Below are 72,089 nucleotides of genomic sequence, written 5' to 3'. Positions count from 1 at the left end.
TAAGTACACTTTTAAGATGAAAGTTTTCTTGAGCAATTTCCTCTATTTCATCTTGCATGAGATCTAACTTTTCAGTTTGTGAACGACACTTATCAAAGAGTTTGTCAAGAAGCTTACATACTTTTTCTTTGGAGTAAGTCCTCGCTTTGGCCTTTAGAAGTTTTACCTCATTGTCGGAATCGGAGTCGGAATCGTCGGGGTGAGCCATGAGATATCTAAGATGCTCGGTTTTGGAAGGTTTTGAGACTTTTTCTTTGAGACGACTTGTAAGACACATTTTGGCCTCTAATTCCTCCTCGATGATCTCATCGTCCTCGGAGTCGGACATTCCCAATATGGCGGACATGACTCGGTTTTTGTAGTCCTTTTTAGCGTTATCTCGCTTATCTTTGGACTTAATCTCATCCCACTAAGGACATTCTTTAATTTGATGTGATTTGTCACCACATTTAAAGCATCCAATGGTGGTGGAGGGTCTTTTCTTTGGAAAGCGTTTTTTCGTGTAGTTATTGTTGAACTTTTTATGTCCATGGCCATTCACCATTCCAACTAAGTTCCTAGAGAACAAAGCAAACTCATCTTCTTCTTCATCCTCATCATCAATTGAAGAGGATGCTAAAGCAAGACTCTTTCCCCTTGAGGATTCACTAGAGTGCTTATCGAGATTGAACTCGTGAGCCATTAGTGATCCCATTAGTTCATGAAGAGATAGAGTGGATAGATCTTTGGCTTCGTCTATGGCGGTAACCTTAGGTTGCCATTTAGTGGTAAGACTACGAAATTTTTTTCGAATGGTGTCCTCGGACTCGAAATTTCTTCCTAGGCTTTTTAGTTCATTTATAATACACGAAACGCGAGATGAAAAACTATTTATGGACTCGTCCTTTGACATGTGAAACATCTTATATTGTTGCATGAGAAGATCAATACGGTGTTTTCTAACTTGAGACGTCCCTTCATAGGCAAGAACAAGGGAATTCTAAATTAATTTAGCCGTAGGACATCCGGAAATCCGACTCACTTCGGCGTCTCCTACACATCGTTGAAGAATCGACATTGCTTTCGAGTTCTTTTCGGCCAATTTAAAATCATTTTCATTGTAATCTTTTTCGGCCTTGATTTTAGTAGAACTCGAAATAATGTCGGTTTCCTCAATAACAAGAGGTCCGTCCTCAATGATTTTCCAACATTGATAATTTATACTTTTGATATAGTGCTCCATTTTGAGCTTCCACCACCAAAATTCTCACCGGTAAAGACCGGGATCTTGGAGTGTTTTGTAGAATCCATATCCCAAAAATTAAACTCTAAGGCGGTTAGCCTCGATCAAGAGCACGAGGCTCTGATACCAATTGAAGAGTTTAAGATTCTAAGTACCTAAGAGGGGGAGGGGGTGAATTAGGTACCTTTTAAAAATTTTAACTTAACTTAATTGATTTAAGTTAGTTAAATGAAATGATATCTCAAATACCTAACACAGTCTCTTTTAAATGGAGATTAAAAGAAGTATCGTTGGTTATGATGAAGGCAACAGTGTAACGGACTGTAACTTGTTGTCTTTGTATAAGCTGTAAACAACAGACCAACGTGACACTATAGTAGACTGTTGCTGAAGATAAAAAACGACAAACTAAGAATTGCAGCGGAAATGAATAAACAAAATAAGTTCAACACAATCGATTTTGAATTGGTTCGGCCTACACTCTATAGGCCTACGTCCAATCTACTTCTCATTAGTAATTTGATAACGTAATTAACTCTAATTACAATTATTCTATTACAACGAGATTTCCCCACAATCTACTCCGATCGTGCTACTCAAGAAACTACTCCGTTTCTTTAAGCTCTATCTAGTTCTCAAATAGTTATAGGATCAAATATCTCTAAGTTGTTCACTTAAGAACGGGAGAGATCAATTTTCGATCAACTAAGAGACGAAAGACATTAAGCTAAGCCATACTTAAATAAATGAACCATTTTTGAGACTTGTAAGAAATATGAAAAACTTGTAATTTAAAAAGATTTTAAATACTTGAAAATATTAAGGGTTTTGCAGAGATTTTCAATTTCTTTCTCAGATTTTATAAGCTATGAAAAAGTGTGTGATGCAAAGAAGGAGCATCTCTTTATATAGAGGAAGAAGGGTGGAGTTTACTTTATATTAAATTAATATAAAGTAAATCAAGTTTAGTAAGCCAAAAGTTTTCAGTCAAAAGCATCTTCCTTGCACCAAAATGGGTAGTCGAAAAATCAAGCAAGAAAGGTTTTCTTTCCTTCTTTGCCAAGAGTCACACATGTGACTTGGGCAAATAGGGGAAGTCTTTAAAAAGCTTTCAAAAACACAAACTCGGAATCTTAACTTGTTTAGGCAAAACTTACATCTTACTAACTAAGCTAATTACTTAAATTAGTTAGATGAGATGCCACAATTAAATAAAAGAGAAATATATTCCTTTTGAAAATAATGGTTCATCCGTCCGGAAGGTAACAGGCTGGGCGACATCATTACCTCGATATAGCAAAGTTAATATTTTTCTAACTCGAACCTATGGACCCTTAAACAATACAAGACGATCTTCATCCTTGGCTTCATTCTATTTTGATCATCATCAATCTTTGTAAATCCTATTAAGAAAACTTAAGAGAAACATTAGTAACATTTGGTTTGTCATCATCAACACAATAAGCTCAACACGTTTCATTGCTACCATACTTGAAGCAAAACACTTCTCCGCACCTGCAATATGTTAATGCATTAACATATGAGGGGAAGTATTGTACAATAGGTTTTTTCAAGAATTAATGTGAATCTTTATAAAATTATAAAGTGTGAAAGTAGAAATAATAATAATAGATATTGATACAATGATATTTAGGTGACAATTTGAGGCATAATTTTAAACACCTTTCACCTTTTATTTCAATTGACTAAATGATATTTCAACTTTTGTTCTCAATTACGTATGTCATAATTAAAATGTTCTAACATTACTTCGGGGTCTATGTTTTTTTCTTTGACACCTCGCCAGATCGCTCTATGGCAGTCTCAGCAGGGTTCTCACTCCTCTGATTGGTTGCGTGCGGTTCCTATCTCAGGGTTGGGGCAGACTATGAACGGGAGGACTTACCGTAGTGTGCTGGGGTATCGCCTGGGTGTTCCGTTATTCTCGGTATCTAGGCCCTGTCCTGCTTGCTCTCGGGTTTTTGCTGGGGATGTTTTTGGGGACCACGCTGTTTCTTGTCTTTGCATCGTGGGGCGTTAAACATCGGCATAACCTTGTCCGGGACACTCTCTTCGACATCTGCTATAGATCTGGTATTTCTGCGGGGAAGGAGGTTGATATCGGTTTGGTTGATGGGCATGGTGGCTCTCTTCGTCCTGCGGATTTATTGCTTTATTCTTGGGACAGGGGGCGTGATGTGTGCGTCGACCTGACAGGTTCTTCACCTTTGACTCAGACTGGGTTAGCGGATTTTGTGCCGGGCCGGGTTGTCGCTGATGCTGCTCAGCGAAAGTGTGCTAAGTATGGGGATTTGTGCGCGGTAGCGGGTTATGGTTTCCTACCTTTCTCTTTCTCTTCACTTGGGGAGTTGAGTTCGGATGCTGTTGCCTTGCTCAAGCGGATCCAGAAATTCTCGGTATCTCAGGATGCTGGGGCTCGGGTAGCCGCTTACATTTTTACTCGTATTAGCTTTACTATTGCTAAGGGTGTGGGAGCCCAGCTTGTTTCTCGGCTCCCCACCAATTTCATGTAAACCTTTTATTTTTATTATAATGAAAGCTGCGCGCATTTTATAATAATAATAATAATACAATGCGATTATGCGATTTAGAAGCGTTATTTAAGTGGAATTAACTCAAACCTGCAAGTAATTGTGTCGCAACCAAACGTACGTTCCATGAAAAATCGACAAGAACGAGCAACATTTAAAAACAACGTATCGTCATTAACGCAATTTCGTTGGTAATGATAAGCAGAGGCGTAGCTACTTAGTAGCATGGGGTAGCAGCAGCTACCCCAAATCCCGAAAATTTGACTAAGAAGACGAAATTTTGCTACTCCATATATCGCTGATATGTGTCAAAGGATAAATAAATAATACGTTTCTAAGGTAGCATCAGAATGTACATGGTCTAGTAGTAAGGTATAAGTACATCTCTCAGGAGAGTCGGGTCCGACTCCTACAATAAGCAATTTTTTACACTAATATCTCTCCTAATATCCCATTCTCTAATTCCAAACTCCATTTCCCTCGAAGGCTCGTTTATAAATTTTTTGTATAATCTTTATATTGTAATACTCCGTATTATTATTATTTTAAATTATATTTTATTTAGATATTTGTATAAGTATGTTATAATATAATAATTTTTAATATTTTATAATTTTATTTGTTTTTAAAAAATATTTATATTTAGTTAGATTTAAAAGGTGAGAAAGTGAAAATATATAATGACAAAACGAGCTTTCGAGATTAAACAATTTTTTTTTTATATTTAGTTATATTTTAATACTCCGTATTATTATTGTTGTTGTTGTTGTTGTTGTTGTTGTTGTTGTTGTTGTTGTTGTTGTTGTTGTTGTTGTTGTTGTTGTTGTTGTTGTTGTTGTTGTTGTTGTTGTTGTTGTTGTTGTTGTTGTTGTTGTTGTTGTTGTTGTTGTTGTTGTTGTTGTTGTTGTTGTTGTTGTTGTTGTTGTTGTTGTTGTTGTTGTTGTTGTTGTTGTTGTTGTTGTTGTTGTTGTTGTTGTTGTTGTTGTTGTTGTTGTTGTTGTTGTTGTTGTTGTTGTTGTTGTTGTTGTTGTTGTTGTTGTTGTTGTTGTTGTTGTTGTTGTTGTTGTTGTTGTTGTTGTTGTTGTTGTTGTTGTTGTTGTTGTTGTTGTTGTTGTTGTTGTTGTTGTTGTTGTTGTTGTTGTTGTTGTTGTTGTTGTTGTTGTTGTTGTTGTTGTTGTTGTTGTTGTTGTTGTTGTTGTTGTTGTTGTTGTTGTTGTTGTTGTTATTGTTCTTGTTCTTGTTCTTGTTGTTATTTTTTTTATTATTATTAATTATTATTATTATTATAAAAACGCAAATTTTTATTGAGATAGCCATCGACTTCCAAGTCAAAAAAAAAAAAAAGATTCGAGACCCTGCCACACTGAAACATTTCAATTGTGTACGTGACAAAGTCTCGAGGGGGCAATTTGTAGGCATTAAAATTTTATTTAAATGTCAAAAAATAAAGAAATTAATTAATTTGAGTTAATAATAAATAAATTACTCAATTTAATTATTTCTGTCCCTTTTAAATCAAATTTGAGTCATTCTGAGTTATTCGGGTCCAAACAAAAGTCAATTTGGGCCAACTTTGCAAAAAAGCCGAAAATGGGCCTAATGGCCCAAAGCCCGCAACCCTAAGCCCAAGAAAGCCCGAACTTTTTCTATAAATAGAGTGAAGTTCATTCATTTCAAAGATAGAAAAACTCGAAGATAGAGAAAACTCGAATATAGAAAAAAAGCTCGAAGAAAAGAAAAGCTCTGGAATTCTCTCTAAAAATCTCGTGAAATTCAACGTAAGCAGTCAACAAGCACAACAAATTTGTGGCGCATGCGCAAGAAAACTCAAACATTCAAACTCGAATATTCAAACATTCAAACTCGAATATTCAAACATTCAAACATTCAAGAGAGACTCAAGTCGTTCGACCCTCTCAAGAATACAAGTCAACTTCGCGCGTAGAGTGCATACACCCTCTACACGCGCACCCCCTGCAAAACGCACGCGCACCCCCTACGTGGATCGTGCACGCGTACCCTGTTTGTTTAGTTAGAATCAGAGGATTATTAGAGATTGTACACGAACTTTTCTGATATTAATAAAAACTCATTTTGTTTCCTTGTTTTGTATTTCAGATATCGCAATACAAAATTTGTCGTTACAAATTTGGTGAACCCGACGTGAAAATCTCTACCTCTCATCTCTACTACTTTACAAATTAAGTCTACCGCTACAAGAAGATGTCTACCAAGCAGGACACGTCACCTGACGCTTCCAAGAAGACCTACGCAGCTATCCTGCAAGGCACTCCCACGGGCGCTACTCCTCCCCAGCTGTGCAATCAGTTGGCATCTGCACTAGAGGAATGGCAAAGAAAGCTGCTATCAACGCTGCTGCTACTAGCCTACGCTCTGCACATGTCCCTACCAGGCCACGCAAGATCTCTGTTGCCTCCATAGCTGCTGCTGCTACAACTATCCTTGCTGCCTCTACTTCTTCGCGTGAAGAGACTCGAACTTCTAAGGTCGACAAAAATGCTTCCCCTTGCAAACCTAGGGCGTCACCAAAAAAGAAGGATGCCTCCACTCCTATCAGCGCTTCAGTCATGGTGATTGCTGGTTCTACACTTGAGGAGCAAGTCCAAAGCATGAATAAGCTCCTTGAAAAGATGATGAAGGAAAATGAAGAAAAGAACAAGAAGATTGATGACCTTCAAAAGGAGGTGGTGGAGCTTTTATCGAGAAAAAGATCTCAAGTGAGCACACTGACTCTGATAAGGATGATGATACTGATAAGGAAGATGACAAAGATGATACTGGAAAGACTTCTGGCAATGAAATTGGCGCTTTCACTGAAGAGAAGCTCCAGGAGTTGATAGCTAAGACAATTAAAATTCAGCTAGGTGAAAGTTCGACAAGCAGTGGACGCTACATCAAGCCTTATACTACGAGGATTGACAGTCTGCGCATACCATACACGTGGTCTCAAAAGCTGATCCAATCAAGTACATTCTCTCAAGACCAGTTTTATCTGGAAGACTTGCGAAATGGGCAGTGTTACTTAAACAATACGACTTAGTGTTTGTGTCTCAAAAAGCAGTAAAAGGTCAGGTTATTGCAGATTTCTTCGCTGATCATCCAGTCCCAACAAAGTGGGAACTTTCAGACGAACTACCAGGAGAAGAAATATTTTACGTGGACATTTTACCTCCATGGCAAATGTACTTCGACGGTGCTGCAAGGCGAGACGGAGCTGGAGCAGGAGTTGTGTTCATATCTCCGCAAAACCATGTAATGCCATATCATTTACACTCACACAGTTTTGCTCAAATAACGTGGCAGAATACCAAGCTTTGATATTAGGTCTTCAAATGGCAATTGAAATAGGCGTAAGGGACATGGATATTTACGGAGACTCACAATTGGTGATCAACCAAGTCCTTGATGAGTATGAGGTAAGAAAGGAAGACTTGATTCCCTACCATCAACAGGCGCTGCAACTGCTTAATCAACTTGACTCCATCAATATTGGTCATGTACCGAGGAGTGCCAATAAGTTGGCTGACGCGCTTGCTAACCTTGCAGCCACTTTGGCACTAGGGGCAGAAGAATCCATGCAAGTGCCAGTCTGCAATCGCTGGGCAATACCTTTGCTTGAAACAGTAGAAGATATAGATACAACATATATGATTTGCGTCTACACGGCTGATGAGGATGACTGGCGCCAGCCTATCATCGATTTTTTGGACCACCAAAAATTACCTCATGATCCCAGGCACAAGGTAGAGGTACGCCGACGTGCTCTAAAATTTCTTCATTACAAAGGGACACTCTACAGACGCTCTTTCTTAGGGCACTGGTTGAGGTGTCTAAATAATGATGAAGCTACTGAAGCAATGCACGAAGCTCACTTTGGTATTTGTGGCGCTCACCAATCTGGACCTAAACTTTATGATCGTGTAAAGAGAATGGGATATTACTGGCCAACCATGGTTCAAGACTTCATGGACTTCGCAAAAAAGTGTCAACCCTGTCAGTTCTATGCAAACTTCATACATCAGCCACCGGAGCCATTACACCCGACTGTATCTTCATGGTCCTTCGAAGCTTGGGGACTTGACATTGTGGGACCTCTCACTCCGAAAGCCTCTAATGGACACGAGTATATTCTCGCTGGTACTGACTATTTCTCAAAATGGGCAGAAGCCATCACATTACGGGAAGTCAAGAAGGAAAATGTTGTGAATTTCATCCGAACTCAAATAATATATAGATATGGTGTACCACAACGTATCATAACTGATAATGGGAAACAGTTCGATAACCATTTGATGACAAGTTTAGGAGAGAAGTTCAAATTCGAAAGATAAGTCATCGATGTACAACGCTCCCGCAAATGGCTTGGTCAAGGCTTTAACAAGACACTTTGCAACTTGTTGAGGAAAGTAGTAGCAAAATCAAAGCGAGATTGGCATGAAAGAATTGGCGAGGCATTGTGGGCCTATCGCACCACATACAAAACTCCTACTCAAGCAACCCCTTATGCGTTAGTGTATGGAGTAGAAGCTGTGTTGTCGTTAGAAATGCAGATCCCATCCTTACGCATTGCTATTCAAGAGGAACTTACAGAAGATGAAAATGACAAGTTACGTTTAGCAGAGTTGGAGGCACTCGATGAAAAAAGACTAGATGCCCAACAGAAGCTCCAATGTTATCAAGCAAGGTTGTCGCGAGCATTCAACAAAAAAATACGTCCTCGTTCTTTTCAAGTAGGAGACCTAGTCCTTGCAATACGAAGACCAATTATCACCTCTCACAAGCCACTTGGTAAATTCACTTTTAAGTGGGATGGCCCGTATGTGGTACAAGAAGTCTACACAAATGGAGCATACAATATTGCGGATGAAGACGGAGTGCTCATCGGCCCAATAAACGGGAAATTTCTCAAACGTTATTACTCTTGAAACAACACCATGCTCCTAAGCAAGAGCGTAAACTGCAAGCCATGCTCCTAAGCAAGAGCGTAAACTGCAAGCCATGCTCCTAAGCAAGAGTCAAAACTGCAAGCCTCTATGAACTACGTCGGCTTGATCTTGTGAAGTACTGTTTCTACTTTGCAAGTACGTAGGCAACTTGGGTGAATATGTCGCATGAGTGCAGCCACAAAAAATGTGTATCATACCTTAAGGAAAAAAAAAAAAAATATGAACTACGTCGGCTTGATCTTGCAGGTTGTCATACTTGTCACCTTGCAAGTACGTAGGCAGCTTGAGTGAACATGTAGCTCAAGTGCAGCCACCCCTCCAAACAAACACCATTTCCCTTTACACTACTATGCAGGCCTTCGTGAATCATCTTTGAAAGACTCCAATACACTTCGTGAAGCATTTCTCTTTGAGAGGCTTGAATCAATGCTTGAATCTTCTTCAAATCTTCAGTCTTCAAGTATTTATACACACTTTAAGATGCATCCTCTTCAAGAATCTTCCATCCTTTTCAAGAATCTTCAATTAATATAATACTTCTTCAAGTAATCTCCAAAGCTTCGCAGCCATAGTAACTCATATAATAACCAAAATGACCCAACGGGTTAATTGCGTGGTAGTTCATATGAGATATGAAATAACATGCTTGTAGTCATCTCCAACAGTTGATGGGCTCACATGTTAACCGAAATGACCCAGCGGGTTCATTGCATGGTAGCTCATGTGAGAATCGAAATCGGCTCTCCTTAGAAATCTTCAATGCTTCAATGCTTTGACAGCTCAGCATCATGGGCTCACATGTTAACCGAAATGACCCAGCGGGTTCATTGCATGGTAGCTCATGTGAGAATCGAAATCGGCTCTCCTTAGAAATCTTCAATGCTTCAATGCTTTGACAGCTCAGCATCATGGGCTCACATGTTAACCGAAATGACCCAGCGGGTTCATTGCATGGTAGCTCATGTGAGAATCGAAATCGGCTCTCCTTAGAAATCTTCAATGCTTTGACAGCTCAGCATCATGGGCTCACATGTTAACCGAAATGACCCTAACGGATTCATTGCATGGTAGCTCATGTGAGAATCGAAATCATGTCTCCACAGAAATCTTCAATGCTTGACAGCTCGGTGCTCAGTATCATGGGCTCATATGTTAACCGAAATGACCCAGTGGGTTCATTGCATAGTAGCTCATATGAGAATTTGAATGACCTCCCAGAAAAAATCAAGAATTAATCTCAAGGCAATGGAGAACTCTGTGTGTTTTTGTTGCGAAGGCTAGATAACTCGATATATCAATACCGGCGTCAATTACACACCTGAACATTTTTAACAAAAAAAAAAATCAAAGTTTGCTATGCACGTAGGGTAGGAGTACCAATGCTGAAGCAATGAGTAAATTTAAGGAGTGGCCATAATGCACCTGATGACCTGAACTAGACAAAGAAAAAGGTCAAAATTTGCTATGCATACAAGAGCATCTAAGCATGTATTAGTAAAGTAACTAATGAAATCAAAGGCTAGGCCAAGGAAGTAGCACATCCAAATTTTATGACATTACAGTCAAAATTTTCCAAAATATGATCAAATTTGGCAACATCGTCACATTGATCAACCACCGCCGCGAACAATGCCGTGATGTCAAGCATGATGATAGACCAAGTACTGGGTAGGGCTACGACGACCGTCATGATCAAGCTAGTCACCGCGAACAAGGTTGTGGCCAAGGGGATGAAAAAATAGTGGCAAATAATCCTCAGCTTCGAAGCAGTACAAGCGGTACATAAATGGTCCTGCAAAGCATTCTTGACGTCGGTTTGGACGCACTCCATATATCTTGTCTCGAAAAATTTGATTATTGAAGATCTTGAACGGGAAATTGCGTCGCCATTTTGCCCATGCCTCTCTTTCAAATTTGCACCCATCAGACACTGTTAACCTCACACCCAGTGGAGAAGGCTATAGCGACCACATTGATAAACCAGTCGCCGCAAACAAAACTCTGGCCAAGAATATGATAACAGTAGAAAATAATCCTGAACTTTGAACCACTGCATAAACGGTCCTGTGAGGCGCTCTTAACTTCGATTTGAACGCACTCCATTCTTTTAGTTTCGGGAAATTTATTTGTTGAATATCTTGAAGTAGAAATATGTGTCCCATTTGGCCATGCCTCTCTTGTTTCAAATGAACAACCTGCTGGTCATCATAAATTTTAAGCCAACAAAGGCCAGCACATGTCTACAATATTCATTCTGATCAATAGGCCACCTCAACATAAATACGAGTATATTAGAAAGATGCTGTTAGTGATAAGAAATTATATATTCAAATTCATTATAAGTGATTTAAGCTAAAGAAACAGCAACAAAGGAAGAAAAAAAATAGAGGGAGGCGCATAACAGCTACCTGCCAGCGTCGGGATAGAGGAACCGAGAACGCGATAAATAACTTGTCCATATCGAGCTCTGTTAGATACTTGAGTATGCACGAATAAGGATTGACAATAATAACACCGCACCGAATCGACTCCTGCTTTCCTAATAGAATAATTCGACCCTTAACAGTGCCTGGGTATAATCGAACTTTCTACTGAGATAAGACGGTGCCCCTCTGATTTTTGGCACAAAAATCAGAGACGTAATATAGAAATATTTTGCGTTGAATGTCATACGTTCTTTGATGCAAGTAGAAGATCATGTTTTTACAGTGACTTTTTCTTCTCATCCCTTTGTCTATTTATAATGACAAAATAAGGTATAGGGAGATGTATTTCTGAAGAGTTACAACTCTTTAGAAATTCCGGTTACAATTAATTATAAATCCGAGTAGTGAGACCCCCTTCATAGTTATTCGAACCGAAAACTATACCGTAATCCCGTAGATAATTAAGCGAGTGTACACTCCGTACTTCCCGAACTCGCATTACATTATTTAGAAATTACCCATCTATGAACCAATCTTAATTACGCCAAATGAACCGGTAATTACTCTTAAATCACCAACATTCCTCCCCCATTTAAGCGTAATACAAGATTAAACAGCTAACAAACATACCAATTTATGCATAAATGGAAATGTCACGAAGATTGAATTTCCACTTAGTGAAATTACACATTCCAAATATTCGAGTATCGGGGTGTGACTAAGCATTGAACCCTTTCTACCCATTTTGAATACATGAAGATAACTCACACATAAACTAATTTACTTCTAAAAATTACATAAACCGACACTTATTTACAAGCCCAGTGTCCCATATCTATTCATGAACATATCAGGAGTCAAACCCATACTCCCTTGAAAGGGCTGTACTTCATGTTCATATAGGTTGATTCTTTTCATCGTGTCCTTGCAAACACACTTTTTCAAAAGATCAACCTTACAACATGCAAGTCTAAGCACACACCTCGGGATATTAATTATCGTGTGCTTCAATCTCTTAACAATAGGCCTTCCACATTGAATTCAGCCTCTAACGTTGTATTAGAGGGGAATTGGGTATCCTATCGCGAAGGATCTTATACGAGTTTTAGTCTCATCCCGCCAACCGACTTTATAACCAAGTCCCTAATTGACCCTTTATGCAAAGTGATCAACTAAAATCGAGATCTCACAAAACAACCAATATCAATTCCCATTTATGATAGTCCATAAACCGTATTATAACAAACACTCCGGTGCGCACCGTTATTCACTATCAAAAATTATTTGAATGAAATTGGTCAAATACTTTAAGGAACATCGTAGATTATTTTCTTCAGCTACTTAGCCTTTTAACCGGCTATATTCTAACACTACGCATACCAACTCCAATGTCAAACTCATAATGTAAATTCGATCTTGGAAATCCATATACTCTTGGTACTTTCCTAAGTAAAATACACTACCACTAGTAGAAAATCGCCTTCTACATTTAGTACTTCAATTTGCAAAATATTATTCCTCTAAAATCGAAGGAAAAATGACATAGGACAAACCATAATTCATGGTTTACTTTATACATTGTCACACTTGCTTAATCCCTTGCCAAAAATGAGTACTGGCTATACTAGTATACTTACTCAACTTGTCAAACCACAATAATTAAGCCATTGTGAAAACCCGAGTCATGACTCCACTTTCATTATTGGATAAAAGCGTCATACTCGACCCTTAGGAGTATTAACTGGAGAATAATAATGATACTCTCACCCTTGATCCTAATACCAAAGATCATATTAACTCCCACATGTCCTTCATAAAAGAAGGGGATGACAAACAACCTTTTACAAGGTAAATCATCTTTGGTCTATGTCAAAGATCAACTTGTCAATAATCCTACAACAAATGACCACTCCATTACCGGACTCGTCAAATAATTGTACATTCAATATTATTGATGTACCTCTTACATGGTTAAACCACCATAACTACATAATCTCACCATGGTTATAGCAAACCATCATTCACGAGATTATATGATAAAATCAATTAGAAACTTTATATTAGACATAAACTTGTCAATTAATCATTATATAACAATTATCACAAGAATCATACTATAAAATTATCCATCCAATAAACATATATCCATTGATCAAAACCCTATAAATCATGGTCAATGTTATATCAAAAACTAACAATTATCCTGACCAACATCATGTAGAACCTTCAACAAAAGGAAAAGGAAGGATACTGTGACTTTTTACTTTGCAAATGTATAATGGGCAAAATTGGATAACTTTCGCACATATAACACCAATGTGACCATCATTATAATAATTGGTCATGAAACTAAAAGTCAACACATTTTGACAGCTCATAAACAATTTTAAGATGATCATTAAAGCATTTGATGATAAAAACATCATAAATAAAACATTATTCACTCAAACATCCATGTGAGCATAAAATTATTGAATATTAACCACAACAATAACCATGATCATTTTTAAAACAATTGATCAAAGAAACATACTCAATATGATATATTACATATATGATCAATTAACAACTCTTGATCAAAAATTGATATTAATACCCATCTCATTAAACTTGTCCTAAATAACTTACAAGGACTAACAATTAGACGAAAATTGACATAAAATATGTCGCTTTTCTCGGGTAACTCTCCAACTTCTCCTTTGACCAACACATGGTGTCTCAAGTCACTATTAATCGGAACTTGACACCTTGCAAAACCAATACACTATTCGTATGAGCCATACAAGAACCCGTATGATACCACTCAATCACGCATTACCGTGTATCATATCAAGGAAGATTCATTAGAGACATTCACACCCATCTTGTACATTCAATAATACACCGCTATTGTTATAGTACACACGCAATTCATATAATCAATAGAACTCAACTATTGTAACATTATATGAATCGTAAATATAAACAAAAAGATTACCTCTTAATCATGTCATGTAGTTAATAGACACAAAAAGACAACCACTTAATTTAGCTTCATACTAAGATTTAAACCACTCATTAATTAAACATGCTCAAATTAAATATATACTTGCATGTTTAAAGTGAGTACATAGTCATGTTATAAATTAACAATAACGATTATTATGATTCATACCATAACCAGTATCATTATCATCCATTTATCAACAATGAGCAATTAACAAGACAAGAAACATGGACATTAAAACCAAATATCCACAAACCAAATAATATAACCATTATTTTAACAATGTCATCGAAAACACATCTTTTAAAAATCATATAAACACTCCAATTTAAACTATGATCAGAGCGGAGGCATGAGAATACCACCGTCACTACCATCATAGATAATTCCATCAAAATTAATTAACAAGTAGTAACGTAATATAAAATTCAAGAATGATCAAACACTACTGATCACGTTACAACTGTACTCAATAGGATGATAATCATAAACTACTTCAAAATCAATAAACCAAACCCTTCTCTATAGGAACACCACATAATTGTTGTATAAAATGATCACCATACAAGAAAATTAAGGACATTAAAGACAATTTGAACATAGTGCATGTAATTCAGTGGTACGTACTCAAATCATACGTAATTCCATTATTTATGGCCTCAACAGTACCACTTTGTTAATAAACACATTGCTCCCAAGATTAAATGAACTCTTATCACAGCATAAACAACATCATGAAAATAATCATCATGTCACTATATAAATGACAAACACATGATTTTGAAAATAACATTTGCAACGAACTCAAAGCATATGAAATCCATATAAAACACATGTGCACTGGATTAGTTACCAACATAAAGCCATTGCTTTTCAATGGAGCATGCGCAAATTAAGAAACAGACCAAAGGTCATGCAATATGGCATATATGAGTATTCATGACAAGAATTTAGCATTTGGCATTTGATTATGGTAGTCCAAAAGATGCAGTGTATATCATTCAAACACATACATAACTTCCTTTCATAACCAAATGACAAATCCTTATCTTTTATATCCTTTAAATGAATAAATGCAACAAACACCATTAATTATTCCATATAAACCATATTATAACATGTCAATCCTTATCACAAAATCAAACAATAAATATAACTTATCTGTTATTATGTCAACGGTTTGTTCTTGCAAAGCCATGTCACTCGCCGAACTTTAGCAGTGCAAACATGTCCACTTCAACAAAATAGATGATCCTTTAGTCCAATATTGAAGCGTAATAATTTCATAACCATTGTATTTCTGTTGCAACTTAGGGAACCATGGCACCGAGAGATTCAACATAACATATTCACTCAGATTATCTTCATCATAGTTAAGCCAAAACCAACTGCTTACCGCAAGATCTTTACACTTTTACAAACTCGTAACATCTGCATCGCACCAAATTGCAAATCTTGACACCGTCACATGTACCACTACAATCATTATCATGGAACGCAAAAACTCTTAAGAATCCTTCATTATCATTCCTTAACATTCGTCATCTTGAAAGATTTCGGAATTATTCTATTAGATTGTTAGATACTTGAGTATGCACGAATAAGGATTGACAATAATAACACCGCACCGAATCGACTCCTGCTTTCCTAATAGAATAATTCGACCCTTAACAGTGCCTGGGTATAATCGAACTTTCTACTGAGATAAGACGGTGCCCCTCTGATTTTTGGCACAAAAATCAGAGACGTAATATAGAAATATTTTGCGTTGAATGTCATACGTTCTTTGATGCAAGTAGAAGATCATGTTTTTACAGTGACTTTTTCTTCTCATCCCTTTGTCTATTTATAATGACAAAATAGGGTATAGGGAGATGTATTTCTGAAGAGTTACAACTCTTCAGAAATTCCGGTTACAATTAATTATAAATCCGAGTAGTGAGACCCCCTTCATAGTTATTCGAACCGAAAACTATACCGTAATCCCGTAGATAATTAAGCGAGTGTACACTCCGTACTTCCCGAACTCGCATTACATTATTTAGAAATTACCCATCTATGAACCAATCTTAATTACGCCAAATGAACCGGTAATTACTCTTAAATCACCAACAAGCTCTTCATCTCATGCTTTCATGGAATCCGATCAGCTACCACTCCTAATGTTGTTCCAATTGAAAATTTAGATACTCATGCTGATGACATTGACCTTATAGTAGATAGCACACTCATCATGGACGATGTTGGGCCCGAATGTAATGGAAATGATGAGGTTTCACCCGAGCCTTTGGAAACCTTTGAGAATCCTTTCGCAGAGTTTGTAGTTGACCTAATTGTGGTTGATGCGAGACTTCATGATGAGCCCATCAAGGAAAGTGGGAAGAACCAGCCATTTCCAATGAGACCCACCTTCTTGATTCTTCATTCCACCAATTTGAGACCATATATGATGATAATGTGTGCACTAACGATTTATTTCATTGTCTTAAGCATGACGCTCCATCTCTTGTTAACGAGTGGAGTAATACGGTGGTTGTTTTTGAAGCCTCTCTTACGCATTTTGATAAGATTTTTCATCCTTATCCTTTGATCTTTTATGCGTTAATCTTATCAATTGTGTATATAATGCGGCTAAGAACGTCCTGTCTGAGTTCGTGGTCATTGACGGCTCGTCCGCCTACAACGTTCTCATAGGCCGAGTCACTCTGAGCGAGGCCGATGCAGTAATGTCCATCCGGGCCCTGACACTGATGTATGTCTCGGACCGGGGGGAAGTGCATAAACTCGTCTCAAAGGACGAAAAAGACGAAGTAGTCAACGTCCAGATATCTGCCAGAGGGTGCAACATGCAATCCCTCAAAGTGGCGAAGAAGTCAGAGAAGGGGAAAAGCCCATCCTTACAACAGGAGGGCGACCTCATGGATGCCACTGTCGGCATGGTCGAAGGAGCGGAGACCGAAGAAGTGGAAATTGACCCAGGGCGCACCGTAACTGTCGGTGTCAACCTGGAGCCAAAATTCAGGGCCGCTCTCCTAGACCTGCTGAGGAAGAACAAAGACGTCTTCGCTTACTCAGCAGCCGAGATGCCAGGGGTGAGCCGGGAGGTAATTGTTCACAAGCTGAACGTGCTCTCCACCGCTCGGACTTTTAAAAGAAAAAATCGGACTATCATCATTGTTATCCAATAATTCAAAATCATTAGATTGAAAAGACTCACATTGGGAGGGTGGAAGAGCATAGGTATTGGCTAATTGCTCACTTGCTTCATGCATTTCTTTGAGTATTTGTTGGCTATTAGCCGACATAAACTTCCTCTTCAAAACCCGGCGACAAAGTTTGTTGGTGAGCTATTTTCCGACATTGGTCGGCCATGAACCTTAGGAAAACCAAAAGCTCCTCCGCACTCTTGTAGTAAAGACTCTCACAACTCATGTAAAGAGCCAAATCATGGGACTCAAAATCCACTCTGTCAAGCACAACCTGACCCAATTCATACTCATTGTAAAAAAACTCCAAGAGAAGCAATATGATTAACTTATTCGTCAAATTGGGACAAATAGTTATGAAAGAGTTGGTTTTGTTGTTGTAGGAAACGAAATACGACCATTTGACGGATATGAGGATCCCCTTGAGACAGTTTTACCACCTGAAAAAGGCACTAAAACTACAAAAAAAAACCGTGAGAAAGATCCCAAGTAACAAGTGTTCCTCGGGACAAAATAAAACAAGATAAAATTCAACAACTAATAACAAACAAAACCGTATCCCCAGCAACGACGCCAAAATTTGATAGGCTTTGTCGCACACCTAATCAAAGATAAATTCCCTAGAGACAAATTAATGTAGTAATAAGGGTCGAACACAAGGAGACTGTGGACAGCGGGCCGCCACGGGGGCGCTTGGTGAGAACGAAACAAGCGTTTGCATTTTGTATGGAGTCGCCACCAATTTTTATGGGAAATTGGAACCGTTCGAATACCTCGTGTCATGTCAAGACACAAAGTAGAGACATGAATACTAAGCAATCGTTACCCTTAGCATTCTATGTCTAGAATGACTCTCGTGGATGCCAATGAACACGGGTGCTCACGGAGATCTGGAGTAAGGGGTGAGGGTACGTATTAGGAAGCTCTTTTGATCGAACACCTAATCCCGCCCGACTCGATAGCGGCCTCTACTAATAATTAGGGAAGTTATTCGTACTTGATATATCGTCGGCTATATGCATGCAATGCAACATCCAAGTTTTAATCCTAGCATGTGAGAATAGACTAAGTCGGTTGGCACATAATTAGCATACAATTAGGTCGAAGTAGGATTTAATGCTCAATTTCATATGAAAACATACAAATGATAAAAGAAATACAATAATTATAAATTACAATAATGAAAATTACAATAATTACATTGGATTAGGTGATTTATGTCGAAAATACCTTTAAAACGGATGAATTGAGAAAAAGAATAAAAGAAAGAAATACGAACAGGAATTAGCGTGATATTACGGGTAATAGTTAATGATACGTAAACTAAATAACTAAGTCAAGGCAAAAACGGAGTTCAGGGACAGAATTCAACCCGGAACAGGCGCAGCAGAGCTGCGTCCTTTGGAATAGGCGCAGCAGACGCTGCGTCTGTTCCTGACCTGAATTCTGGCTGTGAAGCTTGAATTGCGTGTTGTTAACATCGTTGGTGAATTTAATGATTTATTAAATTATTTACTCGGATGAAAGTGATTAATGGGTTATTTACATGTGATTAGTGGTCATAAAAGCAATAAACATGGATGAGACGGAATATTACTAATTAATTACACGAACGAATGATTAATTAATGAATTAAACTAACTAAACAAATTAATTAGACTAAACATGATGAGTTAATGACGAACATACGACGAATATGACGATAAACAGATGAAAATATATGTCAATGATGAATTCCAGAAACTCAATATGAACAAATCGAATTTCTACAACCCGGATTGAATTTAATGACGAAAACCCGCAAATATTGGTTATAAGGGATTTAAGTCGAATTTAATGACGAATTAAACATGTTAATGATGAAAGAATAATATACATGTGAATTAATATGATATTATGACGAAGGATTAACAAACAAACGAAACAAATAAGAATTTGACGAATTACAGAGGACGAAGGAAGAAGAAAGGAAGCAGGAACTGCGGCAGCCTCACGAAGAGGCGCAGCAGGAACTGCGCTCCTTCGAAAAGGCGCAGTAGTTGCTGCGTCCTTTCTCGACGGTTATCTACTGGAAATCCGTAAAAACAGGTTTTAAGCATGGGTTTTAGAAATCGGTTTTAAATGGTACTTTCGACGTAACCTTACAATAATGATTATACAATAATTAAAATACAATAAATAAATAAGGATTATACACCCTTAGACTTACATGTTGACGAAACGAGAAGAACTAAGATATCGATTAGTGATGCTCGACGCGAATGCAAAGAGAGTGCCCTCGTAAGAGGAAAACGATTGATTAAATTAAGTTGATTATGTGTAGTTGGTCAAATGGGTTGGTCATGCAACGGAGAGGCTGGTACCCGGAAAGATCCGAGCTTACGTGGTCGAAAGTTCAAGCACGTAGGCGCCAATAAGTAAGAACAAAGTCTAGAATGCAAAGGGAGAAGAGAAGGGCGGACACTCGCGTGAGAAATATGAGGAGCGAAGACTCCTATTTATACTAATCACGTGAAGGAATTAGGGTTTCAGAGACTCTTTGGAAGTGAATCTCGGAAAGATATGAAAAATATACGAGGAACACGCAGAAAAGGGCCTGGGAAGAGGCGCAGCAGCCCATCGCGTCTCTTGGAAGAGGCGCAGACTGCGCGTCTATTCCCAGGAGGTTTCCTCCCGCCAAGAAAGATTTCTGCGTTTGAGTTATGGTAGGACGGAAATAATTCGATTTCCTTAATATCTTATATGAATATTACGGGATATTATTTGCCAAAAGATAAGATTTGTGAAATATGGAATAGAAATACCCTAACATTCCGAACATTCGACTCGGATTTAACGGTTATCGAAAAATAGAGACGGTTTTTGACCCGGACTCCGAATGTACTCTAATTATCACAAAACGACCGTATCGGGACGTAGATGACAACTAAGAGGTCGACATTAATATTTGAGCAATCACTTGACGATAATCTTACGAACTGTCACTAATCGTTCCGCGTATCAAACATGCGGCCCAATCATCACCGGGTGGTTTGCGGGAGGTGCAGAAATGAGGTATCTACAGAGCCCCCACTTTGACTGAGGCTTGGACAAGGCGAAAGTCAAAGTATAGCCATCAGGTCAATCGAAGATTACAACCTGACGACTATGGCGACGCAAGGCGGCTCAAGGGGTCTGAGCCAAGGACCTGTCGTCGGGAACATTTTAGAGTCTGTCGACTTCCGGGGAGGGTCGTTTAAAGTCCATTAGACTACGTAAGGAGGCTCGCCAGCCATAAGAAGAGACCATACCTGAGACTTCTTCCTCGAGATGCTTTCGGAGTTGCGTAGGAGCTAAGGTTGAGCATGGGAGCTAAGGGTAAGACCTAAAGGATATATAAGGATTGTGCTAGGGTATGGGGCCCTAAAGGAAAGCATTGACGGGAAGGAGGCCTAACAGTAAGGTCAACTTAAGGATAGCTAAGGTTTGGGTATAGGAACTCTATTGGTTTGGGGAACTTGAAGGCTTATGAACCTAAAGGATTGGGATCCTATAGTTAAAAAGTCCTAATTTCGGGTTTACGAACCTAAGAAAGAAGGCTTTGGGTTTGGGAACTTCTGGAGAACGACACCCTGTCGAACTCCGCGGGGAAACACGAAATATTGAGAGTAGCAGGACACGGCTGGGAACTGCTGAGAGGAAATTGTTTGGATAATCTTTGGGAAAATATTGAATAGCAGGACACGGCTGGGAACTGCTGGAGGGAAAGATCTGCTTGGGTAGATGTTAATCCTCACGTCTTGAGAGAGACAGTACGTCCACTTACTCTTGCTGGCGACATAATGGGGAATTATTCTTCTTATCATGAGAGGGAAAGTATATCCGCTTACTCTCGCTTGAGACATAATGAAGGTGCGTCGAATTTTTATAAGTAAGTAAATGCTCGTTGCGACAAGCAAAAAAAAAACGGGTCTTGGGAGGAGTGAACAGTCTGCTGCTGGCTTGGAAATGCGAGCCGGAACGAAAGAAAATCGTCGAACGGACCAAGAGAGTAAAATAGCATCGGGGAAGAGGCGCACCAAAGATGGGCCCACGAATAACGAACTTATAACGAATTTTTGAAAATCCGTATGGAGGGAACAAAAGGAAGAGGCGCAAAGAAGAGCTGCGTCTCTTGGAAGAGGCGCAGCGCCTGCTGCGTCTTTTCCCCAATTTGGCTTTCCTGCGTAAAAACGCGAAAATCAGAGGGATTGTGTTCATTTCCATTCGAAACAGAAATCACTCATTTCTCTCTCAAATCTTCACCATTTCCGCCAAGGTTTGATTCAAAAGCTTGCTTTAAACATGACTAATCGAGGTATGTGTCTTAATCTTGCATTAATCGTCTACATTTGTTGAATTTTGAGCCGCGAAATTTAGGGTTTTCGAGCCTTTTGATCGAAAATTTGGGGCTTTTCCCCCAAATGGATTTGCCTTGTCAAATTGATGTTAGAAATGGATAGTAGGTGATGTTAGGAACATAACCACGTGTTTGTTTCGAATTTTCATCAAGTTTTGAGCCTTTGAGTGGAATTTTGAGACGGTTTTACAGCTAAGCCCTAAATTGCTTCGAAAATAGCCTTAGGATTGCCCATTTGCGATGAAATTTGATATTTGGGATCCTTGAATGATGGGTAAACTTTCTACCATCTCGGAATTTTGCTTTGTGACGACTTTTTCAGGACACTTTTTGGGGCATAATCGCCGTTATAGCGAAATGCTGCCGAATTTCTGACTTGAACCCGGAACTAGGCTTTGAATTAGACTTGACTTGACCCGATTTATCACATGAGTGATTGGGTTGATGGGAATATGGCCAAGGATGGCAAGGAAAGGGAAATTTCAGGGCTTTGAAGGCTCGAAAACTCCTTTAATCAAGGCTTGTCGTCATGTGACGCGGCCTGAATTCACTTTAACGTTGCAGGTGATGAGGCTTCTACTTCGGGGAGAGCTCCCATGGAGATAGACGTCGCTACTGTTGAGGAGGCTTTAGAGCGTGCCTTCACACCGCGGTGATGGTCACCGAGTTTCACGAGGAGGAGGCCGTCGAGGAGGAGGAGATCCCGAGACGGGCCAACGTCGGCGAGGAGGTCGTCACCGAGGGGAGCTCTGCGTGGCCGAGACTGGGAGAGTAGGCACCTCGTGTGGGCTGCAGAGGGTCACCTGTCCTACAGGACGGTGAAGAGTTTGGTAAATAGGAATTCACTACTCATACTCATCTCTTATTCATCCTTTTTGTCCAAATTTCTTTCCAATTTCATTCAAAACTAAAGATAGCTTTGTTTCCAATCATAACAGGAGGCCGGGAACATTAGGTCGTTCTCGGGGTACACGACGGCGATGGAGCACTACGAGCGGCTGTCGGCGGAGGAGAGGGCCATGATCGAGCGTGGAGCGTTCGGTCCCTTGGTACAGGTCTGGAGGGATATCGTGAAGAGGAAGTTGCGGGCTAACCTTAGCCTGGTCCGCGCTTTCTTGGACCGATTCTGGGATACGACTTCCACATTTCACATGCCTTTTGGTGAGGTGGGAGTCACTTTGGAGGATTACGGCATGATTTCTCGTCCGCCGTGGGACCGAGGAGATGGTGTGGCCGGAGATCGCCATGAGGGCGGACACGGCCGAGGCGAGGAGGTTGATCGGTGGAACTTGTCGCCGAAGGTCACATTCTGATCTTGCGGGTTTGGTACCCGCCTTACGTTCGAGACTACTTTGCGGGAAGACCCGCGCCGGTGACGATCGATGGGAGGGAGGGAGACGGCTCCTCCTCCCCGTACAGGTGAGCGCAGGGCCTCGTCTCGTGGCTTTGGTGGTTCTCGTCTTCGATTTACCTCGGAGACAAGGGCGAGAGGTCCGTCGACGAAGCTTCTTCCCTTCCTTTCGACCCGAGCTCCCTAGGACGTTGGGACTTGGTCATCGCTGGTTTTGCGGTCCTCATCCGCTTCATGAGGGCCATGGTTCGTCCGAGTTGATGGAGAAGGGGACTTCTCCGGTGCCGTGTCGGACTGACTACATGTTGGAGGTATGAACCTTCCTTTAGGCCAAAGTAAATTCCTTTCTTTATCAAATCGCGAAGGATCGTCATTGATTATTCTGTTTTACAGGCGTGGGTGTACTCCTACTTCCCGAGTCTCGCGCCCAAGAGGACGGAGCCGCTGGAGAGGGCCTATCCTGTGGTGAGGGATTGGGTGATGTGCCGGACGAAGAGCAAGCGTTCTTCTCACAACGTCTACCGGCGGGACGTGAACGCTCTTCAGCTGAGCAGCGTGAGTATCCCATTTGTATTCATTTATACTTCTTATACTTTGCCTTTACTTGATCATAGGAATGATCTTTGTCTTATCTTGTCATAGTGGGTGCCCAGACCTTGGGCGGAGTACGCTGGAGCGCCTCCTTTCGTCGCTAAGGTCCTTCGACCTTGGAGCCCGAGCCGACTGCTGTTGTGGACATCGATGGGTCCTGTGTGGTACTTGGGCGAGCGTTTGGCTCGTCAGTGCTTTCGGGATGCGTTGACGGTTCCCGTCGATCCTCCCAGGACGATGTTTAGGGAGCCTTCTGAGGCTGAGAGGGAGGCGGACTTGGCTGGTGCCAGTGGCGACGACCTTCTTCTGCTTGGCGAGGACTACTCGACGTTCCTCTACGGGAGGTTGGCGTACTGGCCGGTAGTGGTGAGTATCTTTTACTTTTTCTTGATTTGATTTTAAGAATTACGACGAAAGATCATCGATTAATGAGAGCTATTTGTCTTTGCAGGAGGTCGAGGCAGCGGGCATCGAGCCCCCAGTGTACTCTGAGACCCTTGAGTACACTGACGCGACTGGGAGGACGACGATCTCCGAGCTGCGTGACTTTGACGTAGCTGTGACGGATGCTGGCCTAGACGATTGGCAGCATCTGATTCGGAGGGTGAGCCTCTAGCTTGTATAACTTTCGTGTAGGAACACATTTGATTGAGTTCGTTTAATTTGCTGAGAATTTCTTTTTGAAAATGCAGGTCGCGCCTTCCCGGTTCGTGGCATTATGGAGGGTGGCCAACCGGCTGCGAGCTACTGCTATCGAGGCACTCGTCGGTGGTCGAGGTCGTCAGGTATGAACCTTACACCTATTTCCATTTTGATTTTTTGATTTTTCTATTTTCAGTTTTGCTTGCATCGATTGACATTAGCCAATTTATTGCTGTTTACAGGGTGACCGCGAGCTGGAGCGAGAGTTGACCCAGTCTCGGGAGGAGACAGCTCGCGTGTTGAGGGAGCTCGAGGTTCGGGATGCCGAGATCGCTGCTCTTGTGGCGAGAGTTGCCAATTTGGAGGGTGCCCAGCGTAGTTTTGTGTAGTTCTACGGACTTGTACATCCGGACATCTGATTTTGAACATTTTTGGACTTTGTTTGGGGCGCAAGCCCCCAGTTTGCTTGGACTTTTGAACTTTGTTCGGGGTGCAAGCCCCCAGTTTGCTTGTACATTTGCTTTGTTTGGCGTATATACGACGGCCTGAGTGCCTTTCTTTCTGGGTTGTGTTGCTTGTATCTGCAGGTTAGTTCTTGAACAGGTTTGGTAGACAACGGTTTATGCCGTCATGCTGCCGAAATTTACATAGAAATCACGCAAAACATACATTTATATATACATATGGCCTTAACTAGCGCAAAATGAGACTCAAAAGAACACACAAAAAATGCAAAAATTTTGCCGGAAATGACCGGACGGTAGGGAGGGTTACCCCCTGAAAAAAGAAAAAAGAGAAATCTATAAGTTTAGAAATGAAATTAAATAATAGAAATCAATATATACAAGCTAAAATTAAGATGAAAATTATTTCTTTAAAATGAAAATATGCAAGTGTGATATAATGGCAGAAATGTCGATGTCGCCTCGAAATGCGTGCCCGCGAATTTAGGAAACTTGAAACATGGTAATCTTCTCGTATTTACCAAAATAAAACCCCGCAGGAATAGGAAATCATGCGTTATAGAATTAGGAAAGATCCAACGCGAAATCACGAAGTGAGATCGGGAAGAGGCGCAGCAAGAGTCTGCGTCCCTTTGAAGAGGCGCAGCAGTGCCGCGCCTTGTTCCTGCCGGTCCGTTCTGGCGGATTTTTGGAAACAGCAATTAGTATAAATAGAAGCGTCGGCGGAGCTTTAATTCACATAAATCTTTCGTCTCTTCTTCGTCTATTCACATAAAACTCCCAAAATAAATCTTCAAAAGAAAATTTTTCATTATGAATACTTTGGAGATCCGCTTGAAGGAATGGACCAATGAATTTTCAAATATGGAGAACCATGACATGGGTGCTTATAACCTTGGGTCTTTGTTGAGTTTGAAACTCATTTAAGGTTGTAAAACCGTTCTTGGATGCTTGCCTTGACTATTGGGACCCGAATTACCATGTTTTCGCGTTCCCTGGAGGTGACATTCGCCCATTTCCTGAAGAAATTGCTGCTATTGGTGGGTGGGATCCTGAACATTTACCTGCCATTCCTTCCACTTCGCAAGGGTATAAGAGCAAATTCAGAGACTTGCTTGGACTGACCAGACTTGAGGTGGATCGTCTAGTTACCCCGAAAGGCGTGAGAATGTTGGATTTTGTGGACCGATTTATCAACAGGGCCGACCCCACTGTTTCTCATGTTGCTAGGAGGAGGGCATTTGGCTTTTGTTTGTTGCATGTGTATGTCTTCCAAGGGTATGTTGATGAAGACTTGAGAGGTGATCCCCGTCTTTTGGGCCTTATTGAGCAAATGGAGCTGCGCAGGAGCCCAGCTTGCTTATGCTTAGGAGAGATTATTTTGGGCTTGGATAATAGGAAATCCAACCGCGATCTGCCGTTCTTGGGGAGTCCCGTCATTTTGCAGGTAAAAGACATCTTTTTTTTTTTCGTTTTTTTTTTTTCGTTTTTTTTTTTTTTTTTGTTTTTTTTTTTTTTTTTGATGTCTAATACCTGCTTTTGGTAGGTTTGGCTTATGGAACGGCTCCGATTGATCGAGCCCCCAGTTCATGCACTTTCCTATCATTCCCGTTCGATTGCGATGAGGACGCGGTTGTACATGGCGGACTTCACTCGGGTCTGTGATTATTGGAAGAACAAGCTGAAGAGTGATGATGGCCCGTTGATTAGGTGGGTTGTACCGTGGTGGCACCTCAAGTCTGTCACTGGTGTAACACCCCCATACTCCAAGTGCCTTACCAGGACTACTCAGGTATGAAGACATTACCATCTCGGTTACCCGAGGCAATGATAATCAAACAACAATAAAGAAACAACGTTTATTATAAATAGTTTAACGAATAGTTACAATCCATGAAACCAACTAAAAGTACGATACATTATTTCAAACTGACTGTCTAACTGAAAAGTAAATAAACTAAAGGCTACGCAAATGGAAGACTCCTATCATCATGTCGTGGCATCCCGGCTATCCCGATACTCGTCTCAATACCGCTCAATATCTGCTCACCATCCCCGAATGGATCACCGCAGTTTACAAAACAACACCGGGTCGATTAATCACACAATCAATATAGATAACAATAACAAGATAAACAGATGACCTGAATCACACACACACACACCACCAACCAACTCCCATCATCTCAATACCGACGTCCACTGGACCAGCCACGCCAGATGGGGACCGCAGCACTGTTCCCACCTAAGCCCCGCTCATCATACCGAGCGATAACCCCGTCCCATTAATGTGCACATCCCCTTCCGTGGCGGGTTCCACGAAGGGCGAAACTAGGGCGTGAAGTCACTCCCGCAAGTGACCCCACTCACCGAGAACGCATCTCGAGAACCATCAACGGCAAATCACAACCACAAACACAAGACAATCATTATATCAAACAACCAAACACAAAGACATCACCAATATCCCATTATGGGACTAATACTGAGTAGGAAATCCTACCTGGAAAGCACAACAGTCAGACGGTATCAACAGCTGAGTCAAAAAGCCTCTTCTACGAACCCTCCTCCTATCATATAACACATATAGGCTATACATCACATACTACACACAAAAACCCCCAATCCCTAAATTAGGGTTTAACCAAACTTAACAAAACATTATAAAAATTATATTAAAAGCTTACCCTCGACGCAAGGAACTCAACGACACGAATAACGACAAGAACCGACCGTCTGAACTCCGGGAATTGCTAAGAATGCGATTAGGAAGATGAACTGGTTGCTTTCTCTCTTAAACAGGGTTTTAGGTTTTGTAAAAGTGATTTAAAACAATGACGATTATGTTTAAATACCTTAATCGCATAATTAACAAAACCCGAGAAAACTCCCCGTAAAACCGGACACTCGATCGAGTACCCAAGGTACTCGATCGAGTACCCCCTTACTCGATCGAGTACCCCAGCTACTCGATCGAGTACCCAACAGGTCAGAAACTATTTTATTTCGCAACATACCCTTACTCGACAGAGTAAGGGCTACTCGATAGAGTACCCCAAGACTTATAAATACGGAGTATTACAGTCTTCCCTCCTTAAAAGGAACTTCGTCCCCGAAGTTCAAACCACTACTAAACAAAGGTACTCCCATAAGCTTCCCGACTCGACGGTCAAACAAAATTCAACGTAAAACATGATACTAACCCAACTCATCCCGACAAACATACCGACACAACATATAAAAGGGGTATTCAACTCGTAAAACTGCTCGCGATCATCTCCTACCCCCCTAAAAGAAACAAGGTTACGTCCTCGTAACCATACATACCTGATCAAAGAGGAAAGGGTAACGCTCTTTCATAGCTTCCTCTGGCTCCCATGTAGCTTCCTCGGTCTCGTGGTTAGACCAAAGGATCTTAAGCAAAACTGTCTCACCACTCCTAGTCTTTCTAACCTTTCGGTCTAGAATCTGCTTAGGCACCTCAAGGTATGATAAAGACTCATCTAGCTCTAAGCTCTCTGCCTCCAACACATGTGACGGGTCACTCACATACTTCCGCAGCTGTGATACATGAAACACATTATGCACTCTCTCCAACGCAGCTGGTAAAGTCAAACGATAAGCAACTTCCCCAACTCGCTCTAAGATCTCATAAGGCCCTATAAACTTCTGACTTAGCTTGCCTTTCTTCCCAAATCTCATAACTCCACGCATCGGAGACACTTTCAGAAGAACCTTGTCCCCAACTTGAAACTCTATGTCCCGACGATGTAGGTCTCGCATAACTCTTTTGTCGATCCCGGGCCGCTCTCATCCGTTCCCCGATCATCTTAATGCTCCACCATCTCATGCACCATCTCTCGGTCCTAAAACCACTTTGCCTCAAAGACTGTCGTCCCAACAGATTGGACTCCTACATCTCCTCCCATACAAAGCCTCAAACGGTGCCATACCTATACTGGTGTGATAACTGTTGTTGTAAGAAAATTCTATCAAGTCCAACCTCTGCTCCCAGCTACCACCAAAATCCATCACACAAGCTCGCAACATATCCTCAAGAGTCTTGATTGTTCTCTCCGTCTGCCCGTCTGTCGCAGGATGAAATGCTGTACTCATCTTCAAAGCTGTTCCCAACGATTCCTGCAACTCCTTCCAAAACCTCGATATAAACCTCGCATCTCTGTCAGACACTATGTCCTTAGGGACTCCATGTAACTTAAGCACGTTCTTTCGATAGGCCATAGCCAATTGTGCCTTAGTCCATGTATCTTTCATTGGAACAAAGTGAGCTGACTTGGTCAGACGATCCACTATCACCCAAATCATGTTGTTACCTTATTGACTCTTAGGCAAACCCACAATGAAATCCATGGAAATGGATTCCCACTTCCACTCAGGCACCTCTAAAGACTGAATCTTACCTTGTGGTCTTCTCTGTTCCCCTTTAACTCTCTGGCATGTCAAACAACGGGACACAAACTCAGCTGTCTCTTTCTTCATCCCAGGCCACCAAAACGTTTTCTTCAAATCCTTGTATAGCTTGTCTCCACCTGGATGAACTGAATATGGTGTGCAATGCGCCTCTGTCATGATCGTCTTTTTTCAACTCCTCATCATTAGGAACACACCACCTACCATCAAACCTCAAACTACCATCTCGTATGAATAGAAAACCGGACACTTGTCCCTTTCTCTACTCCAGCTCTCCACTCAACTATCTTAGGATCCAAAGCCTCGCTTATCCCGAATATCATCATAAAACTCCGGTGTACTTGTCATATCACCCATGGCATCTCCTTTCTGCATCATATGTATCCCAAAGCTCGCTACCTCATCCCTCGCCTCATCCAAGATAGAGCCGTACACAAGGAATGTACACTCTTCCTACTCAAAGCATCAAAGAACAACATTGGCCTTCCCTTCATGGTAGATAATTTCCATGTCGTAATCGCCAATCAGCTCCATCCACCTCCTCTCTCTCATGTTCAACTCCTTCTGCGTGAAGATGTACTTGAGACTCTTGTGATCAGAAAAATACCTTAAAGATTGCTCCATAAAGGTAATGTCTCCAAATCTTGAGAGCAAACACCACCGCACCCAACTCCGGATCATGAGTAGGGTAGTTCTCCTCATAAGGTTTCAACTGCCTAGAAGCATAGGCAATCACCTTACCATTCTGCATTAACACACATCCCAACCCATTCTTCGAGGCATCCGTATAAACCTCGAAATTCTCGCTCCCTTCAGTAATGCGAGGACAGGGAGCCGTGGTCAAACGCTCCTTTAATGTTTGGAACGCCGTCTCACAACTCTCATCCCAACGAAACCTGTTCTCCTTCCTCATCAACGCTGTCATCGGTCTAGCTATCTTGGAGAAATCTTTCACGAACCGTCCGTAGTATCCAGCTAAACCCAAGAAACTCCTAACCTCAAAGAACATTCTTCTGCTTCCCACTTTGTCACTTGCCTCAATCTTCGCCGGATCCACAGCTACCCCATCTTTAGAGATTACATGCCCCGAAAAGAAACTTTCTCTAACTGAACTCACACTTGGACAGCTTAGCATACAACTCATGATCCCTCAAAGTCTGCAACACGATCCTCAGATGCTCCTCATGCTCCTCCTTAGTCTTAGAGTAGACTAAGATATCATCGATAAACACTACTACAAACTGGTCCAAGAACTGTCTGAATATTCTATTCATCAAATCCATAAATACTGCCGGCACATTAGACAACCCAAACGGCATCACCACATACTCATAATGGCCATACCTTGACGTGAAAGCTGTCTTTGGTATGTCCACCTCTCTAATCTTCACCTGATGGTACCCTGACCTCAAATCAATCTTAGAAAAGACTGTTGCACCGCTTAACGATCAAACAGGTCATCTATCCTTGGCAAAGGATACTTGTTCTTTATCGTCACACGGTTCACTCCCCTGTAATCTATGCACGACCTCAAGCTCCCATCTTTCTTCTTCACGAAAAGAACCGGTGCTCCCCAAGGCGATACACTTGGTCTAATGTATCCCTTCTCTATCAAATCATCCAACTGCTTCCTAAGTTCCTCCAACTCCTTAGGACCCATACGGTACGGTGCCTTAGAGATTGGCCCCGTCTCTGGCTTCAACTCTACGGTGAAATCTATCTCCCTCTTCGGTGGCAACCCCTAATCTCCTCCGGAAAAACATCTGCAAACTCTCCCACCACCGGTATCTCATCAACTGTCGGAATCTCTATCCGGTCATCTCTCACATGGCACAAGATCGAGGACATCCCTTCCTCGTATAAGATTTCAAGGTGACAATGCAATCAACTTAACTTTGGGTTTGACTAGAAACCCACGGTAAGACACACTAACACCCTTTGGACCTCTTAAGGACACTTTATTTTGATGATGACTATCTTAGCTTTATACTTTCCTAACCAATCCATCCCAACTATCATCTCAAAACCGTTAAAAGGAAACTCTAGCAAGTCTACAGGAAATCAACTTGCCCAACTATCAAAGATACATCTCTAAACAACCTCCCACACGATACGGACTCACCCGAAGGTATGAAAACTTGCTCACTAACAGACTCATATACTCTCAAACCCAACTGTTTAACATGACTCAAGACACAAACGATCGAGAAGCCCCCGAATCAAACAAAACAAAGGTAAGAATACCATTAACAAGGAATGTACCTGATAACGTGCGCATCTTCCTCACCGCCTTCTTCTCCATCATGAATAACTTGCCACCGGTCTTCCGCCTACCTCCCGGACAAGATCTTGGGCGATGCGGTCGGCTTAGCACCCGACCCTTGATTGTTGTTGTTGTTCGTTGGTGTCTTCTCGATAAGAATTACCGCCGATGCGGTTGCCTCCACTGGTAACTCTTACTTCCCTGGTTTGACCATGATCCAGCCGGTCCATTGCTCGCGAAGCTCGTGCAGTCTCGAAAGATCCCGGTGCACTCGTGCACTCATGTCTCTTGTGGCCTACGCCACCACAACCAAAGCAGTCACTCCCCAACTATTACTCACACTCCCCGCCACGCCCAAAGGAAGCCCCAAAGATCGAACCCCGACCCGAGAAGAAAATCCCTTAGACTGATTGTGGTTGCCTTTCTTGTGATTCGATTGGCCACCACCCTCGCTCTCAGACTTCCTCTTCTCACCACCTGACCTCTCCTGAGCCATCTCCACCAACCTCTCAGCTCTTCCAGCCCTCTCATAAGCTTCCTTAACATCGGTAAGGATTCCCACGGGTAACTTATCCATAATCGTGGTAGTCAACCCTCTTTCAAACCTCAATGCCAGGTTCTCCTCACTCAAACCCATATCCTCGATACCGGACTTCTCATTGAACTCGTCTGTAGTACTCGGCCGCCGACATCTCGGCCATCTTAAACTTATCAAACTCTTCCCTCAACTTACTCCTTACATGCTCCGGTACGAACTCCTTCCTCACAGCCCTACGAAACTCCTCCCAAGGTATAGCAGGTAAGCCTTGGTTGGTGTATATCTCCTTAGCACTCACCTTCACTGAATCCCACCACTTGCCTGCTGCCTCCCTCAGATAGAACGCAGCCTGTTCCACCCTCATCTCATCGGGACAATGAACCAAGTCTAAGATGTTCTCCATCTCTCTCAGCCAACTATCAAGAAGGTTAGGTTCCCCAACCCCTTGTATTCCTTCGGGTTAAACCTCGCAATATAGAGGCTGATTTTAGAATGATCAACCTCCTTCTCCTTACTCTTATCCTTGTCCTCATTCACTCTCTTCAGGGTCTCAGTAAGAGCATCCTGGTGCTCTAACATCTTAACGATGTCATCCACGGTCATAAGCTCAGCTCTCGCGTACAAAGCAGTTCTCTTGAGCGGCATCTTGAAACTATACATATATAAGAAAAGGGGTAGATATGAACATACGTACTAAACTTCAAAACACGAAGACGCGACCCCCAGAACCTACTCGATCGAGTTCCCAAACACACTCGATCGAGTAACGGGCTACTCGATCGAGTGCCCCACGTACTCGATCGAGTACCCAAACTCCAGAACCAAACAGACCTTCTGATCTCTTACCTACTCGATCGAGTATCTAGGCTACTCGATCGAGTGACCCCCTACTCGATCGAGTACCCCTAGTTACTCGATCGAGTGCCCCAAAACTCGATTCTGGACTCAAAATCGCCAAAAACCCACCCGATCGAGTCAGTCTCACTCGATCGAGTAACACAAATTCGTAAGAGCTACCCGCATGTTGCGTCATATGCTAACATGTTAAACTTTATAAATCACATATTATATCATAACAATCATGCTACACATCTTTTCTATATCTACGAGATCATTTCATCATGCTATTAATTGCCACGTTGTAAAACATTCAACATGTTATCATTTCATCAACAGTTTCTATATATCATCACTTTTCTTTCACCTTCTCAACTTCCAACTTCGAACATCCAACAATCAACACATTCCATCACATTTGTAAACAAGTTAACCAAACACACATACAACTCGACAAACACTTCCCCCATGTGACCGGTTCAAAGTTGTAGGGCGACCCCTGCGACTTTAGGACGTCTCCCAAGCCTTTGCACTAGCTCCTACAACTTTTACCCCGGGTTCATTTTAATTGACTCCCTATGTTCATTAAGTTCATTGGTTACAGGTTTCAGGATCGTCGCTCTGATACCATTTGTAACACCCCCATACTCCAAGTGCCTTACCAGGACCACTCAGGTATGAAGACATTACCATCTCGGTTACCCGAGGCAATGATAATCAAACAACAATAAAGAAACAACGTTTATTATAAATAGTTTAACGAATAGTTACAATCCATGAAACCAACTAAAAGTACGATACATTATTTCAAACTGACTGTCTAACTGAAAAGTAAATAAACTAAAGGCTACAGCGGAAGACTCCTATCATCATGTCGTGGCATCCCAGCTATCCCAGTACTCGTCTCAATACCTGCTCAATATCTGCTCACCATCCCCGAATGGATCACCGCAGGTTTACAAAACAACACCGGGGTCAGTACTAATCACACAATCAATATAGATAACAATAAATAGATAAACAGACAGCTGAACTGTCACACACACACACACACCACCAACCAACTCCCATCATCTCAATACTGACTGTCCACTGGACCAGCCCTGCCAGTGGGGGACCGCAGCCGCTCCCACCTAAGCCCCGCTCATCATACCGAGCGATAACCCTGTCCCATTAATGTGCACATCCCCTTCCGTGACGGGTTCCACGAAGGGCGAAACTAGGGCGTGAAGTCACTCCCGCAAGTGACCCCACTCAGCCGAGAACGCATCTCGAGAACCATCAACAGCAATCACAACCACAAACACAGTACAATCATTATATCAAACAACCAAACACAGCACATCACCAATATCCCATTATGGGACTAATACTGAGTAGGAAATCCTACCCGGAAAGCACAACAATGATCGACGGTATCAACAAATTTGAGTCAAAAAGCCTCTTCTACGAACCCTCCTCCTATCATATAACACATATAGGCTATACATCACATACTACACACACAAAAACCCCCAATCCCTAAATTAGGGTTTAACCAAACTTAACAAAACATTATAAAAATTATATTAAAAGCTTACCCTCGACGCAAGGAACTCAACGACACGAATAACGACAAGAACCGACCGTCTGAACTCCGGGAGTTGCTAAGAATGCGATTAGGAAGATGAACTGGTTGCTTTCTCTCTTAAACAGGGTTTTAGGTTTTGTAAAAGTGATTTAAAACAATGACGATTATGTTTAAATACCTTAATCGCATAATTAACAAAACCCGAGAAAACTCCCCGTAAAACCGGACACTCGATCGAGTACCCAAGGTACTCGATCGAGTACCCCCTTACTCGATCGAGTACCCCAGCTACTCGATCGAGTACCCAACAGGTCAGAAACTATTTTATTTCGCAACATACCCTTACTCGACAGAGTAAGGGCTACTCGATAGAGTACCCCAAGACTTATAAATACGGAGTATTACAACTGGAGTGTCTTCTTTGGATCCCACTAGGTACGTGCGCATTCCTGGATTGGAGTTTATGGTGTGCATCTTTCCGGAGAGATTGATGAGGCAAGTTGGGCTGAAGCAGACGATACCGAGGCTTGACACCGTCCCGCAGATCGTTCGTGGCGCTTACTACCGAGAGCCGAAGGGAGTGGGCTATTAAATGGGCCCAAAGAAACATGTGGTTCTTGAACTTCTCCGCCAATGCTTTGTGGGTGTCGGATTCTTATCTCGAGGTGGAGAAAGGCTGCAACTCCGGAAGAGCGCGAGATCGAGGAAACGCGAGCCTGTTGACTACAAGGTGCGCGAGGGAGAGAAAGAGAAGGAGAAGCATCTGACAGAGGGAGAAGAAGAAGCCGGGTTTCAGGTCATTCATCCTTCAAAGAAATCAAAGACTACTCCTGTCGCAGAGATGGTGGTTGGCAAGAACGGAAGAGTCAGGCCTCGAGAAAGACCGTTGGTGATTAGGTCTGAGGTGGTGCAAGAGCGCCCAGCTCGAGGTCGTGACAAGAAATATGACAAGAATGACAAGGGCAAGGGGAAGATGGAGGAATAGCCCGAGTCTTTATTTATTATTTGATTATTATTATTATTGTTGTTGTAATAAAAAGGAGGGATTTTTAGAATCCTAGACTATTCTATTTTTATTATGTAACGTACTATTATTATTTAGGAAATTAATGAAATAAAAAAGGTTAAATGGTTATGAAACCGTTAAGATTTTCTACTTTATTATTCTTGTCGAATTTCAAATGCAATGCAAATGTCCTTCTATTTACATTTTAGATATAATGGGTTGAATCCTGTGAAGGATTGCCTACGTATTCACTTAAAAAAGCGAAATCAAACCCTCGCGCGTAGTTCGAGTAAATGTAAAAGAATAATTGTTCGAAGCAAGAGCTTGTAATGAACATAGAAAATAAGCATGAGCTTCTGCTTACTCTGGAGGTGCGAATTTAGTTTATTTGATGATACGAGGATGACAATTTTGTCAAAATGCAAGAGCATAGTGACATTTAGCTTATTTCAGCTTGGCCAGGGGCCGTTTATTTAGTGCCACAAGAGCGACACATGGGTTTACGCGAGGCGCGTGTTTGTTCTATTCTAGGCATAGTACCGTTTCAGTTGGTCAAGGTTTGTGGGGTTTGAGAACTCATTCCCATCTAGGTCTGTGATTCTAACCGCACCCCCTGGGAGTATGGATTTGACTAGAAATGGTCCGGCCCAATTAGGTTTGAATTTTCCCCTTGGGTCGACAGGTAAAAGAGCTCTAACCGATTTGAGTACTAAGTCTCCTTCTTTGATGTTTCTTGGCCTAACCCTTTTATTGAAAGCTCGTTTGATACGTGCTTGATATGTTTGGACATTATGTAAGGCACGTAGCCTACGTTCATCCAGGAGGATGAGTTCTTCATACCTATCCCTCTTCCAATCGGCCTCCGGGATTTGACTTTCTAGTAAAATACGCAGGGATGGTATTTCTAGCTCGACTGGTTGTACAGCTTCCATGCCGTAGGTTAAATAGAAAGGAGTAGCCCCAGTGGGCGTCCTGACGGATGTACGGTATCCCCATAAAGCAAAGGGTATTTTGCTTGGCCAATCTCTATAGTTGTCAATCATTTTCTTGAGAATTGTGACAACATTCTTGTTTGCCGCCTCTACCGCGCCGTTAGTCTGTGGTCTATAGGGCGAAGAGTGGTGATGCTTAATCTTGTATTTGGCTAGCAATTGCTCGGTTTCAGCTTGGAAGTGTGACCCATTATCGCTAATGATCTCATGTGGGCAACCATATCGACAGATGATGTTGTTTTGTATGAACTTTGCCACATTTTTGGCCGTAAGACCAGTGTAGGAAGCCGCTTCTACCCATTTGGTAAAATAGTCAATTGCCACTAGAATGAAACAGTGACCTCCTGTTCTGGCTGGGGTTATCTTTCCGATTATGTCAATTCCCCATGCGGAAAATGGCCAAGGAGATGTCATCGTGTAGAGCAACGAAGGAGGGACATGTTGTACATTCCCGAAGATTTGACAGTTGTGGCAATGTCTTACGTATTTGATGCAATCGGATTCCATTGTGGTCCAATAATATCCCAAACGTGTGATTTTCTTTGCCATCATGGGCCCACTCATGTGAGGACCGCATTCTCCGTCGTGGACTTCTTCCATCACCTTTCGTGCCTGTGAATGATCAAGGCAACGTAGGACTACATCAAGAGGTGTTCTTTTGTATAATTCTCCTTGCATCAGAATGTATTGGGAAGCTAATAGGCGTATAGCACGTTGTCCCCTCTTGTCCATATCCGGTAGAGAGGTACCATTAAGCTTAAAATTCAGAATTGCTTGGAACCAGGGTTCCTGTGCGATTTCCTCTTCGTCGGTGATTTGGTGGACATAAGCCGGCTCTGACCGTCGTTCGATGCACAGAGGCATTTCCATCATGTGATCCGACATATTTATCAAAGATGCAAGTTTTGCAAGAGCGTCTGCAAATTGATTTTCCTCTCGAGGTAGGTGTAGGTATGTTACGTGATCAAAGAATTGAGCGACTTGGTCTATCCTAGCCTGATAGGGTGCGAGGCTTTCACTTCGGATTTTCCAAGATCCTGTAACTTGGTTGATGATCAGCGATGAATCCCAATGTACTCGGAGGTTTTTAATGCCTAAGCTTACTGCCGCTTGTAGTCCAATGAGACAAGCTTCGTATTCTGCAGCGTTGTTTGTCACCTCGAAGTCGAGTTTGACAGCAATTGGTGTATGCTCACCTTCAGGAGAAATGACCAACACTCCTATTCCGAATCCTCTTAAGTTTGATGCTCCGTCAAAGTATAGGTCCCAGGAGTCTACATCAGTTTGAAGTATATCCTCGTCGGGAAACGACCAAGTATCTATGGTTTGTGCGTCGTTGATAGGATTTTCTGCGAAGAATTCGGCGACGGCGCGACCTTTTATAACTTTCAGTGGTACGTACTTAAGGTCGAATTCTGAGAGCATCAGAGTCCATCTTGCTAGACGTCCGTCGAGGACGGGTTTCTCGAAGAGGTATTTGACTGGATCCATTTTTGAGTATATCTTGACGGAGTAGCTAAGCATGTAGTGACGTAGCTTCTTCGTTGCCCACACAAGGGCAAGGCATGTCTTTTCGAGTTGTGAGTATTTGCACTCATATTCCAAGAACTTCTTACTTAGATAGTAAATAGCTCTTTCTTCACTTCCTACAGTTTGAGCCAGCATAGCACCCATTGCGGTTTCGATTCTTCGTGAGATATAAACCAAGAGGTTGATCTCGTTGTGGCGGCATGAGCACTGGTGGTTTGGCCAATATCTCCTTGATTCGGTCAAACGCCTTTTGACAATCATCATCCCACATGGCGTGGTCTGTTTTCTTGAGTTTCTTGAAGATAGGCTCGCAAATCATCATAAGTTTCGATATGAATCGACTTATGTACTGTACTTTACCCAGGAATCCTCTGACTTCTTTTTCTGTTTAAGGTTGTGGCATTTCAATCAGAGCCTTGATTTTGGAAGGATCTATTTCTATACCCCGTTGGCTAACGACGTATCCCAGGAGTTTGCCAGATGTTACCCCAAATGTGCATTTCTGAGGATTGAGCCTCATGTTGTACTTTCGTAGCCTCGCGAAGAACTTGCGAAGGTTCGCAATATGTCCCTCTCTTTCTTTAGATTTGACGATCATGTCATCTACGTATACCTCAACTTCTTTGTGCATCATGTCATGTAGGAGTGTAGTTGCGGTACGTTGGTACGTAGCTCCGGCGTTGATCAATCTGAACGGCATTACCGTATAGCAATAGGTTCCCCATTGGGTGACGAATGCGGTCTTATGCATATCTTCCATGGCCATCTTGATCTGGTTATACCCCGCATATCCATCGATGAAAGATAGTAATGCGTGGTCTGCAGTATTGTCCACTAATATGTCAATGTGAGGTAGAGGAAAGTCATCTTTTGGACTTGCTTTGTTCAAGTCCCTAAAGTCAACACAAACACGGATTCTCCCATCCTTTTTGGGTACGGGTACTATGTTAGTTACCCAGTCAGAATACTCGGAAACTTTGATGAACCCGGCTTTGAATTGCTTGTCCACTTCTTCCTTGATCTTTAGAGCCCATTCTGTTCTCATTCGTCGAAGCTTCTGTTTCACAGGTTTGAAACCTGGCTTAATCGGAATCCTATGTTCGGCAATATCCCTGTCGATTCCTGGCATGTCTTTGTAGGACCAAGCGAAAACGTCTTTGAATTCGTTTAGGAGGTCTATGAAATCGGCCCTTTCGGTAGAGCTCAAGGTAGTCCCTATCCTAAGTTCTTTGGGTTCTAGTTCGGTTCCTACATTGATGGGTTCGGTGTCCTCTATTACGGTCCCCCTTCCCCTTCCCCGTAATATTTCTTTGGCTACGTAGGAGGTATTTCGATTGAGTCCGGTCTTGGTCATCCTCGGTATCATCGTAAAATGAATGCACTCAAGATAACACAAAGAGTAAGCAGAACCTGATTTATTCATATTAAGATTTGAGTAAAGTTGAAACAAAGATGCCAACTGATCCATGGTCAGTGGCGGCAAAGGGACAGTAATTGGGGCATTTCCCGAACTACTGTGACTACTCGAGACTAAGCTAGGAGAAACGAAGGGAGTGGGGATGACAACAGGAGTAGACTCTCTAATGACTTCTCTAGACTCCGACTCTGACTCCGACTCCGACTCGAACTCATCGTCTTCTAGTTCTCCTTTAAACATCTCTCCTTCTCCAGTGGTGAGCTTGAAGAGTCTTCCTTGATTGTTGGTCCATTTGATCGATTTTCTCCATCCTTTCTGCTGCTTTGTGTCGGGTTTACTCGTGATCAACGCGGTGGGGTTGAAGCGATCGTCTTGAAGTATCATAGTAATGATCTCATCCTGCGCGGCCCTAACGAATCGGTCTTCTCCAAACAATAGGCTAACAGCTTGTTCGTCTAAGCAAGGTGCTTGACGGGTTTTGACGGTAGGAACCGTTTCTGGAGGGATGAAGTAGCAATCGTGAAAGATCTCGATTCCGGCTAGCTTCCTCTCAAGATAATTCCAAGGTTCGGGAAATCCATGAAAGAGCTCTGAACTTCCTTCTTGAACAAAGTACCCATTTAAAGTAGGGAGATATGGCCTCATTTGGACTCCTACGTGCTTGCGGTTTTGGACTTGGGCAAGCATTTCGAGAACTTCCTCTTTTGTGGGTTTGTACCCTAAACCAAGTGGTATCCTAGTTGAGTTGTCTTCCTTGTATGGTGCGAAGGTATTCTTCCGGATAGGGTTCAAAGGCATTCCAGGGAAGTATCCCTGGGATTTGAGTATGTGGTTGACCACCAAGTTGGAGTAGGGATTATAGTATAAGGGTGCCAACTCACTTTCTATAACGCTTACACTTTGGAAGCCCCCAAGTTCGTATACGGGATCCGCAAGGACTTGATTATTTGATTGCTTCTCGATTATTGCCTTGATGGGTGACGAAGTGATCGTCACTACTTTGCCATTTAGTGGGATCTTGATCTTTTGATGAAGGGTGGATGTTACCGCTTTGGAAGTGTGAATCCAAGGCCTTCCCAGAAGTATGTTGAATGAAGCTTCGATGTCCACTATTTGGAAGTTAACTTTTCGTTCGATTGGTCCCGTGGCTATGGTTAGGTTGACAAGTCCTACCACCTTTCGTCGTGTACCGTCATATGCGTGCACACCTTGATTGGTAGGAGTCCAATCCGACTCTTTCATGCCTAGCTTGTATGCCGTTTTGAGGGGTATGACGTTGACCGTGGAGCCATCATCCACCAAGGTCATTGGCACATTCTTCTTTAGACAAATGACAGTGATGTATAGAGCAAGGTTGTGACTAGCGCCAAAAGGCGGCAAGTCTTCGTCTGAGAAAGTAATAGGATTACTTAGCTTAGGAGATTCTTGGAAAACCAAGTTAACTACATCTTCAGGAGTGGAGTTATGTGCTACATTTAGCTTGGCCAAAGCTTGCAGTAAAGCTTGGCGATGTGGGAATGAGCTTGCCACTAATTGCCAGACTGAAAGATCAGCCTTTGTTTTCTGTAATTGCTTGAGAAAATGATCAGTGGGGTCATCTTCGTTGTCATTTGGTGTGATGATGTTGGTTGAACCGCTTTGAGTAGTGCTTTGATATGGGCGACCCGAACGAGTTAGGTGGTCCACATCTTGGTCTTCACCATTTTGGACTATTTCCTTGACTAAAGAATTTTCAATGAGATACTCGTCCTCATCATCATCGACCCAAACCCCATTGACTGCAGCTAGTTCCCTCATTCTCATGATATCACCTTCTAGTCGTATGATTTGGTCGACTAGTTTATCAACCACGGTGATTACTTCTTGCATAGTGGCATTTTGAGAGAAGATCAATGGTACACGTTCTTTGGGTGTTGCGTTGGGATTGCGTAAGGTTGTTACCATGCTTTCTAGTTCCCAAACTTGTCTATCTACACTCCTCGCCCATGTGATGAAGTTGGAAATGGTAGGGGAGATAGTAGAGTAGAGCCCGTCTTTCTCGATTGCATGAATTTCATTTTCGATGGGAGAAATGAGGTGTGAGCAATCTAAGGTAGATTCATCACTTGTAATCACTAGAACTCCAAGAGGATTCTGAGTGTTGTTGGGCTTACCTCCTGGTGGTATTGAAAGCCGACCATCTTCAATCATGTCTTGCAGCACGTGTTTCAACTTGAAGCATTTTTCTGTGTCGTGCCCTTTGCCCCTATGGTATTCACAGTATGAATTTTCGTCCCAAAACTTGGACTTCCTTTCGGGTTCGGGAGTAGGTCCAATGGGTTGGAGTTTACCTTGCTTCATTAGCCTTTTTAGGGCGTTGGAGTAGGTATCGCCAAGGTTTGTGAATTTCATTGGTGGGGTAGTTTTCTTAGATGGCTCGAGAAGGTTAACCTCATCGGTCTTACTAGTAGAGCCGTATGAACGACTTGTGGACCCTTGATATCCTCGACCTACCGTTTTGGACAAGAGTCCTTTACGGATGTCATCTTCAATTCGTGTCCCTAATACGGTTAAGTCCTTGAAAGTCTTGATGTTTTGATATCTCAAATGATTGGCATAGATGGGTTTGAGATTATCCACAAACTTTTCCACAAGAGTAGCCTCATCCGGGCGCTCAACTAGTTGAGTGCTAGTCTTCCTCCACCTACTTAGGAAGTCGGTGAATCCTTCTTTGTCATTTTGGGTAAGAACCTCTAGAGTACGCATGTTGACTTGGATCTCGGCATTATCCGCATATTGTTTAGAGAATTCGATTGCGGCATCTTCCCAAGTAGCGACCTTCTTGTGATCTAGAGTGTAGAACCATTGCTTCGGGATGGTGTCAAGAGATGAAGGAAAGATCCTTAAGAACATCTCGGGTTTGATGCCTTTGATAGACATGTAATCCTTGAAGGCACGGATGTGGTTCAAAGGGTTCTCGTGTCCCTTGAACTTAGGGATATCCGTCATATTAAAGTTAGTTGGCAATTTGGAATTGACGGCTTCATACTTGCGACTGTTCTCCCTATAAATGTCATCCCCCTTAAGGTACATTAATTGCTCCTCTAGGTATTGGAGTCTTTTCTCAGCTGCAGTCATCCCCATGAGAGGATTCTCATCCCTAGATTCATCATCGGAGTTACGTAGCACTTCACTCTCAAGAGGAGGTAACCTTCCCTCCACGGAAAAGATACGGCCTTCGATAAGCTCAAGGCGGTCATATGTTTGTTCTTGGGTAATTTGCATTTGGGCTAGCGCGGCGAGGATTCGATCATTACCGTCTTGAAGTTGGTGGAGATTTGTCTCATCACTTGATCCGGGCATCTTGGAAACTGGATAAGAGATCGGCGACGAATCAAAACACGATCGACCCTTCTAACACACTTGCTAAAAGAAGAAAAGCTTTGACTCGTAAAGTAGGTGTGTGCCACTTGTGTTGAGTGAGTTTTGAAGAAAGACAAGGTTTTTGAAAATGTGTGTCCTAGTCAACTATAGTGTAGTTGTAGGAGTGGACTCGAAGTGAGGTTTTGAAATGGGCTTGTGGCCCGAATTTTGACACGACAAACGAACAGAGTTTTGACCGGATTTTGCGCTAATTGGAAGCCCTATTTCGAAATTCTTGTTTGAGAAAAAGGGTTTTGATTTTTGAAAATTCGTCATGGTTTTGTTTAGAAATGGTGATCACGTAAGGTTTACACATTTATACAAGCATTATAACGGGATGCTGAGTGCATTTAGAAGGGTTTTGGTTTAAAGGGTGGGTTGCCATACCGAACCATCAAACCCGAAGTCTGTGGAGAGGCTCGTGCCAAACAAGAGTAAGGCCGATTCCTAGTCCATTTCCTCAAGTAGTGAAGGCCCTTGATACAAACAAGAGTAAGCATCATGGTATGGATGACGTCAATCGCTATCCATCTTTAGGCCCAAATAAGAATTAGGACCGTTTAGACGGGACGATTGGTCGAATGGGTTGGGTTGGGCCTAGGAAGGCCGAATTAAACGGTCTAGGAAGACCGAGTTATGAAAACCGACAATTGTCTTGTACAAACTATTCCCTAACCTTGTTCAAGTTTCACCCTTGGCTACACGTAAGTGTTTTCTCCCCAACGGAGTCGCCAAACTGTGGACAGCGGGCCGCCCACGGGGGCGCTTGGTGAGAACGAAACAAGCGTTTGCATTTTGTATGGAGTCGCCACCAATTTTTATGAGAAATTGGAACCGTTCGAATACCTCGTGTCATGTCAAGACACAAAGTAGAGACATGAATACTAAGCAATCGTTACCCTTAGCATTCTATGTCTAGAATGACTCTCGTGGATGCCAATGAACACGGGTGCTCACGGAGATCTGGAGTAAGGGGTGAGGGTACGTATTAGGAAGCTCTTTTGATCGAACACCTAATCCCGCCCGCCTCGATAGCGGCCTCTAGTAATGATTAGGGAAGTTATTCGTACTTGATATATCGTCGGCTATATGCATGCAATGCAACATCCAAGTTTTAATCCTAGCATGTGAGAATAGACTAAGTCGGTTGGCACATAATTAGCATACAATTAGGTCGAAGTAGGATTTAATGCTCAATTTCATATGAAAACATACAAATGATAAAAGAAATACAATAATTATAAATTACAATAATGAAAATTACAATAATTACATTGGATTAGGTGATTTATGTCGAAAATACCTTTAAAACGGATGAATTGAGAAAAAGAATAAAAGAAAGAAATACGAACAGGAATTAGCGTGATATTACGGGTAATAGTTAATGATACGTAAACTAAATAACTAAGTCAAGGCAAAAACGGAGTTCAGGGACAGAAACTTCAACCGAATAAAGCAGCAGAGTGCGTCCTTTGAATAATAAGCGCGCAGACGCTTTGCGTGCTCTTCTGACCAATTCGGCCGTGAGCCGGAATTGCGTGTTGTTAACATCGTTGGTGAATTTAATGATTTATTAAATTATTTACTCGGATGAAAGTGATTAATGGGTTATTTACATGTGATTAGTGGTCATAAAAGCAATAAACATGGATGAGACGGAATATTACTAATTAATTACACGAACGAATGATTAATTAATGAATTAAACTAACTAAACAAATTAATTAGACTAAACATGATGAGTTAATGACGAACATACGACGAATATGACGATAAACAGATGAAAATATATGTCAATGATGAATTCCAGAAACTCAATATGAACAAATCGAATTTCTACAACCCGGATTGAATTTAATGACGAAAACTCGCAAATATTGGTTATAAGGGATTTAAGTCGAATTTAATGACGAATTAAACATGTTAATGATGAAAGAATAATATACATGTGAATTAATATGATATTATGACGAAGGATTAACAAACAAACGAAACAAATAAGAATTTGACGAATTACGAGGATTTAAGGAAGAAGAAAGGAAGCAGAATCTGCTGCGGCGGCCTCTCACGAAGAGGCGCAGCAGAATCGCGCTCCTTCAAGAGGCGCAGCGATTCTTGCTGCGTTCTTTCTCGACGGTTATCTACTGGAAATCCGTAAAAACAGGTTTTAAGCATGGGTTTTAGAAATCGGTTTTAAATGGTACTTTCGACGTAAACCTTACAATAATGATTATACAATAATTAAAATGCAATAAATAAATAAGGATTATACACCCTCAGACTTACATGTTGACGAAACGAGAAGAACTAAGATATCGATTAGTGATGCTCGACGCGAATGCAAAGAGAGTGCCCTCGTAAGAGGAAAACGATTGATTAAATTAAGTTGATTATGTGTAGTTGGTCAAATGGGTCGGTCATGCAACAAAGAGGCTGGTACCCGGAAAGATCCGAGCTTACGTGGTCGAAAGTTCAAGCACGTAGGCGCCAATAAGTAAGAACAAAGTCTAGAATGCAAAGGGAGAAGAGAAGGGCGGACACTCGCGTGAGAAATATGAGGAGCGAAGACTCCTATTTATACTAATCACGTGAAGGAATTAGGGTTTCGGAGACTCTTTGGAAGTGAATCTCGGAAAGATATGAAAAAGATACGAGGAACACGCAGAAAAGGGCCTGGGAAGAGGCGCAGCAGCCACTGCGTCTCTTGGAAGAGGCGCAACTGGGCCGTGTCTATTCCCGGAGGTTTCCTCCTGCTGAAGAAAGATTTCCGCGTTTGAGTTATGGTAGGACGGAAATAATTCGATTTCCTTAATATCTTATATGAATATTACGGGATATTATTTGCCAAAAGATAAGATTTGTGAAATATGGAATAGAAATACCCTAACATTCCGAACATTCTCGACTCGGGATTTAACGGTTATCGAAAAATAGAGACGGTTTTGACCCGACTCGAATGTACTCTAATTACTGACAAAACGACCGTATCGGGACGTAGATGACAACTAAGAGGTCGACATTAATATTTGAGCAATCACTTGACGATAATCTTACGAACTGTCACTAATCGTTCCGCGTATCAAACATGCGGCCCAATCATCACCGGGTGGTTTGCGGGAGGTGCAGAAATGAGGTATCTACAGAGACAGAAGTTGTTAATTAGTTGTTATGGGGTGAATTCTATCAAGGTCGGTTTATCGGTTGTTGGTTGGTTGGTTATGTAAACAGAATGAAAACAATAATAAAGAAAGCGTCTAGGGAAGTCGGGTCACATATGCAAATTACTAATTAGTTATGTTAATTTAGAAATGCGTTGATAATGATAAATCGTTTAGGCTAAAGACACCCACCTCTCAATATTAGTGTCAACCATAGACCGGGTTCTACAGAACTCTCGTTATGACTATGTCGTCCTACTACACATGCTTAGTCTAATTCAATTCCGTGCCTCTCGACTTATAGAATGAATTAACAAACTTAATCACGATTACGGCCAATAACCAAAGATTAAACAAATATAGTGCAAACATGTTATAGAAACTATTATTTGATATCGTGACATCTCATTTTAACAATTGTGATTAGTTATTTAGCATGGCTTCCTTAATTCCTAGAATAAGGAAACTACTCGGGCATAATTTAAATTATATAATGACAAATGAATAATAAAAGTAATGCAAGAAATGAAATTACCTTGAAAATGGAAGAACTTGCAAATGAAGAATAAGGAATGAAATGTAAATCGTATATAATTTGAATAAAATTGTTTATATGATAAAGGAAATGTAAATAACATAAAGGAATCTAACCTACATTTTATTCTAAAACTAAGACTAAAACATACTCCCTCCGTACCACACCAAAGGTAACGTAGGGAAAATTGGAGTATTTAAGAAAAAGTGGAAAAACTACGGGTAAAGAGGGAAAAAATAGGCGGGGTATGTAATTGTGGGTTTAATTGTGGGTTGGTAGACGGAGTATGTAATGGCATTTTGTGCAAATATCAAATGGGTATAAGGATAATTTAGCAATGTTGTGGGCCAAATAAGAAATGTTACCTTTGGTGTGGTATGTCCGTTTATAGTAAGTGTTACCTTTGGTCTGGTACAGAGGGAGTATATGAAAATGTGTGGGAAAAGGTGTGTAAAAAGTATGTAGGAAGTGTGTGTAGTCTACACCCTTTATATAGGAAATGAGGGGTGAAACATAAAGTATATACAAGGGATCAACCCAAGTATTTTCTCTTAATTACTTGATTAATTATCAAAGGAATCCTAAGTGAGCTATTAACTCAACTTCAATCCTCTGGTTAAATGCTTAGTGAGTACACCCTTTATCCAATGACTTTAATTTTGCATTATCAATCCATGCTTCATACTTTCTTACTTGGGCTTGGAAACACACTCTTTTATGGTTATGGTTGGTCTTTGTTAGCCTCGTGAACTCGCATGCTTGCTATTTGACGGAAAAAGCTACTAAAAGGTTAATTTCCTACAAAACACAATAAAACAAGCAAATACAACTAGAATACGAAATTAGCTCACATAATCACTAAAACTAGTGAAAGTGACATGTAAAAATAGAGCTAAAATGAGGTTTTGTCCGACCGTCATTGTTGCCCTACACCAATATGTAATTTTTGTGCTACGAATGAATGTAACTGTAATACTACGTTTTTCTAAGTCCTCTTACTCGGCCGAATAAGACTTACTCAGCCTAGTAACGCGTCGTGTGTTTCTAGGCAGGCTACTGTCCAGGAATACTCGGCCGAGTATAGTAATACTCGACCGAGTAAGGGATACTCGACCGAGTATACCCTATACTTGACCGAGTATCCGGTCTGACGAAAATTATTTTCGCGATTTGATTAAAGACAATTTGAGTTATAAATTGAGATTTACTGTTTCACTTTTCATTTTTAACAAAACCTAAAATAATCTACGTAACTCTAATCACCTCTAATATCTCCCAAGGTCGTTGATTGTTCGTGAGTCCTTGTTCATTCATCTCTTGCGTCGATTACGTCGGTAAGCCACTAGTCCTATAGTTTTTTCAGTTGCCTTTTTAGGGTTTTACCCTAGTATTAGAATTGGGGGAAAACAGATGTTTTGCATGTTGTGATTGGATTGTATGATTGTTGTTAGGTGGAGATTTCGTAGAGGAGCCGTTCTAACTTCCTTGTTGACTCATATCAGATTTGTGCTAAGGTAGGGTTTTTCTACTCAGTTGATTGTGTAATTGATTTAAGATTTATGATTGTGATGTTGCGATTTAATCGATATGATAATGTTGTTGTTGATTGTATTCTGGAGTATTGGAGTTTAGATGGATTGATGATGATTGCGAGGTGCGTCCTCAGATGAGTGGAGTCATTTGTAGGAGTGGCTTCAAGCCCTTGATTCGTCCTTTGTAGAACCCCCCACAAGGGGGATGTACACATTAAGAAACATGGGTTATCGCTCATTGTGATGAGCGGGGCTTAGGTGGGCAAGGCTGCGGTCCCCCACTGGCGGTGAGGATTATCTGTCGCGACAGTAATCTGGCAGGGCTCCACACTTAAGTGTGTAGTCAGTTATGAGATGTGGTGGTGAGATGAAGATGATTGTGGAATAGTTGCTTTTGACATTGTTTTATTTTGTCTTATTTTAATTATGCAGTGAACTGACCTCGTTGTTGTTTTGTAAACCTGTGGTGATCCATCTGGGGATGATGAGTAGATTGTGATAGGTGATGGTTGTCTTTAGCTACGGGGACGAGATGAGATGTCATCATTTCGAGTCTAGCTTCCGTTGTTAGGAGTTTAGCTGTCTTTGTTTTCAGTTGTATTGAGATTCATGTACATTTATTTTGAGTTGGTTTTGAGAAGAAGTAATCGTTAACTTTATATACTTTAATAAATGTTTTAGAATGGTTACTTTTGATATACCAGTCTCGGGAAACCGAGATGATAACAGTATCTCATGCTAGGGTGGTCCTTGATAAGGCACCTTGGTATGTGGGGGTGTTACAGTAGCGACCATGTCATATCCCAGTGTGCATGGACGAGGAGACATTGGGCCGTGATTGGTTTTTGGGAGCTCATTGAGGCTGCCCCAAGTGACTCTTGTGAGGAACGAATGATGTGGGTGCTGAAACAGCTTGGTGAGGTGGAACGCGGACGGTTTCTGGCTATGATGTGGTCAGTGTGGACCATAAGAAATCAACTTTTCCTTGAAGAATCTCCCCCGCCGGCGGAAGTTGTGTGCTCAGGGTTAGTGAGGATGGTGGCTGAGTATCAAGGGTATGCGAATCAGATGTTTAGTAAGCCAAGGATGATGAAGGAGGTAGGGGGTTGCTCGTGGACTCCTCCGTTGGATGAGTTCATTAAAATTAATGTGGATGCCCATGTAATCGGGAATAGAGTGGTGGGACTGGGGGCGGTGGCAAGGGATGTGATGCGACGTGTGGTTTGGATGGGGTATAAGAGAGTTGGAGCAGAGTGGAAAGTGAATTGGCGGAGGCACGAGCTACTATGTTTGGCTTGGAGGTAGCGAATCTGTTGGGTTTCCCGAGAATCATTCTCGAAAGCGATGCGCTCAGTGTGGTTATGGCTGTTAAAAACAAAATCATGGCGAGGACTCCTTTTGGGCTCTGTGTGAATGATCTTCAAATTAGTTTGCATTTATTTTTGTCTAGTAGTTTTATTCATGTTAAACGTGGGGGTAATACGATAGCACATCGTATTGCGAGGATGACTGAGTTTGAGGGGAATGAACTTGTTCTTGTAACTGATTTTCCGCAAGTTGTTATTGCTCTTGCGGAGATTGATTTAATATAATACCCGCCCTATGTTTTCTTTCAAAAAAAAAAACCTTAAAGATTATGATTCCCACAAAATTCGCAGTTTCTATTACCGTAATGCCCCTACCTCAGGTTTGAATACTTCTTAATGCTTGAGCTCTGAAAGAGAAGGAGCTGAAGTAAAGTCCTTGATTGTATTAAAATAGCTCACCATTCTTAGTTCATCAAGGAAATACGCCCTTTTCTCCATCTGTATTGAGTGGTTATAGTATGACAAAGGGTTAGAAATATGTTGGCACCAAACTTCAACTATATACTATATCAAAATGAAGCGATAGTATTATACCTGAAAGTCAACATGTAAAACATATATTGTATGGAGAAGGTATGGTGAATGAACAGTCCAATGGGGCAGTAGCTTCCCAAGTATAGTTTTCTCCATGGTACTTGTTCTTTTTCATATACCTCATCTGATATCTGAAAAAGATCATTAACCTGCAAATAATAACAATAAAACATCAAATTACAAAATCTAATAAACCCTAAAAAAGAGAATTTTTATGGACACATGGGGTCAATGAGATTATAATAATACCTCAGGTGATAGACTTTCTTCATATCTGCAAGCTATAAGCTTTGAAGCGAAGCCAACCAATTGGATCTCTTTTCTAGGGACTTCTTTCAAAGATAGAAACTCATTAACAATTGAAGAACGATTTTGATGTTGACTTTCTGTAATAATACTATTTTAATTAACTAAAATCAACCATAGAATACTTAGGCTGAAAATTGAAACGATAAAATAATTAGGCTGAAAATTGAAGAACGATTTCGTATTTTTAACTAAGATCATCCAAAAATCCCCTATCTACTAAATAAATAGGCATCCTCACAAATTTTCCCTACAAAAAGCATCTTTCTAAATAAGGTAGCTAATGAAATAACATTTATGTATACATTAACTTTCTTCATATCTACAAGGATTGTTTCATATCAACAACTCGGCGTTTAAGGCGTATAACTTATTTCTCAGGTTCAGTGTAGATTCCAGTATCTATTTCAGTCGTCTCGACCTTGAGATTTCGGCTTTTCTTAACAGACATGTAAGCTTTATGACCGATTTCATTAGCTTTCAATTATTCACCCTCTTAAGTTTAAGCGAATCAAAATGATCCCTTGTAGAAGAAGTTTCGGTATCGGACAAAACCAAAACATTGAAGAAAATATGGTTTACTGTAGGAATAGTGGAATATTTCAATTTCCATGAGAATATCTTTTATTTTTTTGACAAAATACTAGCAAACGTAACAATATTTGTGACAAAATACTAATAAACCGTGGTAAAGTTTAGTTAATTGTGGTAATATTTATAACAATAAATTCGTATTTACCTTGCATGAAAGGCAGCTCGACGGGGTTGGAGTGCCAGCATAGACACATGACTGCTATCTAAATTGTTAGGAGCATAGATGTGGAGAAAACTCTGCTCTTTTGCCTTTTGGACACTGAGATCGCGCAATAGATCGTGTAACCTAATCGCCTTTATCACTCCCTTATAGTTGGTCCTCACTACCTGAATCATGAACCGGTGGCTCAACTCCTCGACACGCTGCAATGCTACATCTTCCAGGGACATCTGTGTGTCCTGTGTCGAGACAAACCCCTCTGCTATCCACATCCGGGTCAAAATTCCTACCGGAATTTGGTAATCTTCTGGGAATACACCCAGATAAAGAAAGCAAGCCTTTAAATCGTAAGGCAAATCATCATAGCTCAATGCCAACAATTCCCCTACTTTACCATACACGTTTTCGCATCTTCCATCCATAATTCTTGACCTTACCGCTTCGCCCACCCGTTGCCATTCCCCGATGGTTCTTCTTGTGCTCAATATCCCCGCCAATGCAACTATTGCCAAGGGAAGCCCATCACATTTACTTAGCATGTCTTTGCCAACACTCTTAAAGCTTTCCTCCTCGAAATTTTCTCCATGACCGAGGGCAATCTTACTGAACAACTCCCAACTTGATTCCTCAGTCAAAGGTCTTGGCTCATGGACATACAAGTATTTCTGGTGGCTTACTCGGAATTGAATGATCTCACGGTTACGAGTTGTGATGATTATCTTGCTTCCCTTGTTTACACTTCCTCCCCTGGGTAGTGCTGGGAGTATTTCCTCAAGCGCCTCTGCACTCCACACATCATCAAGAACCACCAAATATGACTTATGCTCAAGGATGTAGCGAAGCTTATCAACCAGCTCTTCCACGCTCAATGTAATTTGCAGTTTTGTCGTCATTTGCTCAGGCTCACCGACTTTCCTCAAGATCTCTGATAAGATATGTTGGGTGCTCCATTCCTGAGAGACGAAAACCCATGCACTACAATCAAAGCATTCTTTTGCACAAGGATGATTGTATATCTTCCTAGCAAGAGTTGTTTTCCCGGAACCACCCATCCCAACAATCGAAACAACACCCACTTGAGTCCTCCCCTCTCCCATAACCATATCAACCAGCTTTCGAATGTCTTCCTCCATGCCAACTACAAACTCGCCCTCCATGTCCTCATAGGGGTAGCTTCGTGGCCTTTGCCTACGATATCCATCTTCACGAGAAACAAGACCTCTCTGTAAGTTGGTAATTCTTCTCACACCATGACTATTTAATTTTTCGCCAACTCCTTTCAAGCTCGTCTTAAGGATCTGGATCTGCTCCCGAACTTCAGATATCTGAGGAAACTTGTACATCAAGTACGCAAACTTCATGAGCCGGTTTCCATTGTTCTGTCGAACCTTAAGAATATAAGTGTCAATGACGTCTTCTGCATCGTAGGCAAGCTTCCTAACTTGGCGTACCAAAGCGCAAATTTCTCGATCTTCCTGCCTGGCATCAGCATCATGGAGATACTGCTGCATGAACTCCAGCTCTTGTTGAAGCCCCTGAACTTGTGTTTCAACTCCATATAAAGAGTTAGCTTCTTGGATGAGCAAAGTGCCGATCAATTGGACGGCTGAGGCCACATCTGATGCTGCCATAAAAGGTTTTGGATTCAAAATGTTGTTAGTTAATCTTAAAAATTACATACTTCAGCCAGAGTCATTGATACTCTTTATGTGATGGATGATAAGTCAGCAGTCAACTAAGAAGGTGAAAACTTTGCCAAACATTTCAGAACGCGTGATTAGGTTCCTGACTTTTAGTCCTAAGTAACATTCCAAGAAGGCAAGAAGGTGGGTGCTATGTTACAAGTCAACTTGGAGGGAGTGTATATACTAAAAGTGGTACACGGTCGTAAAGTTTTCGGTTATGGGTCTCACTCAAACCACCTCTATTACCTAAATTACACAGTTTTCAAATTCCCAATAATTATAATTCATACATATGCACAAATATATACAATATGATGCATGAGAGTCGACAGCGGCATGTGTCCACCGTCACCAACATCATTTTCATTATCAGTATCCCGAGGGTCTGAACGTAAGCATCATTTCTCATAACTTCTAATAAGTGACCTTCTAAGTGAAACAGGAAGTGTCCGATCATGCTTTGAATCGGTTTGTCCCTTTCAGTAAACCTTGCATGATGGTTCTAAATCTACTAGCTAGGTTTTCTAAACCTGTTGACGGAACTTCTGTTTGAGATACTATATATGAGCTCTCGTAGGCCGTAGGTCTTGTCCATTCAGATGTCTGTAACAATCATGATTAATAAAAGAATTCCTCTCTTCTGAGTTCTGCCTATGGACATAGCCATAGCTAACACCACCCTAGTGAACCACGTAAATCTACATGTTATTTATTTGAGTTCGTTAAGCTTATGGACATTTTATAAGACTTGGAGTGTTTTTTGACAATTGCTAAGGGGTAAAGCCGCCAAGTTCCTTAGCGGCTTAGGGTGTTCATATGCATATCAGACCCTAGTAAACTTTATAGTAGCGAACCTAATTCGTTATTAATATTATTACTTTCAAATTATGAGACACGTTCACTACCTCGCTAATTCGTTATTAATATTATTACTTTCACAATATTCTTTCTCAATATCATTACGTTCACTACTCCCGTGGTTACTATTGTTTCTTTTACTAATTCCTCTATTTTTTTCTGTTAAATTCATTATTCCCGTTAATTTTATCCAGCTTATATTTAAATAAATAAATATTTTCTTGGGTCAATTGGTTATTTAATTGTTCATACTTTTTCTCATTGTTACCACTATTACTTTCACTACATTCGTAGTTACTTTTACTACTCCCACTATCATTATTATAACTGTCACCACTTCCACATTAATACCGTTAATTTTAGTAATCTCGTTGCGGCTACTATTACTTTTACTACATTTAATTTAATGTATAATTCTATGATGATAGTAATTAATTACATAAGTGGGGCATGTTAATTTTAAGGAAAATCACTATATTATTGTGTTTTCTAAATTTAATTACTTTAATTTAATGTAATTTCCATAAATATTCTTCATCAAGGCATCTTTATATTATACTTTTAACCAAAACTATATAATATTTACATTGAGGTCCCTTTATCAGGTCTATCACACGGTGCTATCGATTTAAAACTATATAGTATAATTAATTTGTATAGATTTCTTTAATTTCATTGAAGTCCCTTGGTTTCTGGAATTAATATATAGTATTGATTTGGGAACCTCCCCAAAAGGAACACAATTTACCCTTACTTTTTTTTGGGAACCTCCTCTAATAATGGTGGAGCCTCAAATTATGGAGAGGTTGGTGCATTAGTGAGGTTCCTCATATGAGGAGAAAAAGTGCATATGGGGAGGTAGTTCTACATCTTTGCGGATACTCTTAGGTGTGGATCGTGCCCGTGAATGAAACGGGTCAGGCGGGCCGGGCTGCAGAGGGATGTGACCCGGGCCCAACCTGTGAGGAGTTTTAGGAGGGCCAGACGGGCCTCTACTATTTTTGTATTTTTTTCCTAAAATGGCGGGCCAGACTCGTACCCGACCCATGTCTGGGACGGGCCTAGTGGTGGGCTACATGAGTTGGGCCAAATTTGACCCGTGAGCTGAGCCAGGTCGGACTGGCACGTTGCTTTGGCCAGGTTTAGTCAAAGGTGGTGTCACTACTCACTAGTGGGGAAGAGGGTGAGTTCGACATTGGGATTGCCGGCTAAAGATGGGCAGGCACGATCGGCGGTCGATTCGGGTTGTTGGCGGGTGGCGTTTGACGGGTGCTGGTGGTGATGATTTGTGTGGGTGGTTAAGTTGGGAGAGGTAGGAATGTAGTAAAGTTAAGGAAAATGAGACTACTGCAATGGTCAAATACATACTGCGAAAACTAATATCCTTCATTTTGTACTCATAAGTTTTACATGTTAGAATTCGAGTATATGTTATTTAAGTATTTATAGTTGTATTTTAGTTATTTTCAATTATATTTGAAAATACGGAAAAAAAATATAGTGATTGAATAAAATTCAAGTGTTTTCGCAAGCCAACCTAAAGTTTCAACATTTTAGAATTTCAAGTTAAACCTAAGTCGAGCCCGAGCTTCTATAGTCTTAAGTCACCAAATTAAAAAGGACAATGTGACAAAATTGACGTGCCCAACATGTCACTCACAGGCCCACAGTCCCACCATAATCGATCCACATCGTCTTTTGTTAGACGAAGATTTTACAAAGTGAAGGAAGTAGTTTAATCTATCTTAAACAAAATCTCAATTTTTATAACAAACCCTAAACCTATTCCTTATTAATTGGCAACTTTTTACGTAATATTCTATCAAAAATGAAGGTTGTTATAAATCAGCTACCCAAACGTGCAACTATTCCAAATACTCCATAAACAAACAGAATGAAAGCAGAATGTGGAATATGCTTCCAACACAAGAACGTAGTATTAGACACTAAAATATACAAAAACAAAAACACAAAATGCACAATAAATCACCCTTACTGCCAACATTGTTTATCGAAACACATCGTATACAAACTCGAACAAACCAAGTCAAGACGGACTGTTTGCCCTTATGATGGTTGCAACGAGGTTTTACTCGTTGACGAGTGTGAAAGTTTGCATGGTAGTAGTCAAGGAACGGCGTCGTGTCCGTGGTGCTTACGATTGCTTTGCTACCTTTGTGGTGCTAAATGGACTCCTTATCATTACCAACGAAATTGCGTTGATGACGATACGGTGTTTTTAAATGCTGCTCGTTCTTGGATGTTGCAGAGATGCCCTTCTTGTCGATTTTTCGTTGAACTTGCGTATGGCTGCCACAAAATTCGCTGCAGGTTTCAGTTGATTCCACTTACATATTACCCTTCCATCCCAGTCTCTCTTTAATTAAAATAAAATAACCATTTTTCCTAAAAATACTAATATAACCATTTGTTTATTTTTAATTAAAATAATAATATGGATGGATTATTAACACATTGATTGCACTATTGCAGGTGCGGAGAAGTGTTTTGCTACAAGTGTGGTAGCAATAAAATGTGTAGACATACTGCAGGACATTGCACCCCCGATTTTCTCGAGAACTTAGCCACTTTACTTCTTCCATTTGCATTATTTTCTGTTTTATATTTGGTGTATGTTTACCTGTTCAAGGGTTCTAGTAATAAGTTACAAGAGTAAGGCCCAATGCGAGAGTGCTCGAGCCAAACTTGGACTTAGTTAGGCTCGAACCAAAGGTCCTCAGTTTAGAAGACTAGCATTGGTGCCGAAATCTTGCTTGTACGCATAATATCTCATGAACTGTTGATTTTTTTTTTTTTTTTTTTTTTCAGTGCAAAGAAAGGTTTTTATATAATTGGCATTGGACTCATTTGGTCAAATGCACTTATATTAATCATACAGTAAGCTAAGACAGAAAAGTAACTACATTAGTTAACACACGTGTTGGTGGCGTATGGCTGGCTGAACACGAAATTCATCTTCATCCTCAACCTTCTTGAAGGGACGAACTGAGGTGGCTAAATGATAGAACAAATCTTCACCCGTCTTAATAGACATAGCTTCGGAGAAACACCTGCAACAAGACACAAAGATGTGTCTCGGAGATTCATCTCCTTAGCTATGTCACTCACAGGCCCACAGTCCCAGCCATGCAGGACAATTTGTCCCCCATGTAGGCATTTGACAAACTGAGTCGCCTTAGGTGGGCTAATGCGCCAAGAGCTTCCATGAGGCTAGCATCCTCGATCATGCTATCCCTGAGTTCTAACCTAACAAGGTTGATTGGCAGTACGAGTGTTAATCTCATTTGAATTTCCCCAATAAGTGTCAGTTTGAGCAAGTGTTGCCGAGTGTGCAGAGGTTCTACATTGCAAAGTGCTAGGTTGTCTCTCAGATCACAATGAAGAGTGTGGAGTACATCTGCCATGAGGCTTGGGCAACGGAAGACAGCCTTCAACTCTTCCTCTCTTGACACAACAATCTTTAGCTTCTTTAAGGAACTGCTTAGTTTTGGCATCTCCCTCAAAAAACAAAGACTATCGTTCTCCATATTCAACCCCCAAAGAGTCAGCAAATTCCTCATATTACCAAGCTTCAATTCTTGCACACTCCAGGGACATTCAATCGGCAAAAATAGATGCCTTAGTAGAACAAGCCCCTGAAAAATATCGGGCAGTTCTATTTCTACATTTGGTTTCCCGACTTTGTTTTCCAGATCAATGTCCCTGTAGTCTAAAGTAAGCAAGTTTCTCAAACCTCCTATTGTGTTAGGAAGAACACTAATATTCGTAGCACGTATTGCCAGGTACCTTAAGTGAACTAAGCACCCAATTTGCTTAGGCAGGATGCCACTGGCAGTCTTAATACCGCAGATACTCAACACCCGGAGCAGCTTAAAGTTTTGAGACACAAATCGGAAGTTTAAATCCTCTTCACAATTATAAGAAGATTGTGAGGTACTAGATCGTGTCAGCAGTATAAGCGACCTCAGGTACGAAATTTGCGTAGGCAGAGCAGTGCTGGAGTAAAAAAAAAAAAAAGGAACACAAGAAATGAGTCTATGAATGACTATCTAACAATCTGATGCAACAAATAACACCATTACGACGGGTTCAATAATTTTTGCACCCCCAAGTTTTATAATCTGGCACCATTCCTTCTGTTCTCAGTTTGGTCAACATGCAAAGAAAATTTCACAACAGGTACTGTTTTCAAAAGAGTAACAGATTGTAGCATATGTGGTAATATGGGATTGGCACATAAGAAGTTAAGAACCATAGAGTATTGAGGTACTTTCATTTTTGCCATTACCTTGCATGAACTGCAGCTCGACGGGGTTGGATTGCCAGCGTAGACAAATGACCGTTATCCGAATTGTTAGGATTATAGATTTGGAGAAAACTCTGCTCCTTCGCCTTTTGGACACTCAGATCACGTAGTAGATCGTGTAACCTAATAGCTTTTATCACTCCCTCATAGTTGGTCCTCACAACCTGAATCATGAACCGGTGGCTCAACTCCTCGACACGCTGCAATGCTACATCTTCCAGGGACATCTCACTGTACTGTGTCGAGACAAGGCCCTCTGCTATCCACATCCTGGTCAACATTCCTACCGAGATTTGGGAATCTTCAGGGAATACACCCAGATAAAGAAAGCAAGGCTTTAGATCATAAGGCAGATCATCATAGCTCAATGCCAGCAATTCCCCTACTCTACCATACACGTTTCCGCATCTTCCATCCATAATTCATCATAAGGCAGATCATCATAGCTCAATGCCAGCAATTCCCCTACTCTACCATACACGTTTCCGCATCTTCCATCCATAATTCTTGTCCTCACTGCTTCACCCACCCTATGCCATTCCCCAATGGTTGTTCTTATGTTCAATATCCCAGCTAATGCAACTATAGCCAAGGGAAGTCCATCACATTTCCTTAGCATGTCTTTGCCCACACTCTTAAAGCTTTCCTCATCATAGTTATTTCGATGCCCAAGGGCGATCTTACTGAACAACTCCCAACTTGATTCCGCAGTCAAAGGTCTTGGCTCATGGACATACAAGTATTTCTCTTGGCTTACTCGGAAATGAATGATCTCACGGTTACGAGTTGTGATGATTATCTTGCTTCCCTTGTTTACACTTCCTCCCCTCGGAAGTGCTGGGAGTATTTCCTCTAGCGCCTCTCTACTCCACACATCATCAAGAACCACCAAATACGACTTCTTCTGAAGGATGCAGCGAAGCTTATCCACCAGCTCTTCCACACTCAAATCTATTTGCAGCCTGGTTGTCGTCTGCTCGGGTCCTACAACCTTCCTCAAGATCTCTGATAAGATATGTTGGATGCTCCATTCCTGAGAGATGAAAACCCATGCACTACAATCAAAACACTCTTTTGCATATGGATGATTGTATATCTTCCTAGCAAGAGTAGTTTTCCCGGAACCACCCATCCCCACGATCGAAACAATACCCACTTGAGTCCTCCCCTCGCCCATGACTATATCAACCAGCTTTTGAATGTCTTCCTCCATTCCAACTACAAATTCGCCCTCACTATCCTCATAGGGGTAGCTTCGTGGTCTTTGCCTACGATTTCCATCTTCACTAGGAACAAGGCCTCTCTGTAAGGTGGTAATTTTCCTCACACCATGACTACTTAATTTTTCGCTAACTCGTTTCAAGCTTGTCTGAACAATCCGGATCTGCTCCCGAACTTCATATATTTGAGGAAACTTGTAAATCAAGTATGCAAATTTCATGAGCCAGTTTCCGTTGCTCGGTCGAACCTTAAGAATATAAGTGTCAATCACATCTTCTGCATCGTAGGCAAGCTTTCTAACTTGGCGTACCAAAGCAGAAATTTCTCGATCTTCTTGCCTTGCATCAGCATCTTGGAGGTACTGCTGCATGAACTCCAGCTCCTCTTGAAGCCCCTGAATTTGCGTTTCCACTCCATATAAAGAGTTGGCTTCTTGGATGAGCGAAGTGCCGATCAATTGGACGGCTGAGGCCACATCTGATGCTGCCATAAAAGCTTTTCAATTCAAAATTTTATATGTTTCTCTCAAAAAATATATAGTTCAGCCAGTGTCTTTGATACTCCTTATGTAATGGATGATACTCCTTAATTCCCTATGTAATGGATAATAAGTCAGCAGTCAGCTAAATTATCTTATCAGTTATCAGGCCCCCTTACAATAGCTTCCACTCAAAATGAAATAATCAATAAAGAAAAATGAAAACTTTGCCAAATACTCCCCTCTCTTAATCATTCGTTTACTTTTGATTAAAACGCCACTCACAAAGAATAAAAAAGGTAAACAAATAATTGAGACGGAGGAAGTATTCAAGAACGTGTGAGAGGTTCCTAAAGTTTAGTCCTCAATAACATTCCAAGAAGGTGGCTGAGGCAAGTCATGTACAGGAATACAGGATTATAAAGACTCAAGAGCACAAGTCAACTTTTCCAACTACAGGGAGTGTATAATAATGCTAAAAGCAGTACATTGTCCACTCCAAGTATAATATACTTGGAGTGGGAAATTGGTCGTATTTACAAATATATAATAACAACCTCTCTTATCTTTATTTACACAGTTTTGTAAATTCCCAGTACTTACAATTCATATGTATGCATCATAGACGGAAACAAATCAACAAAATAGGGTTGGGGTAAAACAAATTATAAAATATGGGTTTATGTAGGCTTTTTTTTTTCCGGCTTCGAGTTACAAGTAGGAAGGGGAGCCATGGCGAACCGGTTAAGGTGTTAAATTGTGACCGTGAGGTCACGGGTTCAAGGCCTGGAGCGGCCTCTTGCCAAAATAGCAAGGGAAGGCTTGCCCCAATTACACCCTTGTGGTGGGACCCTTCCCCGGACCCTCGCCTAGCGGGGACGCCATTGTGCACCGGGCTGCCCCTTTTTTTGAGTTACAAGTAGTTGGATCGCTAAGCGGATCAATAAGTCAGCAGTCAACTAAATTATCTTATCAGGCCCCGGCCCCGACCCCGGCCTTCCATTAATTCTGTTGAAATCTTTGCCAAATAATCCAGAACGCGTTATAAGGTTCCTGAAGATTAGTCGTCAATAATATTCCAAGAAGGCAAGACCCAAGACTCAAGAGCACAAGTCAACTTTTCCAATTACAGGGAGTGTATAATATTTTGCTAAAAGCAGTAAATGGTTGTAAGGTTTTCGGTTATAGGTCTCACTCAAACAACCTCTCTAATCGTCAAACCAGGCATGGCCGTTGTTACGAAAGTCGGGTACTTTAAAAGACACAAGAGTCAACAGCGGCACAGGCATGGCAATGCACAGCTGGTCCCAACGCCATATAAGGCATAACCCATTTCCACCTTTAGTACGGGAAAAGTCGCGTATGTCCGACCCTTTACCCACTCGGAATGAGAGCATCTACATAGACAATATGGTAATGACCCTTGTCAACAGAATAATTCTTTGTGTTTAATACACTTTCATGCCATTTTTAATTTTCAAGCTAGAATGTGGAGACTAACAAGGACGGGTTATGGTTTAGAGAGAAAATAAAGACGCGCTCAAATCCTATACATAAAATAACCACTGTCACTATCATTATTTTCATTATCATTATCAGTGTCCCATCGTCTTTGAAGGCGATTGTTTGAACTTCTAACAAGTGACCTTAAGGGTGTGTTTGAATTGAGTGATTTGGAGGGAAAAGAAAGGGAGGGAGAGTATCCTTTGTTTGGATAGCAAATAAGGGTGGCGGGAAATGAAGGGGGAAAGATTTGAAGGGATCCATTTTCCCTCCTCCAGGACAAATCAAAATCTCTCCACAATAAGAGAGATTTGGAGAAAAATTGTATCCAAACAACCATATTCCATTTCCCCTCCTCTTTCCTTCTCTCCCTTTCCCTTCCCTCCACAATAGGCAAGATTATGCCTAGGATCGGTTTGTCCCCTTTCATTTAACCTTGCACGAGGGTCCTAAATCTACTATGGTTTCCAAAATTTGATTAGAAAACTTCTGTTTTACTCATTCAGAAATCTGTAATCTTCACAATTAATAAAAGATAAAAGAATTCCTCTCTTCTGCCTATGGACATAGCTAACACAGTTTTACTGAACCACGCAAATCTACAACATGAAGAATGCTTACTATTAGGCTATTAGCCCATATATATACTATCAGCAATTGTTGTGTCATTGACACAAAACATCAAACAGTTGGTGGGCAAGACAAATTAACAACCTTAATACCAACAACTTTCTACTACTGAAAATACAAAAAGGAAAACAAGTATGAATCAATTGAAAATAAATTAAAGAAATAAACGCGTTACGAAATCAACCAATAGTTTACAAAAAGGAAACAGGTATGAATCAATTGAAAATATAATCAAAGTAAAAAATGCGTTATGAAATCAACCAATTATTACTACTTAAGAGGAGACTTATCGATGATGATGATGATGATGATGACATTTTTGGTGTGTTTGAAGGTGGAGGGTAAGCAATCAAAGCAGAGTAACTCCAAGTCTACAATCAGCAGGGTAAGAAATCCAAAGTTTGAAATTTTGTAGAGGGGTAAATTGGTAATGGCTCGGCTCTACACCAGGCAAACGGATCAATCGGGTTGGTTTGGTTTGGATCGAATCTGTTTGGATTGAGTTATTCTTGGGTTTGAAAGGATTTGGGTTAAAACGAATAGTGTCGGATTAATTTGGTTTTAAGTTATTCTTGGCTCAGTTATTATCCGGTTATTTAGGGATATCGATAAGTTTCCAACAATAGACATTCTGGTCGAGTCTTATATGGTCCGATCAATTCGAGCTCGGGTCTTCATTTAGGGTATCGGCTCTTGTATTGGTCGAGTCAATTTTGCCAGGTCTACTTGGCAGTTGGCCCTAGCTTGGTCTCACTGATCTCGAGTTTGAACAAATTTACATTAAACCCAAGCTTTGGGTTTGAAGGTGCTTTTTGAGTTCGTTTTTATTAGCGTAATTTGTTTTCGCAGTATATATTTTATTCTGTTTTTTATTTCTTTTTATACCCTTAACTGTTAGGGTGCAAACCTTTGTCCCACATCGATATAATAAAGATGGAAGGTCGTCTTTATTAATGTCTACAAAATATAATAGTATAAGACCTTTTAAGAAGGAGCCCAAGAGTAAATCCGTGAGAGCTTGGCTCAAAGCAGTCAATATCATACGATTATGAGTTGTGGACACAGATGCAACATAGGCCCAACACGTGATATTAACAATTCCGCATAACATTAACTATCAAAAAATACTCTGCACTTTTTCTCTCAATTTCTAATTGTACAACCTCTAAAATTAATCAAAAAAATTTGTTGTAAAATTTTTCATTTGCATATAAACACTTGAAATTTGAAACAAGCTGTGGGGTCATAGCCTTAATGGAGCAAAATCTCAAAGCAGAATTGCTCCAAACACAAAATGCACACTGAATCACCCATAGGGCCAATATTGTCTTTCAAAACACATCCACTACAAACTCGAACAAACCAAGACACCCAACATCCATGCCCTGGTTGTCCCGAGCCACTAGACCTCGTCGGGTGCTCGACAATCCTATCCCCACCCATGTTCCTCGCGTGGACTATTCTTCTGGCCAAGACGTTAACCAAAGCGAGTCAAGACAGACCACGTGCCCTTATGGACGGGTGCTCTGAGATTTTGGTTGGATCATGACACCCTTAATAACCAAATCTGAAAAGCCAATGCCCTTTTTGTAAGACAAGGATAATTCGACCTCTCCTTTCATTGTAGACTGCGTCTCAAGGACTCCCCCTGGAATGCGTGTCCATTTATTTGGTCGCACATTATTAATCAAGTGTTCGTGCAATTCTCTTCCATCAAGTTCTGTGTAGGTGATCATTCCCAGATCCATTAAATCTGGATACATTCCTTCTATCTTCTTACCAGAACGTTCTGGATTTTCAAACATGAATATCCAGTTTATTTCATAGGTCGTTTCAAACGACAGATTGCTAAGATCAAACTTTCCAACCACTTTAGAGTATCCTGGTGATATCAATGGTTTTAGTTTCGCCACTGTAACGCATGTTCCATCCGCTAAACTGGCCATCCAGAAAAAAAAAAGGCAAAATGAGAAATAGAGTTAAGGCAGTAGAGCAGTACATTTACCGAGAAGAGGGCTGTAAATACCTTTCTATCACTTCTTTGTATTCAACATTAGGACAATCTCCCATCTCGTTGCACTTATGATGATTTTCTGACCTTGCGCAAAGGCCTGGTGCATATACCATAAAGCTATTCAAGTACCTACCATGCTTCTTTGTGACCCAATACTTCTGCATTGCATCAACATTCATGAAGTCAAGCCACCAACTAGCGAATTATATTAAAAAAATGTTCTAACTAGACTGCTGATACGTAAAAAGAGTAAATTAAATTGATAGAGCTGAAGTGCTTGCCTTGGTTTTATTATTCAGGAAAATGCCGTGACTGAGCTGCTCATATAGCTTCCGGATGGAAGAAGAGTCAACAGGTGAATCTGAATGTTTAATGATGGATGCAAAATTCTGAGGTAGCATAAGCTTTTGAGGTGCCCAACCGTATTTGATGGCCTGTCCGAGGAATGCATGAGGCATGTCAAAAAACTCCAACTGCTCAAGCGTTGTGACTAAATCTAAACCTTGAGGAACACTGCTTAGACACCAACATCTTGAAATATCTAGCTTCTTGAGACAGGGCATCGCTCCCTTCTCGATCATCCATGTGTTCAAAATAGGGAAATTCTCGACATTGAGCTCTTCAAGCTGAGGAAATGAGCCAGACTTGCAAGACAGTGTGGTCCCTACATAGGCATTAGAAAGGCAAAGTTGCTTCAAGTGGGCTAATGCACCAAGAGCATCCATGGGATCGGTATCTTTGATCATGCTATCCTTCAATTCTAACCTAACAAGGTTGACTGGCAGTATGAGCATCAAATTCATTTGAACTTCCCCAATGACTGTCAGTTTGAGTAAGCGCTTCTGAAGATGGAGAGGCTTTACACTGCGAAGTGCTAGCCCATCTCTTAGCTCAATGCGGAAGGTGTGGAGTACATCGTCCAAGAGGCTTGGGCAATGAAAGGCAGCCTTCAATTCGTTCTTACTTGACATTATAACGTTTAGCTTCTTTAGGGAAGTGCTTAGTTTTGGCAACTCTTGCACACTCCTAGTGTTGTCCAGCCTCAACCCCCATAGAGTCTGCAAATTCCTCATATTACTCAGGTTCAACTCTTGCACACTCCAGGGATATTCAGTGGGCAAAAATAGATGCCTTAGTAGCACAAGCCCCTGAAAGACATTGGGGATTAGTATCTTTACATTTTCTTTATGTTCTTTGTTTTGCAGATCAATGTCCCTGTAGTCTAAAGTTAGCAAGTTGCTCAATATTCCAATTGAGCTAGGAAGAACGGTAATATTTGTAGCACGTATTTCCAGGTACCGTAAGTGAAGTAAACGCCCAATTTGCTTAGGCAGGATGCCACCGACAGTCTTAATACCCCAAATACTTAACACCCTGAGCAACTTAAAGTTTTGAGACACAAACTTGAAGTTTAGTGCCTCCTTGCAACTGGAAGAAGAATGTGAGATGCTCGATCTTGTCGGCAGTATAAGTGACCTCAGTTGCGGAATGTGCTCAGGCAAAGCAGTGCTGCGAAAAAAATACGATTATATATGAGCATGAGAACAAATTAAACATGATCAGGCACAAGCAAGAGAACAGAGAAGTGTATGTAACAATACAATAATATTACCCTTGTGCCTCAAAAGCTCTAACTGTGGCATGGTTAAAGTGTTGAAAATAACTGAGTTAGCCCTACTTTATATCAAATTACTTAGTAACTACAGAGCGGAAGCACACACTTGAATCCATGACAAAAGGTTGGGATGAACCCATGGTAGGACAGTCTGGACAGATATTCAGGATTATGGATCGTCTAGAGGCACACACGCCTTAAGGTTTTTTCCACTGATGATGATTTGTGTAAGATAATAATTTTAGTGTGCGGTAGTTGTTCAGTGCGACAGGATAAATAGTAACTATTTTTAGTGACCGCTATACAAAAGTGGTTATTTTATAATATAAAAAAGTGGTCACTTTTCAACCTAAAATGGTCGTTTTTTACCGTAAAGTGGTCACTTTTTACCTGGTCGTATCGTACGACGGTCTTACCCTATAATTTGTATATTAGTTTTAAGTCGTGCAGTAACTCCTAGGGACCATAGCCCTAGCTATTTATAGGAAAGGGAGTAAACCTACGGTAGTTGTTTCTGATACGCCCATCATGCATCTAAAAATCATAATGGGTCTCTATGCTTATGTCGTCCTGACCTACATTTTCTAAGAAGTAAATAAACCCGCGTAAATAATACTTTTAAGGATCACTAATTTGCATTGACCCGTCATTTCATCTAACAAATGGCCATCTAACAAACAATGCACTACACGAATATAATTATGGCGGGAATTGCAAATTTTAGCAACCCCGGAATCCAGATTTCAAGGGAGAAATGTATTGTGCCATTGATGGGCTCGGGGAGGCTACAATGCAGAGGCTTACCAGTTACCACCCACCAAAAGGATGTGGACAGTTAATAATTTCATTCTATCCTCAATCAAAAGAAGCAAATTGGAAGAGGTCACATGGAAAAAAGTTGCTATGTTGGAGTACATAAGCTAATAAAGAAGCAAATTGGGTGTTGTTTCGATTGTGGGGATTTTTCCTTAATTCCTTAAAAGTGAGATCAAATCAAAAATAATCAATCTTTTAGGGGAGGGAGGGAGGAATTACCTGGAATAAACAGCAGCTCGGCGAGGTTGGATCGCAAATGTAGACACACGACTGCTATCTGAATTGCTGAATGGAGTATAGATTTGTAGAAAACTTTGCTCTTTCGCCTTTTGGACACTGAGATCACGTAGTAGATCATGTAACCTAATAGCTTTTATCACTCCCTCATAGTTGGTCCTCACAACCTGAATCATGAACCGGTGGCTCAACTCCTCGACGCGCTGCAATGCTACATCTTCCAGGGACATCTCACTGTGCTGTGTCGAGACAAGGCCCTCTGCTATCCACATCCTTGTCAACATTCCTACCGAGATTTGGGAATCTTCAGGGAATACACCCATATAAAGAAAGCAAGGCTTTAGATCATAAGGCAGATCATCATAGCTCAATGCCAGCAATTCCCCTACTCTACCATACACGTTTCCGCATCTTCCATCCATAATTCTTGACCTCACTGCTTCGCCCACCCTATGCCATTCCCCAATGGTTGTTCTTGTGTTCAATATCCCAGCTAATGCAACTATAGCCAAGGGAAGTCCATCACATTTCCTTAGCATGTCTTTGCCCACACTCTTAAAGCTTTCCTCGTCATAGTTTTTTCGATGCCCAAGGGAAATTTTACTGAACAACTCCCAACTTGACTCTTCGCTCAAAGGTTGTGGCTCATGCACACACAAGTGTTCCTGGTGACTTACTCGGAATTGATTGATCTCACGGTTACGAGTTGTGATGATGATCTTGCTTCCTTTGTTGACACTTTCTCCCCTCGGTAGTGCTGGGAGTATTTCCTCTAGCACCTCCCTGCTCCACACGTCATCAAGAACCACTAAATATGATTTCTTTTGAAGGATGCATCGAAGCTTATCCACCAGCTCTTCCACACTCAATGTTATTTGCCGCTTGGTCGTCGTCTTCTCCGGCCCACCAACCTTCCTTAGGATTTCTGATAAGATATGTTGGGTGCTCCATTCTTGAGAGATGAAAATCCATGCACTACAATCAAAGCATTCTTTTGCATATGGATGATTGTATATCTTCCTAGCAAGAGTTGATTTCCCGGAACCACCCATCCCCACAATTGAAACAACACCCACTTGAGTCCTCCCCTCGCCCATAACCATATCCACCAGCTTTCGAATGTCTTCCTCCATGCCAACTACAAGCTCTCCCTCACTATCCTCATAGGGGTAGCTTAGTGGCCTTTGCCTACGATATCCATCTTCACGAGGAACAGGGCATCTCTGTAAGTTGGTAATTCTTCTCACACCATGACTATTTAATTTATCACCAACTCGTTTCAAGCTTGTCTGGAGGATCTGGATCTGCTCCCGAACTTCATATATTTGAGGAAACTTGTACATCAAGTACGCAAATTTCATGAGCCAGTTTCTGTTGCTCTGTCGTACCTTAAGAATATAGGTATCAATCACGTCTTCTGCATCGTAGGCAAGCTTTCTTACTTGGCGTACCAAAGCGCAAATTTCTCGATCTTCTTGCCTTGCATCAGCATCTTGGAGGTACTGCTGCATGAACTCCAGCTCCTCTTGAAGCCCCTGAATTTGTGTTTCCAGTCCATATAAAGAGTTGGCTTCTTGGATGAGCAAAGTGCCGATCAATTGGACGGCTGAGGCCACATCTGATGCTGCCATAAAAGCTTTTGGATTCAAAATTTTGTAAGTTTATCTAAAAAAAATATATAGTTCAGCCAGAGTCTTTGATACTCCTTAATTCCTTATGTAAAGGATAATAAGTCAGCAGTCAACTAAATTATCTTATCAGGCCCCGGCCCGACCCCGGCCTTACATTAATTCCGTTGAAATCTTTGCCAATAATCCAGAAGGCCTGAAGATTAGTCCTCAATAATATTCCAAGATGGCAAGTCATGTAGAGGAATACAGGATTATAAAGACTCAAGAGCACAAGTCAACTTTTCCAACTACAGGGAGTGTATAATAATGCTAAAAGCAGTACATGGTCCTTAAGTTTTTGGTTACGGGCCTTATTTTATTTACAAATATATAATAAATCTTTATTTACACAGTTCTTCAAATTCCCAGTACTTAAAATTCATATATATGCACCATAGAAGGAAACAAATCAACAAAATAGGGTTGGGGTAAAATAAATTATAAAATATGGGTTCATGTAGGCTTTTTTCTTCCGGCTTCGAGTTACAAGTAGTTGGATCGCTAAGTGACTATAATAATGAATTGTAAAAAAATAGAAATACAGCGGGAAAAAATTGACTTTGGAGCAAAGCTGCCGGATCATTCAGCGACTTTGCTTAATTCTAGAGTGTAAAGTTAGCAAAAAAAAAAAAAAAAACAAGGGTATTGCAGCAAAGCCGTTGAATGAGCGAGCGACTTGCTATAATACTGATGTTTTTTTTTGTTTTTACATGACTTTCGAAGAAAGCTGCTCACGATTTAGTGGCTTAAAAATCCGAGCCTACGCTCAGCCCCATTTTGATAGTTTGATACAGTAAAAATTATCATCACACTTGTACAAAAAATTGATAGTTTGATATTTTCAAGCAGGTGAAGTCTATACCTAAACCATTATATTGTAGTTTTTATTTATCATACCTGCACTGTTTTTATAATTGTAAAACCAGGAATGACTGTTATTACAAAACTCGGGTAAATTGAAAGGAACGAGGGTCAACAGCGGCACAGGCATGTCACAGCTGGACACGCCACACTATAGCCAGCCTCTTTGTCGGCCTATGTCGGGCCATTTTGGGGGCCGGGATACAAGGCAAAATCCATTTCCACCTTTAGTAGGGGAAATCTCGCGTATGTCCGACCCTTTACCCGCTCGGAATGAGAGCATCTTCATAGACAATGGGGGTAATGACTAATGACCCTTTTCAACAGAATAAATATCTTTGTTTTATACACTTCCATGCCATTTTTAATTTTCAAGCTGGAATGTAGAGACTAACAAGGACAGATTATGGTTTAGAGATGAAACAAAGACGTTCAAATCATAATCATAATCATAACCACGGAAGTCCACGTCACATCATCACTTTAATTTTCATCAACATTATCATTGTCTTTGAATGCGATTGTTTTATGTAGGGTAGAGGGTCGAACATAAGCATCAGCTACCCTATTGTGAGTTGGTGACTAATAAGTGACCTTAAGTGAAATGGGAAGCATTAGATTATGCCTTGAATCGGTTTGAACCCTTTCGCCTAACCTTGCAGGAGGGTCCTAAACATCTACTGGTTTCGTAAATCGGATTAGAAAACTTCTGTTTGAAAATAGGCCTAAGGTTTTATTCATTCAGAAATCTGTAATCTTCACAATTAACAAAAGCATTCCTCTCTTCTGCTTATTAGGTTTTAGTGAACCACGTAAATCTGCATGTTATTTATTTACATTCTTTATTTCGTTCTTGCATCCGTTATAACATGATCACTGCCTATTAGGAAGTGTGTCATTGAAGCAAAACATCAAACAGTTGGTGAGCATGAGAATTTAACATGAATACGAACAATTTTCTACTGCTGAAAGAACAAAAAGGAAACAGGCATAATTCAATTCAATTCAATTGAAATACAATCAAAGAAATAAATGCGTTATGAAATCAACCAATTGTTGCTACTACTCTCTCCATACCGGTCACAAAGTAAAGCAAAAGTAAACTATTAACTGGGACGACATAGAGGGTAATTAAGAGGAGACTTAGCTTTTAAGAGGAGAATAATAACTGATGATGATGATGATGATGATGACGACGAGGACATTTTTGGTGTGATTGCAGTTGCAGGTGGAGGGTGAGCAACAGGGGCGGCCAATGAGTTCGGGAGGCCCTGTTCCGAGTATTAAGTAAAGGCCCCAAAACTAAAATTAAATTACCATTTATTTGGGGTCCTAAACGAAGATTATTGATCACCGTTCACTGACTCATAGTAATTGATCATCATCGTACATTTATACGAAGCAAAAGAAAAAAAGGAAATTTTGGATAAAGGAAATGCTAAGATATATTTTAGGCATTTGTAAAAAAACAAATTATAAAATAAAACAGTCTCACAATATGAAACGATCCATTTTTTATAAAATAACTATTCATTTAATGCTAATAAATGATTTTTTTTACTCAATAAAACCGTCTCACAATATAAGACCGTATTATACAATAATTACTGTAAAAAGTTGATAGATAAAATTGTCACAAAAAAAAAAGAATACAGGAATCAAGAATGGTAAAAATATCTTTAAAAATTCTGACTGATGTGTACTAGTGTACTATTACCGTGCATTCTATGAACCAATTAAATAATAATAATAATAATAAAAAAATGAATTTGGGGAAAGGAGGAAACAAAGAAGTAGGAACACTAGATGCACTGATGCATGCATCATACGACATACTCTGAGTAATAATATTTGACTGTTTATATGAATTAGGCTCAAAATTTTGGGGCCCTTTTCCCCTTGGGCCCCAGTGCAAAGAGCTGAAATGCTCTACCTCTTGGCCGCCCATGGTGAGCAATCAAAGCAGGGTAACTACCATTACCGGGGTAAGAAATCGCAAGTTTGGGATATTGTAGAATGTAAAGGGGGTAAATGAGTAACTCGGTAAGAATTTGGCCCCAGCTTGGTCTAACCGATCTCGAGTTTATTTTATTTACCTAGTTTATTTTCATAGCATGCATTTTACTTTAATACAGTATTTTTAAGTAAAATTCTTTATTTGTGTACTGTTAATTGAAAAAACTCTACGCTTTAATCTCTCAATTTATAACGGTATAACCTTTCAATTTTCAAATAATCAAATTTTTTTGTTAAATATAAATGTTATTTTGCTTCTTTTAAATTTTTTGGTTTTGTATTGGTTTTTATTTTTTAGGTTTAGAAATCGGTTGTTGAGTGGCGGTGGACTCGCGGTGTAGGTGGAGGACGTCATGGGAAGACTGATGCTTGGCTCCTAGCGTTGATGATGGCAGAGGACGTTAGGTGTGGCCGTGTGGGTCGTGAAGGCAAGCGCGAGGGGTTTCAAACCATTAAACCCTCTTCAATTACATACTTGCATATAAACTTCCAACTTGCAACAACCTATTGGAATTTTTACAAGAATTTGTGATGCGTATATTAGTCACAAATTTGCGATCGGTCAAGTGTAGGGACGGAGGGAGGGGGTAGGCTATATGGGCTATAGCCCTATGTAGTTTTAGGATAGATAATTTTTACTATCAAATGTAAGTAATGTTGAAATGTAGCATATTTGGTTTCTGAAAATTGTGTGGGAATTCAAAGTGGTATATTTGTTTATGAGAGAGGTTGGGGTGGTATCAAGCCTTTCTTTTTTTTTTTTTTTTTTTTTTTGACAGAAGGTTGAATAACTTACATTATTGTAAATAATACAGAGTAAGCTACTCGACTAGGTAGCACCAGACACTTAACAACCAGATCTAGCACTACAAAGCCATACATCGAGATAACATAACATTTATATAAAAGAAAAGATGCGATATTAAGATAAACAAGAAAAACGATGGTAGAATGGCACGAGACGACATCTTGGTCACGAACGCTGGTATCATCATCATCAACACAGAAGACCTCCAAGGACCGTCGAAACATACTGACGCCGGATAGACGATAACAAGATGTACTTACGCTCTTGCGAAAAGACCGTAGAAAGAAAAGATGAGAGGCAAGACGAAGTCTGCCCTCGACGGAGATAAATCTCCTACACCTTAGAGATCGCACCCATTGATCGTAGGACAGACGGACCGAGAAATCCAACATG

At 40.9% G+C, this 72,089-nt stretch overlaps 3 protein-coding genes across 3 annotated transcripts; all 3 read right to left on the bottom strand.

The window, feature by feature from the left end:
* Positions 1-49,696: 49,696 nt before the first annotated feature.
* LOC141620910 (putative disease resistance RPP13-like protein 3) lies at positions 49,697-52,588 on the bottom strand. The gene is made up of 4 exons (XM_074437658.1): positions 50,943-52,588; positions 50,147-50,294; positions 50,017-50,046; positions 49,697-49,801 (listed from the first exon to the last, which is right to left on the bottom strand). Exons 1-4 carry the CDS (start codon positions 52,586-52,588, stop codon positions 49,697-49,699), a joined length of 1,929 nt encoding a protein of 642 aa, XP_074293759.1.
* Positions 52,589-56,510: 3,922 nt separating this feature from the next.
* LOC141618827 (putative disease resistance protein At1g50180) lies at positions 56,511-59,833 on the bottom strand. Its single transcript, XM_074435896.1, has 3 exons — positions 58,307-59,833; positions 57,810-58,235; positions 56,511-57,517 (listed from the first exon to the last, which is right to left on the bottom strand). The coding sequence occupies exons 1-3, from the start codon at positions 59,536-59,538 to the stop codon at positions 56,626-56,628; spliced, it is 2,550 nt and encodes an 849-aa protein (XP_074291997.1). The 5' UTR covers positions 59,539-59,833; the 3' UTR covers positions 56,511-56,625.
* A 2,934-nt stretch (positions 59,834-62,767) lies between these two features.
* On the bottom strand, positions 62,768-68,873 carry LOC141618826 (putative disease resistance protein At1g50180). The gene is made up of 4 exons (XM_074435895.1): positions 66,324-68,873; positions 63,955-65,182; positions 63,686-63,831; positions 62,768-63,597 (listed from the first exon to the last, which is right to left on the bottom strand). The coding sequence occupies exons 1-4, from the start codon at positions 67,970-67,972 to the stop codon at positions 63,171-63,173; spliced, it is 3,450 nt and encodes a 1,149-aa protein (XP_074291996.1). The 5' UTR covers positions 67,973-68,873; the 3' UTR covers positions 62,768-63,170.
* Positions 68,874-72,089: the final 3,216 nt, after the last annotated feature.

The sequence above is a fragment of the Silene latifolia genome, chromosome X (genome assembly GCF_048544455.1).
Source record: "Silene latifolia isolate original U9 population chromosome X, ASM4854445v1, whole genome shotgun sequence".
NCBI lineage: Eukaryota > Viridiplantae > Streptophyta > Magnoliopsida > Caryophyllales > Caryophyllaceae > Silene > Silene latifolia.
Note: the sequence above shows the minus strand (reverse complement) of the source record. Positions and strands in the feature narration are given on the sequence as shown.

Coding starts and splice junctions, on each gene's coding strand:
- LOC141618826 (XM_074435895.1), bottom strand. CDS start 67,972: ATGGCAGCATCAGATGTGGCCTCAGCCGTCCAATTGATCGGCACTTTG. Junction 65,183..66,323: donor CGAGCTGCTGTTTATTCCAG/GTAATTCCTCCC, acceptor TTTTTTTCGCAG/CACTGCTTTGCCTGAGCACA. Junction 63,598..63,685: donor TACAAAGAAGTGATAGAAAG/GTATTTACAGCC, acceptor CTGGATGGCCAG/TTTAGCGGATGGAACATGCG.
- LOC141618827 (XM_074435896.1), bottom strand. CDS start 59,538: ATGGCAGCATCAGATGTGGCCTCAGCCGTCCAATTGATCGGCACTTCG. Junction 58,236..58,306: donor GATGGAAGATGCGGAAACGT/GTATGGTAGAGT, acceptor TATGGATGGAAG/ATGCGGAAACGTGTATGGTA. Junction 57,518..57,809: donor CGAGCTGCAGTTCATGCAAG/GTAATGGCAAAA, acceptor TTTTTACTCCAG/CACTGCTCTGCCTACGCAAA.
- LOC141620910 (XM_074437658.1), bottom strand. CDS start 52,588: ATGGCAGCATCAGATGTGGCCTCAGCCGTCCAATTGATCGGCACTTTG. Junction 50,295..50,942: donor CGAGCTGCCTTTCATGCAAG/GTAAATACGAAT, acceptor TAATTAAAATAG/TATTATTACAGAAAGTCAAC. Junction 49,802..50,016: donor TTTTTCAGATATCAGATGAG/GTATATGAAAAA, acceptor CACTCAATACAG/ATGGAGAAAAGGGCGTATTT.